General features: G+C 30.3%; 5 protein-coding genes and 2 long non-coding RNA genes across 10 annotated transcripts; 3 read left to right on the forward strand and 4 right to left on the reverse strand.

Annotated features, from left to right (window-relative positions):
* The first annotated feature begins 8,154 nt into the window (after positions 1 to 8,154).
* On the forward strand, positions 8,155 to 16,874 carry LOC107015314 (CDPK-related kinase 3-like). 2 transcript variants are annotated; one of them, XM_015215548.2, is made up of 11 exons: positions 8,155 to 9,113; positions 9,968 to 10,098; positions 10,585 to 10,626; positions 10,707 to 10,815; positions 10,926 to 11,004; positions 13,183 to 13,479; positions 14,923 to 15,032; positions 15,138 to 15,242; positions 15,369 to 15,431; positions 16,222 to 16,389; positions 16,468 to 16,874. In XM_015215548.2, exons 1-11 carry the CDS (start codon positions 8,562 to 8,564, stop codon positions 16,606 to 16,608), a joined length of 1,797 nt encoding a protein of 598 aa, XP_015071034.1. In that variant the 5' UTR covers positions 8,155 to 8,561; the 3' UTR covers positions 16,609 to 16,874. The 2 variants fall into 2 exon arrangements, with proteins under 2 accessions (XP_015071034.1, XP_027771580.1); XM_027915779.1 differs by having other exon boundaries at positions 8,982 to 9,120.
* Positions 16,875 to 22,505: 5,631 nt separating this feature from the next.
* On the reverse strand, positions 22,506 to 23,396 carry LOC107013712 (auxin-responsive protein SAUR32). Its single transcript, XM_015213586.2, has one exon. The coding sequence runs from the start codon at positions 23,094 to 23,096 to the stop codon at positions 22,743 to 22,745; it is 354 nt and encodes a 117-aa protein (XP_015069072.1). The 5' UTR covers positions 23,097 to 23,396; the 3' UTR covers positions 22,506 to 22,742.
* Positions 23,397 to 33,935: 10,539 nt separating this feature from the next.
* Positions 33,936 to 38,377, forward strand: LOC114076403 (serine/threonine-protein phosphatase 7 long form homolog). Its single transcript, XM_027915382.1, has 6 exons — positions 33,936 to 34,012; positions 34,745 to 35,533; positions 35,647 to 35,841; positions 35,915 to 36,355; positions 36,724 to 37,426; positions 37,503 to 38,377. Exons 2-6 carry the CDS (start codon positions 34,754 to 34,756, stop codon positions 37,553 to 37,555), a joined length of 2,172 nt encoding a protein of 723 aa, XP_027771183.1. The 5' UTR covers positions 33,936 to 34,012; positions 34,745 to 34,753; the 3' UTR covers positions 37,556 to 38,377.
* Positions 38,378 to 39,200: 823 nt separating this feature from the next.
* LOC114076570 lies at positions 39,201 to 41,935 on the reverse strand. Of its 3 annotated transcripts, XM_027915949.1 has the most exons (3): positions 41,496 to 41,927; positions 41,168 to 41,275; positions 39,201 to 41,075 (listed from the first exon to the last, which is right to left on the reverse strand). In XM_027915949.1, exons 1-3 carry the CDS (start codon positions 41,507 to 41,509, stop codon positions 39,305 to 39,307), a joined length of 1,893 nt encoding a protein of 630 aa, XP_027771750.1. In that variant the 5' UTR covers positions 41,510 to 41,927; the 3' UTR covers positions 39,201 to 39,304. The 3 variants fall into 3 exon arrangements, with proteins under 3 accessions (XP_027771750.1, XP_027771751.1, XP_027771749.1); XM_027915950.1 differs by lacking the exon at positions 41,168 to 41,275 and having other exon boundaries at positions 41,496 to 41,935; XM_027915948.1 differs by having other exon boundaries at positions 41,168 to 41,924.
* Positions 41,936 to 50,102: 8,167 nt separating this feature from the next.
* Positions 50,103 to 51,733, reverse strand: LOC107015218. The gene has a single exon (XM_015215417.2). The coding sequence runs from the start codon at positions 51,466 to 51,468 to the stop codon at positions 50,350 to 50,352; it is 1,119 nt and encodes a 372-aa protein (XP_015070903.1). The 5' UTR covers positions 51,469 to 51,733; the 3' UTR covers positions 50,103 to 50,349.
* A 7,349-nt stretch (positions 51,734 to 59,082) lies between these two features.
* On the reverse strand, positions 59,083 to 60,925 carry LOC114076412. Its single transcript, XR_003577327.1, has 2 exons — positions 60,428 to 60,925; positions 59,083 to 59,439 (listed from the first exon to the last, which is right to left on the reverse strand). It is a non-coding gene; the product is annotated as an uncharacterized LOC114076412 (long non-coding RNA).
* Positions 60,926 to 68,187: 7,262 nt separating this feature from the next.
* LOC114076438 lies at positions 68,188 to 69,371 on the forward strand. The gene is made up of 2 exons (XR_003577363.1): positions 68,188 to 68,802; positions 68,927 to 69,371. It is a non-coding gene; the product is annotated as an uncharacterized LOC114076438 (long non-coding RNA).
* Positions 69,372 to 72,089: the final 2,718 nt, after the last annotated feature.

Genomic DNA, 72,089 nt, shown 5'->3' on the forward strand with positions numbered 1-72,089 from the left:
TCTTTCCTGGTGTATTAATGATTTTTGAACGTGTGAATTCTTAACTAGACAACAATATATCACATATAACATGATTGATTTAACAACTATTCTACAAAACTTGTATTTTCGTCTCATGGCACATTCTTATCACATAAGACTTCAGATGTGAGTCTTCATTTTACATACTCGCACTAATTTAATGTGTGACCGGATCATCACCGATCTCTCCATATTCTTGGATAACCCAAGATCGTTGGATTTCTCTTTTGGGAAACTTCATGTTTCAATCTTTATTTTCACATTCGTCTCATGTGATGTATCACTAAAGTTGCACTTCATGTATTTTGTCTTAATACTCTCTACATAAAGCCTTTAAACTTTGACATATGTATTTTGCATTCTTATACTTTTCTTGTGGTATACAGTTAGTCTCCTAATTATATGCTTTAATTGAAGAATTGATTTTTTGAAGAAAAAAAAAAGCAAAAAAATTCTAACAAAATGTATATAATCACAATAAATGTATGCATAAAATTACATAATCTTTAATTTTATATATTAGAAATAACATAAAAATATCACCCATAAAACACATAATATGTTTTATATACATTTTATAGGTGAAATTAATTGAGAGACACCTTATGGCACAATTATTTATTTAAGCACTTAAATTTAGAGTTGTTCCAATTAAATGTTAGGTTCTGAAGGTGATTAGAACGTCACAGAAGTTTATAATTTGCAAATCATATGGTTGATAAATTAGATAACAAAATTTATACTAAAAATCAAAATATTATTATATCGAAATTAATATAAAGAAAAGTAAACTATAGAGAGAATAAATTTCCCCATAAACAAAAATTTCTAAACGACTACATTATGAATATTATTGTTATGTGTTATAGAGATATATTTGTATATTTTGGCAAATTATACATATATAAATGTGGTTAATTATACAAACTCGAAGTCAGCCCACGTAATTGACGTATAATGTTAGTCGCGAGTGATAATTATAGCAAACTACAACTATAATGAGTAATTGAGTAGTATAAACTTGCTTAATCACGTAATTTTCCCTAAAAATTATGTTTCATTTACATAAATATGGATATGATACAAATTGATTTTGTTATAAAACATCAGTATTTATGTGTCAACAATAATATCTGATTGTGTCTGCAGATACATAACCTTCTACTAGTTGAACAACGCTGAGTGTATGTATGGGTAGTAAAAGATAACGAAATTTGTAATAGTTATGTATCCAATACATAATTATCAATATGAGATATACAAATTTGTGTTTCACTAGGGTTATGTATCAAAACTAATATTTAAAAATGATATCTTGTACATGATAAAATTGTAATATATCATAAAGGTGAAATGAACGGATTATACAGTAATTTAAAAATAAAAACAATTAGATCATTAAAAGATCTGCTAAAAGTAGAAAAAGTGGTGAAAAAATTCTTCCAAACTTGCTCCTTTGCTATGTATCAACTCTTGTAGCCTTTTTTCACTTTCAACAATAGCGTCATCCGTGGATCTCGATCAAAGTCCTTACCGGAGCCACCAACATCTCTTGATAAACTTTTAATGCATTATAATATTGAAACGAAAGCATCATACATTAATTTAAGAAACAAAAACAACTAGATACATTTAAAAGTTAAACCCATATGTATCATAAAAAGATGAATAACAATTTTTTATTCCTATAGCCTTTTTTCACTTTCTACACTTTTTCTTTTGCTCTATATCTATTCATGTAACTTTTTTCACTTCGAATAACTCATTGATCTCGACCCAAAATTTTTCCCCTTTTGGGCGTTTTTTCTAAATCAATTTTGAAGCTGGAGATGCATTCTTTTTTGACTAAATTTTTAGATGAAAAGGTGTTTTCTTTTATATAACAATTGACCCGTGATGAAGTGGAAAGAAAAAAATAAATGAAGAAAAACTACCTCTTCAATAACTTGCAAGTTGCAATCATAAATTTGGAAGAGATAGATTTGAAATTTAAAAATAAAGTGATGAAGATAATTAGTGATACTATGAAGTAATTTTAGGCGAAGTTTTGTAACTTTTTAGAAGGGTAAGTAATAATAGAAAATATGGTAAAAAAAATGTATAGTTAAAGTAATTTTTTCTTATTATTCTTATTTACAACACATATAATTCATATATTTTAATCACAACATTAAGCATGTGTCAAACTAATTCTTAAAGTATTAACGGGTCGATTTGGATCAGTTATTGATTAAATCAAAGTCAAACCAACTTAATGATTTTAAAAGGGTAAATTACAGAATTCACATACCTTTAAGGTAAAATTACAATATATCCCTTAAAAGTTTATAATTACAAAAATTCCTCAAAACAGGTACAATAATATAAGCGCTGATACATTAATCTAATGCGCGAGATACACTAATCTGATGCGCGAGTTATACTAATCTGATGTGTGATATACATTATTTGGTGAGCGAGATACACTAGTGTGATGCACGAGATACATTAATATGATGCGCGAAATGATAAATTTTGAAAATTTGTAAAACTTATTGGGGATAATGGTAATAAGTAAACTAAAAGGCGAGATTTCCGTAATTAATTCATTTTAAATTATCAAAATCAAACCAAATCAAATATAATATATATTTATTGATTTGGTGGTTATCGATTTCGATTTGTTTTGGTTCGATTATTCGTCTATCAACCATACACAAAAATAATATAAACAATTCATTCAAAATGTGAAAGAATGACAATAATCTATCAAAATGAAAAACAGCCAGAACTATTGAAATTAGTGAACTTCCAATTACTAAATTTACTATGAACAAAGCTTTAAAATTCACTATTTGACCTAGAATAAGGAAGAGTAAGTAACATTTTCATTCCCACAAACGGAAAAGGCTCAGAAATACCTCTAAACTATTCGAAATAGCTCATATATATCCTAAAATTTTATTTCGGCTCAAAACTACCTTTCTCGCCATACTATTGGGTCAAAAGTGTCTTTCTTATTAATGGAAGTTGTTAAATGTCACGTGGATACCACATTGCATGCCAATAGGATTCCACTACCATGTAGACTAAATAAAAAGGGTCAAAATATCCTTAAACTATCCGAAATAGCTCATATATACTCTTAAACTATATTTCGGCTCAAAACTACCCTTTCCGTCAAACTATTGGATCAAAAGTACCCTTCTTATTAAGAAAAGTTGTTAAATGCCATGTGGATGCCACATTGCATGCCAATAAGGTTCCACTGCCACATAGACTAAATCCCTAAATTCTAATTACGTCCCCCCCTCATTTCATTATTTCCAGAAATTATATATTCACCTGTTCTCCCTCCTTTCCCGACTAGGGTTTCATACTTTTCTTCGTGGTTGGGTTTCAACGTGGATATTTATGCTTGTAGGTTAGTAAATGTTTTTTCTTATTTTATTATGTTTACGATTTCAAAGCATGATAGTTAGGATTTCACAACTTTCCCCTAATTTCGCAACTAAGACTTCATATCTTTCTTCGGGGCTGAGTTTCAAATTGGATATTCATGGTTGTAGGTTAGTAAATATTTTTTCTTATTTTATTACGTTTACGATTTCAAAGTATGATAGTTACAATTTCATAACTTTCCCATCATTTCGCGGCCAAGGTTTCATAACTTTCTTCAGACCTGAGTTTCAAAGTGGATTTTTGTGGTTGTAAACACAATGAAATGAGAAAAAAGTTTAATAACCAATAACCACAAATATCCACTTTGAAACCCAGCGACGAAGAAAACTGTGAAACCTTAGCCGTGAATAGTTTATGGAAAATAATGAAATGAGGGAAAAATGAGTAATTAAGATTTAGAGATTTAGTCAATGTGGCACATGTGAAATTTAACAACTTTCGCTAATAAGAAGGTCAAGTTTGACCCAATAGTTTGACGGGAATGGTAGTTTTGAACCAAAATATAGTTTAAGGATAAATATGAGTATTTCGGATAGTTTAAGGGTACTTTTGACCCTTTTCCTTTTAGTCTATGTGGCAGTGAAAATCTATTGGCGTGCATGTGACATCCACATGGCATTTAACAATTTCCGTTAATTAGAAGGCACTTTTGACCCAATAGTTTGACGGGAAGGGTAGTTTTGAGCCAAAATATAGTTTAAGGGTATACATGAGCTATTTCAGATAGTTTAATGATATTTTTGATCCTAATCTGTTCCCACAGATTATAGATACTCATGAATATGAAATCAATAAGTGTTTTCACTTTAGACATTTTCATTTCAATAAGTAAATTATAAATTTTTTTTAATGAAAACATATATAAGATCTTTAACGCTGTTTATAAAAATAATATAGTGTTGAGTATGTATATTAGTAAAACATATGCACATAAGTTATCATTCGGTTCGATTATCTCTTTATTTTTTTTCCCAAATAAAATCAGAAGTATACCAAATATTATTAGTTTTCAAAACTCTAAAAGCCAAACCAACCAAACCAGCTAAAATTGATTTGATTCGATTTTTTTCGACTTTTATCCAAATCGTAAGTACCTCTACTTAAAAGTATCAACCGATAAAGGTGTTAATGGTCTAGTTCATTTGATTATTTTAAAAAAATTATATCAAATTATTTTTTTATTATTATATAATGTATAAAATAAATTAGATTTTGTTTCAATTTTAATACGATTCGATAAATTTTTATTTTTAAATGTCATTTAGCACTAATTGGTAAAAATTAATGAATTTAAATACTCAAGAATTATAATAACATAAAAATAAAATATAGTTTCTATTACTATTACTATCATATCCTACAAAGCCAATTAATAGAAGCAATATACTCATTAGTCATTTATGTATATGGTTTATCATAATCACATGATGCACAACTCTTATTACAAAGACAAAGAGGCGTATACAAATTTGTATTGGATTTAAATTTAATTTTATAGTTGATTTTGCTGAATACTTAATTTTTATTTTTTTTAAAAAAACTTTTTCATCTTTTATAATGTGGAAAATTTGTTTCTCAGTACAATATCATTATTCTATCAAGAATATATTTTATTATATGTATGGAAATTTCATAAACATTTATTTTAGATAATAATAATAATAATAATAATAATAATAATAATAATAATAATAATAATAATTGAATGTAAAAAAAGAAAGAAGTGAAAATCTAATCTCAAAGTCTATTAGCTTACAACTTGTGTTGGTTGATTAAACATGTTTTTATTGCTATGCTAAAATTTTAAATTAAGATAATCACGAAAAACAAGTATTGAATACTTGAATTGGTGTAGCAATGGCAATAGATTTGAATTTAGTATTATAATTTTTTTTAAAACAAATTTTAGTTAAGTAACATTGTCCAAAATAATTTTCCCAATATCTAAGATTGAGATATTATCTTTATACATTCTTATAAAAATATCTATTCTGAAATTATTAATATCAAAATAAATACTAAAATATCAGTATGCTCTCTTCCATATTTAATATGTGATAACTATTTTGCACCAAAAATCAAAATAATTGTTATCATATACCTTTCTATTTCGAAGACCTTTGTTAACACAACTTTTGTAGTAAACACGTGTAAAATTGCATTTGTAACCTGTGATTTGCAATTTGTGCTATTCTCAAAAAAATAAAATAAAATAAAAAAGCCATGATTGATTGATTAATTTCTTAAAGCAAAAATTTCATAGTTTGGTAAAAAATAATATTGTTCTTCCTTCTCAACACATACATGCATTTTGCATAAATATAATACACCATAGATTATGTTGCTCAAACTGATTAATCTTTACCCAAATAAAACGTGTGATTTAATTTACGAAACTAATAATATTAATTGATCTTCCAGTAACTATAAATGAAAATTAATGTTAGTTATTAGTGTTGGTCCAAAAAAGTAAAAGAGCAATTTCCAAATAAATTTTCTTTCCAATAACTCTCCTCATAAGTATATTTTTACCAACTTTTCAATGTTATAGAAAACCTCATAAGTATATTTTCACCAACTTTTCAATGTTATAGAAAATTCAAAGATCGATTTGATTATTTTTTTCAAAGTTATTTTTACTTTGAAATCTCGTACTTTTGAATAATATAAGTAAAATGTTACTCAAATTTATTTCATTAGTTATATGATTTTAAAATAAGAAAAAGAAAGTGATCAATATTAGAATTTTTTTTTCATACGAAAATCAAAACAGGATCCAAACTCCCATCTACCTCTATGGCGATTGGACCAAACCCATAAATTCAACTTAATTAAAGGTTAAATATAGTTAGATAATAAATAATACAAGGATTGAAATCGTAACAAACTAAAAACTCAGGGATTAAGAATACTACTATTTTCTCTTCATTTTTCATTATGAAAACTCAGTCTCACATCCTGAGTTTATGAATATATCAATGTTCAAAAGAAAAAGAATAAGGAAAGAAAACAATACATATTTTCAATTTTTAAAAATATTCTTAATTTCACTATATTATTTGCGAAAAAATGTTGAACCGGACCACCTCAAATGTCATGAGCCACATATGAGGAGATTCACGCATACATTTTTTATGAAATCTGATAGAAAATGCTAAAGCCTTAAATTAATTGCTCTCATTTCAAATAAAGTTTCTTATTTAAATTTCTACTTTTGTATCATGTATCACAATATAATGGATCAGAACAATAATCTAGAAGTAGAAATGTTCAATAACTAATTAATTACAACATCAATTTATTTGCAAATTTTTTGAGAAAAATAAACAAAGAAAAGAAAGGAAATCCATAAATCCAAAATAAATTTATCTCTTTTTTAGTATAATCATATGATTAAATTAATCAAACTTTATATTAATTTAATCTTGCAAGTTTTTATTAAAGATCAAAATAGAAAATTTTAAATCTTATACCTTCAAAATATAAAAATTAAAAGTTTTATTGCTTTTTTTTTCTCTGTCTTTTCCTTAACATGGAAAATTAATGAAGATTCAATATTTGGTAGTTGAATTTACAACTACTCTTACAGTTACACTTGCTCCCAATAATTGTATTTGCCTTATTTAGTTTGGCACCAGAAGATTGAAAAAACAACACACCAAATTACTTTGACTTGCCCACATAATTTTTTGGTAGTTGACTAGTATTTATTATAATTTGCCATTCTCAAATTTCCACCATATTTGCTTTAAAGTGCCTTATCTAATTTACTTGATATACTTTACCCTCCCAACCCAATCAATATGCTTATTAAGTGCTAGTTAGTTTAGGGGTTGCACACTTTAGTTATCATTTTACGCGGGATAAAAATAATAATTTTGAGATAAGATTCGAGAGTAATTTTATCTTATGTTTGTTTTGAAATAAGCTGATTCCGCGATTATTTTGAGGTATTAGAGAATTTTGAAGATTATTTTCATTTTAAAAGTCTCTTAAAATTAATGAAATAATTCGATCTGGATTGCTTATTCTAATTAATAACAGTTTTTGTCGCTTTATAAGCCTAATCTAGTATTATTAAGGCACGTTTGATTGAAGAACAAGTCATATCAGAATTAATTATCTCGAGATTATTATTCACCCTCAATATGGAAACAAAGTAACACCCCGATCTCGCGATAACTAATCCCGGGATAAGTTATACCGCGATTTTATCCCAACTATACATGAGATAAGCTCGTCCGACAATTAATTCGTAATTAATATTCCCTTATCCTTTCTACCGAACAAGGTATTAAGTTGATATACGCAAAATTTAAAAGTTAGTTAAAACGTAACACGTTAAAAACAGTTATTTCTCAATTAACCATGAGATAAATGAGAACACTCCAAACTTATTAACATGATTGAAATACATTGAAAAAAAATTATCGATAATTTTTTACATATTTAAAATAAGATATTCCAAGATATACCTATGTTTAATTTAGGTTAATTAACTTATGTGATGATGTGAAAAGTCTAACAAAAAAGACAAGTTGGCAATGTGTTTTCACTGGTTTTAACTGACTTTTTTTTCTGCTAACTTATAATATACGGCGTTTTGGAAGTTGCACAAACAAGAAAGTTTCAAAGCAGCGATTTTACCAAAGAAAGAAACTTCTTGGGCCGTTCAACGTCTAAGTTGTTTCTTTTTGTCCTTCATTTGCAATTTTCTGTATTCATTTTAATCAGATTTTTTTTGTGTTTAACAGTGTAATTAGAAGGTGATTAAGAGCTAAGGTTTTTGAGATTTCTGACGTGTTGACGTCATATTTCTGATCCAAAAATGTCTTTAATGTCAACAATTACTACAGTCTTTATTTTTATATTTTTTGATTTGATTTATTCTTCTTCTTTGGCTTCTTTTTAATATATACATACTTTGAAATTTACAAAATCTGATTATTATTAGTATTTTTTATTTATTCTGTTTTCTGGGGTATAGATTTTTCATTTTCTATTGAAGACGCGTTTCTCCGGTGATTGTTTTCTACTTTTTGGTTTTGTTGACCGTCGCATGAGTGGACTTTGACTGGCGGTGATCGGAGTTTTTCTCGATGGGGCAGTGTTGCAGTAAGGGTGTTTCCGGTGAAAATGGTGGTAGCGTTGTTGCTATCGGAGATGGAAACTCTGTGGTATCTACCAACAATCGCCCTAAACCACCACCTTCACCGCTACGTCAATCAGTCGGGAATGGGATGAGTTACACCAACAACAGTACGCCAGCTCACTCATTTACAGCCAGTCCGTTTCAGAGCCCGTATCCTGCTGGAATAGCTCCATCGCCATCTCCGGTTGGAACGCCGAGAAGGAAATTCAAGTGGCCATTTCCACCGCCATCGCCGGCGAAACCTATACTATCAGCGATCTTTAAGCGTCAGGGAGGGACGTCGGTAAAGCCGAAAGAAGGGCCAATACCGGAAGATGAAGGTGGTGAAGGTGAGAGACAGCTTGATAAAAGCTTCGGCTATCCAAAAAATTTGACATCAAAGTATGAATTGGGAAAGGAGGTGGGTCGAGGGCATTTCGGCCATACTTGTTGGGCAAAAGGTAAAAAAGGCGAACTCAAAAATCAGCCAGTGGCTGTGAAGATCATTTCCAAAGCTAAGGTGTGTGGTATGTGTATGAATTTGCTGCTATTTTTCACTCAATTATGATCTTATGAGGGTGCAACATCACCCAATCTAGAGAAGCTTTTTAATTCCGATTAAATCCATAAGATATCATAGGTAGCTATATAATGTAGGTGGAAGTCTATTGTAGTTTCGGAGTTCTCCCTTTTTGGAATTTGGGAATTTTGTCCAGTGTAATGTCCATGGGATGTTTTGCGAAAAAAGTGCACACTGTAGAATACATGTTAATAGATTTCTAAGATAAATGAATTGTTTCAAGCCAGTGTAACTATAAGATTAGATTAGTAATGGTGTAAGGCAATTAATAGAAACTTAAGAAGCTTAGCTGTTCTACAAGGTGACTGATAATTTGCTGTGTATATGCATACATATCTTTGAATTATCTCTTGGTGTTAAAACAAGTGCGCCAGACTTGATGGCATACTAAGACAACTAACCAGGGCCTCATTTGTCTCTGTCAATATTGATTCTCCATTTAGTCTGACTTATATATGAAATCCTGTAACCGGAGACATTATACGAAGCAGTTGGATGCTTGTCAGCTACATTCATAAGCATTTTATTTAATTTTGGTGATTCTTAACACTTGAGGTTGTGTTTGTAACATATATCAATCTCTCTCTCTCTCTCTCTCTGTGTGTGTGTATATATAAAGGTGGACATTCGTTTTGGTAGGAGAGATTGCAATTCAAATATATGCCATCCCCTTCTCTCTAAAGTGGGATCACCTTTACATTGTGTGGATACTACCTTTTCTGGAAATGACATGGTAATAGGTGTTAAGTTTGACTTGGGAGTAGGCTATTGATGGGATGAATGTTGTTTGGCAGATGACAACCGCTATTTCTATCGAAGATGTTCGAAGGGAGGTGAAGATATTGAAAGCCTTATCTGGACATCAGAATCTTGTGAAGTTTTATGATGCATTTGAGGATGCCAACAATGTCTACATAGTAATGGAGTACGTCTTTCCTTTCCTTCAATTTTGTCTTACTTCAGTTATGCTGATTTCGCTATAGATGCTTTCGATTAATGTCAGAAACCATTTCTTTACACGAAGTTTATGCTTTGATAAGGTACCTCTTTATTTTGTCAAGAATCTTCATTCCAAACTTTTTACCTTTGATAGCCTCCAGATTGTTGGTATGATAGTTTGAAATGGCTTTAAGATAATTCGATCACGTTGGTAAACTTTCAATTAGGTCACTCTTGACAGAAGTCTTTTTAGTTAGTCAAAGATTTGTATGTCAGTGTTAGAATAAATTTAGACTTAGATGATCTCAATTAATGTCAGAGACTTTTGTATTTGAATGAAAGAGGAACTAATGCCGCGGAATGGATATTGAGTATTTGTTGGTTAGGATGTGGTTGTTGCTGTTGCCTTAACTTAATTATGAAGTGAGTTCTCTACGTCTTATTTTTCTTCCAATGCTTTCTTATATAATAGGTTATGTGAAGGCGGGGAACTATTGGACAGAATTCTATCAAGGTAATTTTTGCTATTTGGATGTTAATCATAATATAAAATGGAAAGTTAAATTTAAAATGTCGTTCTCATTTCCTTCCCAGAGGTGGGAGATACACAGAGGAGGATGCCAAAAGTATTGTGGTTCAAATACTAAACGTTGTCGCCTTTTGTCATCTTCAAGGTGTGGTGCACCGCGATCTGAAGCCCGAGGTACTATATAACCTCACTAAAAATGTTCACGAATGTGAATCATATTTTGGGGAGATTTTCTCCGCTTATTCCACTGATCTAACTGCTTCTGTAACTTGATTTTCTTGTAGAACTTTCTTTTTGCAAAGAAAGATGAAGATTCACCAATGAAGGTGATTGATTTTGGTCTATCAGATTTCATTAAACCAGGTAATGATTGCATTTGGATAAGACAGACGATTTTGATTTTATTTTTCCTTTTGGTTGATTATCACTTGTCATTTAATGACCACTGATGCCGTGGCTTCTTGAAAATGCACATAATCTACAAATAATCCCTTTGAGTTTTGACTTCTGACTTCCTGTCCCACTTCTGTTTTCGAATTTTATGATGAGGCGGGGCCTACCACACTCCAAAAGGTCTCTGTTAGGATGCTTCACAACTTTGAAAATATTCTCTTTTTCGTCTTGTGACTAACTTAAAAGATGCAGGTGTAATTCCTTGGGTCAGTTTTGTAATTGTAGGTAAATATTATAATATACTACTCCCTCCGTTTCAAGTTGTTTGTCCTATTTATACTTGACACTAAGTTTAAGTAAGTAAGGAATACTTTTGAATCTTGTGGTCTTAAATTAAAAAAGTAAATATTATAATATACTACTCCCTCCGTTTCAAGTTGTTTGTCCTATTTAGACTTGACACTAAGTTTAAGTAAGGAAGACTTTTGAATCTTGTGGTCTTAAATTAAAAAAAGATGGCAAATATACCAAAATGCCTTTTAATCATATCATCTTAAACATGCAATGTGGAAAGTCGTAATGAAGAGTTGCTACAAAGGAAAAGATGTATTTTTTTGAAACAGATTAAAAAGGAAAGTAGGACAAACAGTCTGAAACGGACGGGAGGGAGCAGAGGTGGACGCACGTTTGAGGGAGTGGGTGCACGTGCACCCTTTTACTTCAGTTTTTATTATGTGTATATACAATAAGGATCATATAATTAATGTGCACCCTGAAACACATATGCTGAGTTGGTGCATTGGTCTGACAGTGTTCATTGCGCTTCTTCGCAAACGGAGTGTCCTGAGTTCGATTCTGGTGTTGCATTTTCTTTTTGTCATTTTTTTTTTCAAAAAAGGCATATTAAAAACCTCAGGCGAGATTCGAACTAGAAACCTCAAATTGTACACAGAGGGTCAAGACTATCCGACAATAGAGTGAACTATGCTATATTCTTGTTTAATTTATATTGATATTTATATAAACCTTCAACGTTAATACTTATTTGACAATATTTTCCAATGAAGTGTCAGTGCTTTGACTAACCCGCATCTGCCTTTAGTAGTGCCCCCACCGTTTTCAAATCATGGGTTCGCCTCTGGAGGGAGTAGTTACTGTGGAACACCTGGAGAAAGTAATCAGTAGAAACCTAATCATAATTAGGAAAGCAATCTTTATCTAAACGTTAACAAATTTCCACAGACGCAGCTGGTTGTTTCTTTAAAAGATATCAAGTAAATCAGTTTAAGCTTCGTAATCTTAATAGACAAATACTCTTTCCTATAGTTTTAGGTTGTAGTGCTGTTTGTGGAGTTCTTGCCATTGTTCCACATTTTACATAAAGGACATAGATCTTTGATATAAGACCCAGCTTAGATGCAACCTTTAGTTGCTTATTTGGCAAAAGAGGTCCCTATCAAAAAATATTTGGCAATAGAGGTGAGCCAAATTACATGGTTAGCTCCAAGCTTTCGGTGTAAGGTGAGTGGGGAAGTAAGACTTTCACAAGTTCAGCTGTGAATTTCTTTATCTCTTTCCCAAAATGAGTCCCCAAACTGTCATTTAAAACACTAGTTGTATACGTATTGGATGTCTAGAAATCAAAAGCAGCGGAGTTGATACCTTTTGTTTCCGCAGATGTTCAGTAGTTTAAGTTGATCGAAATATCAGCATGATTCTCTTTCTCTTTCTGTTATGATAATTTTTATCACCTTGGACAACAAATCAGCTGCTTAACAAATCGATTTTAGGAAATGTCAAGATGAGTGGATTAGGTGTGATTTGAAAAGTTCTGCTGTAATAGGGCATGCAACTTTTCATTATTATCACACATCACAGTCGGTCAGTCACCAATTATTCTTTGCTAAGCCAGGTCTAATAATCCATTTCAATTAAGTTTAATCTCTGTGATAAGGACGTGAAATGCTTTATTTTGTTGATCCATTTTAATTGGTACTCCTGATTTATGGTGTTTTTTGCTTATGAAATTTGCTCTGCAGGGTATGTTTTCATTTACTTTCTGTATCATGTATGAGATCACCTATCCTTGTCAATTTGGTATTCGCACTTCCTTTAAGATGTAAACAATCATTTCTTCTGCTTTTGCAGATCAGCGTCTTAACGATATTGTTGGCAGTGCATATTATGTTGCACCTGAAGTACTTCATAGGTCATATAGCGTTGAAGCAGATATGTGGAGTATTGGTGTGATAACTTATATCTTGTTATGTGGAAGTAGACCTTTCTGGGCACGTACAGAGTCTGGCATTTTCCGTTCTGTGTTACGAGCTGATCCTAATTTTGAGGACTCGCCTTGGCCTGCAGTGTCAGCAGAGGCCAGAGATTTTGTGAAAAGGCTTTTGAATAAAGACCATAGGAAGAGAATGACTGCTTCTCAAGCACTGAGTAAGTTGTTTATGTTCACTTTATCTGCTTTATAACAAGAATGTTCCATTTATCAAGGCCAAATACATAGACCGTCCCTCAGACTTGGCACGAAATGTCATTTGAACACCTCATCTTCAGTTATGACCAGTTGAACACTTCTTATTGACTAAAATGTCTCATAAATACAAAACACTAATGTGGCAAACCATGCATGTGACACTCAGTTTTGGAGCGTTTAACATGCCTCTTTTCTGCTAACTTTCTCATTCTCTTCTAAAAAGCCCCATCTATCAGAGATCACTATAGGAATCACCCTTTCATTGTCTTCAATTTTCTCACCCTTCCTCAGAACCAGCCACCCCTGAACATATCTTTCTTCTTCCTTGCATGATGAACCACAGAGCGTGGTTTCAGCTCATAACCAAAAAAATTCGGGTCTCAATGTACTGATTAAAAAAGGAGATAACTAGAAGCTTCTAAAACGCTGAGAGATGTTAAATTATTTGGCAGCCCGCCCAAAGATGAAACTGAGCCATGGCTGCCAATGACTTTACGGCCTTGGCTGCAGAATCTCTAGAAACTTCCTCATGATCTATCTCGAAGACGTTCTATCACTGCCATCATTGAGTGTCTTAGCTCATCAATAACAGCATCCAACTCTGAAGCTTGCCCATCAACGAGCAGTCCTCTTTTTATCAGCTCGAATGTTGGTGGTTGCCTTAACACTTTCTTGAGCCTTCACCATTGATTTCTTAAATTATTCTTTTCTCTTTCTTTCTGATTTTAGCCTTCTCATTTTTCCCCCCATTGAGTAATTAATAGTTGAAAAGAGCATAGAAGGTTTAAAATCAGCCACCCCAAAGAATTGTTGTTTCTAAAGAATTGTTCCATGGTGGAGAGGCAAGATGAATGCATCTACAGTTGTTGCCTTGAAATTTTCTTGATAGTACTGTTGGTAATGACCCAAACACGCGCCACTAAGCTTCTGCTATTTTCTGAAGGGATTAAAAGGATTATGAAGAGTAAAGTTTTTGGAAAGACGAGGAAAGGAGGGGACAAGCTGAAGATTAAATATTCTTATTTTTCTGTTTGGATATTATGGGATAACATGGTTTGTTAGAATGAAATGTGTCTTTATTTTATTGATCTTCTGATACATCATCAGTATGTAAAGGTAATATGTTTTTTTTTGTGAGGTTTTATCCGCTGAAGGGTTCACAAAACACAATGCTGTCAAGTTTAGGTGTCCAAGACTCCAAGTTAGAGTTAAGGTGTCTAACTGACATTTCGTTCCAAGTTTGACGGATTATCTGTGTATTTGGCCATTTATCAATGACGTTGTGACAGGGAGATACTCTCTGCTTAGTATCTGGATTTCTCTTGGCATGTATCAATTTTCATTAATTTTACTGTACACGCGTTTCACCCTGTGGATCTGATGGATTCATTTTGCATTTGCAGCTCATCCATGGTTAAGGACTGAAAATCCTTTTGTACCCTTAGACATATTGATCTTCAAATTAGTCAAGTCTTATATTCGAACATCACCCTTGAAACGTGCAGCACTGAAGGTAATTCCTATACTGGTGGTTGTCAGTTGTTGCTTATTTGGAGCATCCTTTTGAAGTCTTCTATCTTGAGAGTGTAAATCATTTCAATCTGTTCTTATAATGCAGGCTCTTTCAAAAGCATTGACAGAAGAAGAATTAATATACCTCAAGGCTCAATTTAATTTATTGGAACCGAAAGCTGGTTTTGTGTCACTCGATAATTTTAGGATGGTTGGTGGTCTTACTGTATAATTTTTATTTCACAATAAATTACAATTATTTGCGTGTAGTGTGTTTCGAACCATCTTCCATCTATCTTCTGATTCCTGATTGCATCATCATGAATTGATTGTGCAGGCACTTATGAAACAAACGACTGATGCCATGAGGGAGGCCAGAGTTATTGACATCATAAATTTGGTGAGGCACCTATGCTATTGTAGTAACTAGTACTGATTGTGTTCGTTTTCTCTCCGACTTCTATCATTTATGTATTGGTACATGCACTACAATATTAATGTCCTAGATATCACTTCATGCTTTTAAGTGATAATTATTGGGTTCTAGAGTGAGGGCACATGCTTAGCACGTTTAATGCACTTGTTTATGATAACCTTGGAAAGGGCATAGAAGATAACATTGTTCTTGCAATCTTTTCTGCTTTCTGTGTCCTTGCTAGTTAAATGCTTTGTTGCTCAAGCTCTCCAAAAATGTTGCCGTGCCCATCTCGGATCCTCCAAATATGCATGGCTTTTTGGTGGATCTGACACACACATGGTAATATTTTGGAAGAGTCTGAGCAACATAGGCTAAAAGGGACTCTTCGACCAAGACATCACTCCTCATTGTTTCTAAATTTAAATACAATGGGAAGTTATCTTTCTTTTTCTGCTACTATGCGTCCTGTATATAGCTTACCTCATTTTTTTCACTCTTTCAAACAAGAAACAATATCATCTTCATTCTGAAAGCCCCGCTCTGAGTAGCATTTAAGCAAAAGGTGTCATTTTCCTATGGCATTAGGAATAGTTAGTTGCCGAATGAAAAGATAAATCCTAGCAGTTTGTTGATTCCTGAAAAGCATGTGAAATTTCTTCTTTCTAGACCATAAGTCCATGAACTTGCACCTTGTATCTTTTTGTTTGAACATAACATAACATCATATCACTTGTACAATTTTAAACTCATATTTTTGTTTGTTCAATTGAAGCTGGAACCATTATCTTATAAACAAATGGATTTTGAAGAGTTCTGTGCTGCTGCAATTAGTACATATCAGCTTGAGGCTCTTGAAAACTGGGAACATATTGCTAGTGCCGCTTTCAATTATTTTGAGCAAGAAGGAAACCGTGTCATTTCTGTTGAGGAATTAGCACAGGTAAGTGAAGGGTGTACTGGGCAGTGCCTGTATTTTGATCCATCTTAGCTATTTTTGATGTGATATCTGTGTTTGCAGGAAATGAATTTGGGCCCTACGGCTTATGCTTTTCTCAAGGATTGGATCAGACCATCCGATAGGAAATTGAGTTTCCTTGGGTATACCAAGTTTTTGCATGGTGTGACGATGCGAAGTTCAAGCACAAGACATCATCGATAACATGGCTGCACAGAGCACATCAGTTGCTCCAAAGAGAGAACAAGAGATTATAGTTTCTATTCTTTTCGTTCTTTTTTTTTCTTTTGTGCAGTAATAGAAAGTGTTAAACTTATCTATTGTCAAAGATATCCAATTGATGTTGTGAGGATCGTTATTCTTTAATAACTGGCGATTTGGATTTTGGATCTGTGGAATTAATTTTTCTGGGGAAGAAAACTTCAAGGAGCATGCTAATTGCTGTTTGTCAATCTGAAGCTTAAAAAGTTCATTTCTTCTACAATTTACCAGCTAGGTAGTAGTCCTATTATTTGGCTGAGCATATTCTGCTACTGGTTATCAACCTACTTGAAAATTAAAGTGACTTGCATGTTTGCAGCTACTGTTTAATTGTGTAGGGCTAAGATGATCCAAATATATCCTTGTGTGATATTGTTCTCGTTTGATTCAAGTTTGCATGATTTTCTTTAAAGGCCTTACACTCTTAAGAGTATCGAAGACTATAGCTTCATTTTTTTTCCAGCTATCAATATGAGACTTTGACTCGTAGACAGGCAAAGGTTGTAGGTCATGGCCCACTAAATCACTACGCCAATTCTATACTTGTCTAGCGAACCATGGACTCTCGTATCAGTTGTTGGGCTAAATCAATTAGAAATACTATTAAAATGATGTGATATTATCTGCTTTGGACCAAATAAATACAGTTTGTCCTGACATATCTAACACCATTAAAAAGTCCTACACCTTCTATGGACTTTTTTTCTTTTCAGCTATCAATGTGAGACTTTTGTTCGTATATTCAACATCTTTCGAGTGTTTATGACTGTCAAAATCGATAGGCCCCTTTGTTTTTGTTTTGTATGTCTCCAAATTATGCGTAAAGGTTGTACATCGGCCTATAGACATGCAAAAGTTATACGTAAAGGTGGCCTACAGACAATCAAAGGTAGTAAATCCTGGCCCACACCATATTTCACTCCACTAATTTCATACTCATCTCGTCACATCATTGACTCTAATATTAGCTATTAACTAGATCAATCCAAAAGCACAACACACTGTGATTCTAATATTAGTTATATTTACTAAAAATCAATTTAAAAACACATTAAACATGGTGGACATTATCTGCTATGTGCCAAGTTAATATGATACTTTTCTCCATAAGGTCTCACACTAGGGGGTATTCCTATATCTTATAAGTAGTTTTTTCTTTTAACTAACAATATAAGACTTTGTTCAGGCACCGAACATATTGATCCTAAAATATATGTGTAAAAAAAATGATCAAGGGACGTCTAGATGGGAATTGCCATTTTCTTCATGGTTTTCTTAAGTAGACCAAGCCCATATATAGCTGTTAAAGCAACATACCAAACTGGCAAATGGTCCATTAGCCAGGTGTTAAGATGCTGCTTAACAAGTCACGATTGACCAGATTAGTTTCTCACCTAACTAATCTTCAAGCATTATCACCATGTTCATCATCAAAGCATTAGTCCATGTTTTGCCTCAATAATCCACTACAAAAAAGTCCCTAAAAGGATCATCAATCAAGTTAATAATAATTAGGTCAAATAATAACATGATATTTTTGGGTTTCAATCATAGCTACAACACTGAATATGTGAGTCTATCTACTCAAATCTTTGTATTAATCCCACCGAGTGGGGTTTGAAAGATAGAGTATACACAGATCCTATTCTATCTTGAAAACAGAAATCAAATTATTTCCGATAGACCCTCCACTTAAGTAACCAAAATTTTGGAATGCCATACCTAAAAACTTTGACTTATAAATTTAACAGTAAAAATAATATATGATATATTTTTTTGATAATGATATATAAAAAAAATAATCTCCATTGGGCTTTTCGGAAATTAATCCAATTATATCGGTGTGATATGGATAAAGAACTTCCTATATTATACTACTATTCAATTCTCGATGACGATAGTTCAAAGTAACAAGAGTGTATACATAATTTTGTTGTGGTAGGGGGCAGGTGGATAGGGAAAACAACATTTGAATTTCCCCTCTCAACTTAGAACAACTACTACCAAACTAACAATTGACATATAACCAAAATTGAATATTATTGTATCATGAACTCCCAACTATTCTTTTTTTCAATTCAAAATAATATACATATGGAAATCTTTATTACAATGTCTTCAGATAACACTTTAGATTCCTCAAGTAGCATCTAGTGAATAGTGTTGTGTTCTTATTTTTAAACATACTAAGCGGTTATTTTGGATGAAGACAAGTTAAGGTTGATTTATTTTATTGATTGTTTGTTTGTTATATTAAAAATAACATGTATCGCGAATCAGAAAAGTTGTTTGTTTAAAAAAAAATAAAAAATACCTTCCGTTTTATTTAGTACTGAAAAAAAGGTTTAAAGGACCTTAAGGGTATTTTTATGATTTTTGTTATTTTATATCGGGATAACTAATATAAGACTGTAATTTCACACTCAGATAAGGATCACTAGTCCGGACTAATTATCAGTCACAGATCCCAAGATTAGTAACCAAACAAGAAATAAAGCAATATTCAATTTTTAATTGAGAATTATTTATGCTTGTCCAGCCCACCAAACGATCCTAATCTAACCATCTTAAAATAGTGATCTTTAGGCTTATCTCATTGTATAATCGATTAATATATTATTTAGGGTACGATAAAAGAATTTGAAGAATATAATTGTACACATACATAATATTTATATTTGTTATTTTATTCCGCTTCACAACAACCTTTTATGGGTTCTTTCCTAACAACACAACCGTTCAAGGGCTTGACTAATTCGGATACACATCGATAAGCTTCTTACTATGCTTAAATCACTTAATACTAGACTTTTTCTATTTTTATATATAATTAAGGGTAGAGAACTTTAATCATTTTATGATACTCGTATATTTTTTTTGGGGTGGGGGGTGGTGGTGGTTTGAAGTTGAGCCAAAATTTATAAGGTCATTTGGTTCACGGATGATTATCTTTGAATTAACTTTATCATACTTAAGGTGAGATAACATAATATCAAATTTGATGAGATAATAATTCTTAAGACCAATTTGTTCTACTTGTATAGAAGGGAGCACTATTTACTACCCAAAAAATCATATTTAGCAGTATTGCTGTTGAATATATACTTTTAGCAGTAATAATGTGTTTTAAAGTTTATATCGATACTAAATTCGATAGCAATTAACTATTGCTGGTAAAAAGTTTAACAATCTTTATTATTATATATATTTATTACCGTTAAAACTATTTTTATAGGAATGAATTTTTGGGGTTGAAGTTGAGCCAACCTTTATAGAAGATGAAAAGTAAAGCACACATTATAGAGATACAAGAAATGAGGAGAAAGCACAAAGAATGGTGTCTAAAGTAAGGGAAGTGAATATGATTGGGTAACACTACTTTTTCCCTTCAATTAGGGGAATTATATTCCACTTTGGACAAATAATAATAGTAAGATGCAACCTGTTGTAGAGACAGGAATGAATGCTTCCACTGTTTCATCCAATTTTAGCTACTTGCATTAATTAAAATTTTATATTGCCACACTACCTCCTTTAAAAGTTGAAATAAATAAAGGAAGTACTATAATTTTATACTTTGTTTCTCAAATAAAAAATTATGAAACAATATATTTTCCGTTGGTAATCAAAGTTTGTCTTTAGCTAACCAACAGTACTAGTAGGGGTCGTTTGGTTTGAATTCAAGTTATGATTGGATTAATAATGATAAATAAATTATGATGGGATTACTTATGATGTTATTTTTTATTGAGTGTTTTGTTTGTTGTATTCAAAATAATAAATTTCATAGAAAAGGATCAAAAATATCGTTAAACTATTCAAAATTGATCATATACACTCTTAAACTATATTTCGTCTCAAAACTATCTTTCCCGTCAAACTATTGGATCAAAAGTGTCTTTCTTATAAACGAGAGTTGATAAATATAACGCCAATAGGGTTCCACTGCCACATAGACTAAATCTCTATGAGTACACGAGTGCATGCTGAGGACGGAAGGGAGATGCATGGATGGGGGACGAAGCACGCCCCTCTCCATTCTTCAAACATGTTTGTACTAGAAATTTGTATTGATGGAAGGTCTCCCAGTCTTTAAACATGCTCGTGCCAGATATTTGTATCGATGGAAGATAGTAAAAACCTTATAAAATAATTAATCGAGATAAAACATCACTCTAGATCAATAGCTTGGTCTAAATGGATGCAAAAACTGTCAAATCTTTTGGAGTTAGAGGGGTTGTATTAAAGAAAGCCATGCCACAAAATGATTAGTAGTCAATTTTTATTTTTTTTTGTGAAAATGCTCATTAAAAATTTCCAAAGTCAAATGTTATTTTGACAAATTTGCTATATGTGTGAGTGAGAGAAGAGAATCCATATTCCCCATTTTGCTTTTAGTCTAAATTAGTTGCTTACAGTTCATTTTTTTGGGCATTGTGGCAACTTGAGAAAATGTAGCATCTTCTTTCAAGATTAATGTCAAATTTTGCCCAAGAAAAAATTCTAACACATGGCCCCTACATGGTTCTTGAGAGATCTATGATTTGATTTGATTTAGTCTTCTTATTCACATTATGATTAATTATGAAATCCATTAAACACCATTTGTTAGTGGAGCATTAAGCAAATTAGTAATAATTGGTCTTTGATTCTTGCACTAATCTTGGTGAGACATAAAATGGAAGTCGCTTCAATTCTATAAAGAAAAGGATAGGTTTCTCTACAGTCTTCAAGAATATTTGTTTTCAAAGAATTAATGCAAATTCTTTATACATAAATGAATTAATTATGTTTTCAAAGCAACGTTGAAATAATATAACAGTACTATGTATCCATATAATAGTAAAATACGTATTTTGTATCACAAAATAAGTCAGGGATGTGGTAGTATCACTGCATCCTTAACTTAGGGTTTCAACCTATTTAGATATAAACTATTATTCATAATGAAGATATGTTATGAATTAAACCTTCGTTTAGATAGAAAAATAAAATATCTCTGCTCTCACGTAATATAAATTTTATTAGCCAGCACGTAATGACCTAGGTGATACTATTTCAATTTTCACAATGGCTTTTGTGACAAGCATTTTTATATGAATAATTGAAGTGACCTACTTCACATTTACGATAGATAAAATCTATGAAAGAGTGTTCACGTAATAATTCCAACATCTAACTCCTACATGAGCCACAAATTTTCTTTAAGAATCTTCACAAAACGTTACATGAAAAATGCACTAATAGAAAGGAAGCTTCGAATTTTGGATTACATAACCCAAACAAAAGTTGAAATGAAAGTTGGAACCACAGAAATATGAAAACAAAAGTATGAATAAACCAAGGCCATATTTTATTTTATTTTTTGGAGATTTTTTAGTGATGTCAAATTGTGACATTAAAGAAAGGGACAAATGTAGATTTGCAATAAGGTGGCAAGGGACCTAGGACCTATCTTCTTTTCCCTTCCCACCAAAAAACCCATTTGTGGAGAAAAATCTTCCATTTATTACTCAATAATCAATATTCTTAAACAATAATAATATATTTAATATAATTTTAAAGTACGATAAAAATAGAAAAAACGATGTGATAACAAAATAAAGTTAAAGTAATAAAAATGCGGAGAAGGTAGATTAGCGATTTTCTATACACTCAAATTAAATTAAATATCAAAATAAAGTATGGAATAAAAATGCTAAACTATCCACTAAACTTCTATTCTAATTTCCGATCAAGGGGAAAAAAAAGAGAAATTCGAGTCATACACACATCACACAGTTCAAGATTGATATATATATATATATAAAAGAAACAGAAATTAAAATGTCTAAAATAGCTAGAACCATAACATTTTTTAATAATAATTCAGAAAAAGAAAAAAAAATGATTCTGTATTATGAATATTATTCTAATTTGTTCATCTTCTTTAACCACACTTCTGGGTACATGAACATCTCAGAACAGAGCATTAAAAAAAGCCTAAAAAGGACTCGATCCAAAACTAGAAATTTACATCATTCGAAGCACTGACAATTCCGAGTCCAAAAATATGTAACTATAGGGAAAAAAAAAGTTTAGGCCTTGAAGCACCATGAATGGTGATGATGATGTTGATGATGATTATGCGGATTTTCCTTAGCAATCAATCCCTGAACATAGCGGAATTGTTCAACATGACAGGGGATATTAATTGGTCCTTTATGATCAAATCCAAATTCTTTCTCTGCTTCTTTAAGTAGCTGCAAAAACAGGGGATGATTGATATAATTGACAGGGATAACAAACCTCTGTTGTTCTTCACCTTGACCCACTATAACTGCAAGACACCCTTTTGGTATATTCTTCAATTCCTTCTTCCCATGATTATGGAAGTTAATGTGTGGTACATGAAAATGGAAACTCAGATGGTGTTTTTCTCCAGTACCCATCTCTGTTTTTATCAAGATTTGAAGGAAAAAAAAAAACAAGAAATTGAGAGAAAAGACTGTACAATTAAGAGAGGGATTAGATGGAAGAAAATGGAAGAGAGAAAGGCCAAGGATCAGAAGAAGAGATGGCTAATTTGAAAAGAGTAAAAGAAGAATCTGTTAAAGATTTTGGTATGTTGCTCATGATCTATCTATATAAAAAAAAACAGAGGCGTTGTTTTCAATATGGTAACGCATATATATATCTATCTGAAAATAAAATTTGTTATAATGATATTTTTTGTTTTGTTTTGCAGAGTGTTTGAGAGAGATAGAGGGGGTGTTTATATAGGGGTTTAGCAATTATTAGTAGTTAGTTTGGCGGTTTAGGTTATAATCTTTACACAAAGTAGGAGAATGAAACCACCCTATACTTATTCATCGTATTAAAAATAGATGTTCAATAATATTTGTTCATCTAATGAAATTATACATAATACTTTATTACATTTTTCAAGATATTATATTTATTACTCCCTCTATCCACAATTGTTTATTAGGTAAAGTCATATATTTGAAAAATTTGATACTAGATGTAATTGACTGATATAACTCTATGGAAGAGTTATACCAAGCATACAAAAAATCTAGTAACTTTTCAATGAAACAAAATCAAGTAATTATTAAGGGTAGAATTGAAAACAATGACTAATTATTTTTTAATTGTTTAAATTGATAATTAATATTGGACATCTATATTTAGTATACCAATCAAATAATTACAGACGAAAGGAGTATATTCAAAAGGTTATATAATAAAAATACTCTTCTATTTGTAATTTCTTAAAAATATGCTAAGTTAATAGTGAACAACTATTATTTAACAAAAAGAATATAAGTATTAGGTAGATAACTTTAGAATAACTACTTATTTTAAGTTATAATATGATAGAAATAAATTTATTTAAATTTTAAAATTATCATATTAAAAATAAACTGAAAGTTAATCCTGCAAGAAGACAGAGAATGAGAAAGGCTTATCCAATTGGAAATCGTAATAACTAGTTAAAGAGGTTAATTAAGACTTTTCGGTTTTACGAAAGGATAAATACGTGAAACGGAAGCTGCTATTTGCTGGTCAAAAATTGTTGTCACCACTACTGCACACTTATCTTTGACTACATACGCAAGATATGTCTTTTAATTTAATTTTAAATTATATTTATATTTTTTTTAATTTTGAAAGTGTATAAATAGATATTTAAATTTATATAAAGTTAAATAAATCAATACACATGGCCTATATGATATTTTACATGTTATTTTTTGTCCTACGTATATTGTAGCATGTAGGACCGATGTGTTTACTTGTTCTACTATATAAAGTTAGCGTTTGGCCATAATTTCTAAATATTCTTGACAAATATTATTTGGGTGAATATTTCACATGTGTTTGGCCATGTATTTGAGACTAGAGCAATGTGGTAATTTGGAGTGAATGCAATAAGCATCATTTCATACATGTAAAGTAGACAAAACACATTACTTTGTTATTTTGAGCCGGTTGTTCAACTTGTTCACAATAACCATATCATCATTTAACATTCACTAAATATTTCATCACTATTTTGGAATTAACGTAAAAAATTATGTAATATAACGTAAGCAACAACTATAGAGGTTGTTTTGTAAAAGATAAAAGTTTGGGGTAAAATTTCAATTTTAAAAATTCTCAAATAATGAGATTTGGCCCAAATACTAGAAAAAACTAGTATTTGAGAATATGGTGTATTTACCAAAAATATTGGCCAAATAATGGCAAAATGTATGAACAAACATTATTTATCAAATTTTTATCAAATATTATTTGGAAAATCTATGGTCAAACAGGTCCAAAGTCTAAATGTCTATATGTGAATATCAAAGATGGAGGACATAAACATAAAATGAGGTCAAGTTAAAGATTATATTTTTATATATAATGCCATTATCTTTCCATCATCGTTTAAAAGAATACTATTCATAGGAGGAGAAAAAGACGTGAAAAAATAATAAGTGTGTTAAATTTATGTTTAATTAACTACTTCCTCTTTTTAGTATTGTTTGTCATGGTTTTTATTTTTATAGTCAAACTATAAAAACTTTGACTAACATTTTAAGATGTATTTTTTCAGCATATTATTATGCAAAAAATTGTAATTTATAGTACTTTTCATATAGTTTTAGAATATCTAATTTTTTTTGTTTAAAATATCGAATTAATGTGATCTAATTCACCTTTGAAAATTAGTTAAATTAATTTTCGATAATTGCAACATGACAAACAATTTCAAACGAATGGAGTAATAATTTAACATATTTAAGGATTTTCTTTTTAAATTGGGGGTTGGATGGGAGAAATGGGGAAGGGGATTACTGTGAGGAAATCAAAACTTTATTAACAAGGTGAGAATTCAGATAGTTAACTAACTAAGCTAATAATATTCTCCATATGTAAAGATACTATACTTATGAATATAAAAAATTAAACCCGAAAAAAATAACCAAATAAACACATTTTCATCAATTAAAAACTGAGTAAAATATCACAAGGATCAAAATTTAATTTTTTTATTAATAGATGTGGAATCAAAAGTGCAAGTTAATTATCCCTAATAATATAGGTAAATGTAAAGCATAATTAAAGGTCAAATTCGTAGTTGGTAGCGGGCCAGTCTTAAACTGGATTGGTTTGCCTAAAGTTTTTGATAATTACTAATTTAAGATCCTAAATTAAATATCAACAAGTTAGTTGCTTATAAAAAAGGAAACACTGCAGACATTAAAAGCATTATTCCTTACTATTAAAGGTTTATAAAATACATTTTTAATGCGTTTTTTGGTTTTAGTTAATACAAAAATATTAGGATAAGGATTAGCAATTAGAGAGAAACATCTCACTTGTGATGATACATTTTTGTTTTAAAATGGAAAAAAGTAATACAAAAAAATAAGTAAGAGCAGATTTGTGACGTTGGGGTGCACAATGAATTCCACATTAAATTTAAAAATATAGTTGTTATCTATTTAAAATTTGATTATTATTAATTAATTCATTTTGTAGTCACAACAATAAAGTATCCTTTTCACTTTGCATTTAGCATGCTTGAATTAATCACACTATTCTAAAGATATTTGTCATTTAATTTATCTTTGGAACGGTATATATAAGAAATATAAATAAATAAAATATTAACAAAGGTCATAATGAAATCTAATTGGAATTAGATAAACTGTAACATCCATAGTGGACTCACTACCCCCTTACATATAATTGGTAATAGAAAAATGAGTCTGATTCAAATAGTTAAATATTTATAATATTGATCGATAGATTGAAAGTTTGAATTACTAAAATATAAGTGAATACTTTGAAAATATTAATAAACAGTGGAGAGAAGCAAGTGATTGTAACTTATCACTTACATATAAGTCCATATTATCACTTTTACAAATAATTATTCATTTCAATATATAGATAAATCAAAATTGATTTCTTTTTCCATATAAAAAGCATATATTGTAGGAGAATTTTGGTAAGATGCGTAACTTTTTTTTTTTTGCACATTTAAATTATTTATTTATATCAAGGACGGAAAGTACATCCGCAGCATATGCTTCTTTAATAAAAGATAAAGTGGTGACATAATTATTATTGATTAGATTTTATTTTAGATATTATCACTATTTATGCTTTAACAAAAGCAAAGGGTAGAATAATTTGAGCAATTTTTAAAAAATAATTCGAGCTAGTAATAGGAAATTTTTTTGAAAAATTGTTTAATGGGATGGGCCCCAGTGAACGGCGATAAGTGGGGTCAAGTTTAATAAAATTGTGAAGAAGGAAATGCCAGGTCATCAATGAGGGTCCACGTAGGCATCATAATATCGACGGTTAACCCTTTTTGTTTACGTTTTAAACTTCTTTTAAGTAAAGTATCAATAATGAGTGGAAATATATTTGTCAAATTACCGAAACTACCCTTTTAAAATTGACATAATTTTGATTCCCTTGATTTAATTGAAGGTGAATATAGTCAAATTTGCTAGGAGAAAAGTGCGTGGCAGACAACTATAATTCTTATAATCATTATAGGTTTTGCAATAATTTAAAATAAAAATTTTCTTCTTTCCGTCTATTTTATACGTGTCTTCATAAAAAATAGATGATTACAAATTGTTTATTTTAGAGAAAATCTATACATAAATAAGTATCGATTTTCATTTTTCAGCCTTACTTAATTACATATGAGAGCGATTTATGTAGTAAAACAAAGAAAATATAATTAGATTGAGATAGAATAGTTAATAGTTTAATTTAGATTACATTATTCTATAAGTTAATTTTTTAAAAAATAATAATTTTAATATTTAACTTTTAAGTACAATATGCGTGTTTGATCCTTGAAACTAGCGGAAGTTAAATACTTTAGATGACTTTTTAATAGAAAATAAGTATTGGAGAACTTTCAAGCCACTTAAAGTTGCTTAATTACTCTCTATAGCTATAGTTTAATAATTACAATTCCTAACTACATGTTATATCGAGAAGAGAGGTGAGCGAGACTAGGAGAGAGATGAGAGAGGCGAGAGAGAGGGGGAAAAGAGTGGGAGAAAGGTGAATTGTTTATGTATATTGATTAGATAATGTATATTACACATATGTATTTGTTATATGGGAAGAGAGAGGGAGGAGAGAGGTGCGCGAAATTAGAAGAGAGGAGAGAAGTGAATTGCATATGTATATAATTGTAGATTATACATATGTATATTGTATAATGGCAAGCGAGATTAAGAAAGGATGAGAGAGGCGAGCCGGATTTGGAGAGGGAGGAGAGTGATCAAGAGAAGGCAGAGAATGGGAGAGAGGTGAATTGTATGTGTATATAGGTTAAATACTTGTATATTATACATATGTATTTGTATATTCTGACTACATATACAAACTGACTAATTGTACAAATTTGAAATCAAACCACATAATTAATATATAATTTTAGTCACAAATGATAATTATAATAAATTACAACTATAATTAATTAATTAAATACTATAACTTTGCTTAACAACGTAATTTTTCCCTTTGTTAAATAAGTCGGACATAATTTTTGGTGTGGGACCGCAACTTACAGCATAAATGGGCCAGGCCCCAATCTGGTGCCAGATTTGGCTTTGGACCTTTTTGTCTTGAGAGCGATGGCCCACTTTGCTTGAAAATCAGAAAAGTATGTTGAGAAAGTAAAGGAAGGGAGAATCATGCATAAAAAGAAAGCAAAATTATGTGGTTAAGTAAATTTATACAATTTAACTACTCATTATAGGTATAGTTTACTATAATTATCACTCGTGACTAACATTAAACATTAATTACGTGGGTTGACTTCGAGTTTCTATATGTATAATTGGCCAGAATATACGAATACATATGTATAATATACAATATCTAACTGATATATATATAATTTACCTCTCTCCCACTCTCTACACATATACGATTCACCTGTCTCCTACTTTTTTCCCTCACTCTTGCCTCTCTCCTCTCTCTCTCTCCCAATCTCGCTCGTCTCTCTTTATATAACACGTAGTTACGGATTGTAATTATCAAACTATAGCTATAAATAGTAATTGGACTATTTTTAAATGGCTACATATGAAAGTTTCCAAAGAATAATTTAATTCTTTAAATAGACAGTGTATATATTCTAGCTACGTTAACTTGAATCATAGATAATAATAATCTAGGAGAATGTACATAAATATACTATAATAAAAAAAATATTTATCATTTATACCAAAAACATATTTTTTTTGCACTTGTTCACTTTTAATACATTAAAATACTATTTCAATACATATTACAAGAAATAATTTGTTATTCACATATATATAATACAAGTTTTATTGATGAATAATACATTTATTACACATTTTAATACACTTATAATACAATGTGTCGATTTCTTACCAAACAAGTATAATATATTTTTTAAAACAATTATAATACATATATATTACATACACAATTCACTTTAAATACATATTGCAGGTTTAACATAGTATTGTTATAAATGATAATGAATAAAAAATATCACTAAAATCAATAATTATTTATTAAAAGATATCAATCTAAATAATTTTTTTTATTATATATAATCAGTTAAATTGCATTGATAATATAATATATTTTTTTTGAATATTATTGATGTATGTATAAGTATCTTAAATATTTTGAGAAAATGGTGCATTCCCTTTGACATAACGAGATGGGTAACAAGAAAACTTTTCGTTTGGTTGCTTAAATGAAAGTTTATAAAAAGTACCTAAATCAATCTATTGAGATTTTGCCGTGCTTTTAGGATAAAATTTTACGTTAATTATGGAGCAAGAGATAAATCACCCCGACATCTCAATTATTACTAAAGATAAAGAAAGCCTATCCTCAATACTCTTGCTTGTTTTTTAGTTTAACACTTAGGTATCTAATTTATGAACCTGACTAGTTGGGATTCACGATATTTAAATTACTTCACTAATAAATAGTTAAATTAAATTACAATATATTCTGATTAAGTATCTGAACATATGATAAAATGTTTCTATTAGACATGACTTTTGATTCATAATTTTTGTAAAAAGGTTTTCACTTTTGAGTGTTACAAGCGTTCATTATGTAATACCTCAACGATCAACCACTTAAAATATGTCATCTTCTTTAATTACATGCATTAGCCTTTATAGACTGTAAAAACTACATGCATGTTCTAATTGATGTTGATATGTATGATTAAATTAGGAGACATGTTTTATGTAATTAAATGTTTTACGCAATGACTTACCACTTGAAATTAAAGTAGTTTTTAGTAAATATATGCTATTCGAAGGAAAGCACTCCCTACCTAAGATTTTTCCGTGCGATAAGATGTGAGTGCATTCAGCTAACTTCAAAATATCCTTAGATTTTGAACTTGTTAGTTTAGACACATCGATGAGCCCATGATTAAGAGATGAGCTAAGAGACCCCCCTCTCCTCAAGACCACAATATACATAAGCATGTACACACTCCACATTATTTCTCTAAAAAAATGGTCACTTTCCATCACTATCCCGAGAGAGCTAGACAGCGGGAATGAAGGGTTTGCGATTTATATGATTCTTGTTTTCGTATTTCCAAAAAGAAAAAAATGAAATCTTAATAACTAGTAAAACGTTTGTCAAGGGGAAAACCTTCATAGTACAATTTATTAGTTGGTTGACTGTCTAAACTTAAAATAGTTTAATTATCAGTTAATTACCCTGTATATCCAGTTGATCATTAAAAGTCCTTCAACAAAAAATTGTGCTTGTAATAATGTCTTAGCACTACAACAAAAGTAATTTTTAGCGGCGATAAATAGATACATCAATTATGAGTGTTAAAAATTTTTTTTGCCGACAATAGTTAAGTGACAGTAGATAAATTGTTGCTAAAGGTTTTAGAGACATATATAAAGAGTGATAATTGCTGTTAAAAATGCATATTTAGCGGCAAATTGAGTTATAGCAAGTTAGATTTGCTACATATATGAATCATTTAGAGTAAATAGTACATCAAAATATCGAGAAGAACTTATATCTAAATTTTAAGACAGTTTAGAGAAGATTTAAATTGAATGTCTATTAAATGATCATTTTATTGTTACAAAAAAAAAGAAAAACAAAAGTAATTTTACTCACAGTTTTAATGACTTGAATAACCATCCTTATAGGCTTACACTATTAATTAATTAGGTCACATTCATCTTTTTAATTTAAGGTTCCATGAGCCCATAATGACTAAGAGATGAACGACGTGGTACTATATGATATAAACAATTCGTAAAAATATTCAAATCAAGAGGCTACAAATATAGTCATTTTCCATCACTATGTCCTGTATGAATAATTCTTGTTCTGAAATGTCCACACACCACAAGTGTAACTGTTTACTTCCTTTAGAACATGGGATTTTGAGGGGACCAATAAATTCAATTCAGTAAACCAGAAAAAAATTATGGGGCCAACAAATTTGGTACTCATTCTTTTAGGTGCTATACTATAATGGTGAAGCCAGGATAAAGAGTTTGAGGCCGTCAATTAATTTTGTGAGGAGTTCACAAATTAATATACATATACATTTAATTAATTTTCTAGTAAAAGTACAGGATCTACGAAAAATTATTGAGTTCGTCCGGACTTATGAACCCCACCTAACTCCGCCTCTGCTTTATAAGGGTTGTCAAATATAAATTGCCTTGCAAGGTGAGGTGTCATGGTGAATCTATATATGAACTCCAAAATAGAAGACAGAGTGCTGGGGTTCTCTGAATCTTTTGCCTTTAGATTTAGGACAAAGTAATAACTATAGAAAGGCCTTCATTAATGAATGACTTTACAAAAAGGGTCCATTTAGAGGTTATCGTTAGGGTAATGCAAAGTAATAGGTCGAAAATCAAGTTGTTTTTACTATATGAGTAAGAAAGAAGCTTTTATCTTATAAGAATTTTTTGAAAATTCAAAATTTCAATAATGTTAAAAGATGACCTACGACAAATAATGATCATAATCCAATAAGCATGATTATTGTGGGAAATTTTTGCAAATAATTATTATAATAAACTTAATTATACTTCATAGCTATAGTTTGCACATTTACGGGCTGTAGCTATAGTTTAAATTGTCTTGTTTGTATAATTTGCGGATACATTTGTATTCATTTAGTTTTGTATAAACTCGAAATAATGAATTTATACAATTACAAACATCAGAAGTGTAAACAGTCAGACATAATTATACAAATTCCAAATGATATAAAAGTTATACAAATTCCAAATGTATAATTAAAAGGCTGAGCAACGTTATTATAGATAAAAGTAAATCGCAAATTATAATTAAGGTACAATATAACTATATTAACTAATTAAATAATAAATATTTGATCATACACAATAATTTTTCCTTATTCTAATGAGGTTTTGCAATAATTTATAAAAATAGAAAGTGTAAGAGTATCACATGGAACACGAGACTTGAATGACCAAATGTTCCTGAGCTTTCCTCTACAAGATCTTCCCCTGACGTATTCACTATTCTCATAATTAATAGGGGTATAATGATAAAATTACTATATCAATATATAATTATTTTTTATAGATATAAAAATAAAAAAGTAAATAAGTAATTAGAGACCGAAAAAATATAATGGATTAACAGCAAAATTCTTGGGATAAAATCGAATAAATTTTTGGACCATTTGTTTTCTTGTGGGACGTAAAACACAAAATTTCGATAGATGATAAACGTTGTGTGTTAATATGAAAACACATTAATGACTTGTCTCTGCCGACGCTTGACGATAATTAGTTCACCGCCCAAACTCATCAAACCATAAAATCGTGAGTTACAATTATAAAAATCGGAAAGATACAAATTAATCTTATTTCATATTGGCTGATATTCGCTAATTTCGAAATAATATTTTATATATATAAAGATTAAATAGCTAATTCTAAATATCTCACCATCGGAAGCTGGTGTTCGGGACAAGTTGCAACCAATTTTCAAAGGATTTAAATTTTTTATACATACCACTTTTTCTGTTTCATTTTATATGTCATCTTTTTACTTTACAGTTACATTAAGAAATTATGTAATTTTATCGTTTTATCCTTATTTGTTGTTTTATCAAATCAATTTAATAAATAAGAAATAATACATTTTCAAGATTAATTAATTACTTTATCAAGAATATAATTGACAAAACATAATAATTTATGTGTGAATTTTATAAAATGACAAGATCTTTAGAAAAGGTAATGACATATAAAATGAGACGGAGGGAGTAATACAGTAAAAGTTTTCACCGATTAAAACTGCTTAATATTTGTATTAGGTCAGCAATTAATGCTAATAAAGTTTACATGCAACAACTTCATAAAGATGACTTGACCGATCGAATAAATATCGTGAACATAGGAAAGTAAAATTTTCCATTATAGAAACGCCAAGTTCTTCAACCCTCAATTTGATCGTGCAGACAAATCTAGAAACAATTATATTGAAAAGCTCAAGAGACCAAGTCTATGTAACTACCCAAACTAGAGACTAATTCATAGATTTTTAGAGCTACAAGTTTGTTAATCCAGTTTTGAATCGTCCAAATACCTAGCTAATTAATGAGGAATATAATCAGTGACGTACCAAAACTCTCTATTCACCTATCGACAAGACATTAATCCGACCATTAGCACGCCAATTTCTCGTTACAACACTTAAATTATTAATTTGAGAAGAAGGTATAAATAGAGTGAGTTGAAAATCTCAGTAGATTTTAGTGAGGTTTTTACCAAAATAATTTATTATTTAAATCAATTTACAACAGTAATATATTTTTTCAAAATTTTACAAAACTAGTATAAACGTTGTTGATAGTAACGTATTAGGCCATCTATTAATTCTGCCAAGAAACAGACCAAAACTAACGGGGGACGGCGTTAAAGTTATAATACGTTACTACAAATAACGTTTTAGAGTTTAAGTTGGAATACGTTACTGAAAGTAACGTTTTAGAGTTTAAGTTGGAATACGTTACTGAAAGTAACGTTTTAGAGTTTAAGTTGGAATACGTTACTGAAAGTAACGTTTTAGAGTTTAAGTCGAAATACGTTACAGAGGGTAACGTTTTAGAATTATTATCTTAATCCAATTAACCCATTAGCCGCACTTCCCTCACCTTCTAACCTAAACCCTATTTCATATTTTTTCCCCTTTCATTCCCTCGCTAAGAGAGCTGGTTCGATTCTTGTCGTTAATGTTGCCGGAAAAGGAGATTCACAATATTTCAGCGCCATAAGTATTTCGAGAGGTAGTTTCTTTGCTTAAGGTATGTTTTTCTTTACGAAGGAATTGAATTGAATCGTAAGTAGGATTCTATCTTGTATAAATTGAAGAACGTGCCAACCAACTCATGAAATTGGATTCCAAAATAAGTTGTTATCTGGTAACTTGTTTTGTTTAGTTCGATTTAAGGATTGTTTCATGGTCACTGAACTCAGAATTGTTATTTAAAGTTGTAACAATTGTATATTGTTGAAGAAGATTGCGTAGCAGTGCATTGAGAGAATAGCTATAGTCATTGTTACATTGTCTTTTAGATTAGTATATGTTTGTTAGTTAGTTACATAACATAATTAATTTGTTAGCCTAAATTGCTTAACTCATTAGTTGGTTAACTTTGATTATTGTAATTAGCACTTTAGTCATTTATATAAATAGCCTACTGTACAGATGTAAACATACAATGAAACTATCTAATAATGATAATCTATATTCTTCTCTGTGATTCCTTAAATTTGTCTCATCTATTCAAACAATTCTCTGTAAATTTTGATTCTTAACATATATCAACAAAAAGATTATACTCAAGTTCTATTGTTGCTTAGTGTAGTCTAAGATGGTTTGTCTTATACAACACACTTCCAAATTAAAGAGAATGACCTTAAAATTTTTAAATGTGATTTCATAACTTTACATCACTTTTGAAGTATGTCGCCAAGAAAAAACTACATAATAGTTCGGGCTAACATTTAAGTTTACTTTCATGTGTATTTCATAGGTATTTTTTATGGCTAATGATAGTGAATACAAGTTGGATCCCGGTCCATTGGAATCGAATGTATTAACGGGACAACTTACTCATAGATCACAAGATATATGGGAAGGAAATGTTAATATGATTCTTAATACGAGGAGAGAAGATGGAAATTTTTGGAAGCTCATAGAGAAATATCCCATCCATCCACGAGTTCTTGAAGTAATTAGGTTATCTGGATTATATGGTGTTTACAAATCTAATCGGCCTGCTATTGACCGTAGTTTGATCACTGCACTAGTTGAGCGTTGGCGTCCCGAAACTCACACTTTTCACTTTAGAACAGGCGAAGCAACAATTACCTTGCAGGACGTAGAGGTGTTGTATGGATTACCTGTGAATGGTGATCCAGTACTTGGTAATGAAATGATAAGGACCATAGAGGATTGGCAAAACATTTGTCAAAGATTATTAGGTTTTGTTCCTTCTCGTGAAGACTTCAAAACAAATTCCATCAAGGTCGCTGCATTTAATTCACACATGTTAAGCCAGCCACATTTGTCGAACATGGCAACACAAGATATGGTTAATCAGAAGGCAAGATGTTTCATGTTCTGGATGATTGCAGGTATGATGATGGCGGATACATCTGGTGGTTATTTGAAGCTTATGTACCTGCCTATGCTCGAAGACGTCGATAAAATTGGATCTTATAGTTGGGGGAGTGCGACCTTGGCATACTTGTATCATTTTCTTTGTAAAGCTTCACAGAGTACCCAAAATGAGATAGCCGGATTTTTGCCACTACTTCAGGTATACCTAATGATTGTACATATAATTTATTTATATTTCTTTCAATTTGTCTCTGTAGTGTTATTGGAGGATGAAATTTTTTAGAGATGTAATCCTAAAACTCTTTCTCCCAGATTTGGGCGTGGGAGAGAGTCACTGTTCTCCGTCCTCAAATAGTAGCCCACAGAGATGCGAGAACTATTTGTCATGTTGGTTTGCCTAGGGGTCCGCATGCTACTAGATGGTTTGCACATCTTAGTTGGACGAATACTACCAAGCATGTGTTGAAAGTTTATAGGGATGCACTTGACTCTATGATAGAAGATCAGGTACATTGCTTTTACTTATTTATAAATATTGTAAATGTAAAGACTCACTTTGCTCTTTTCTTTTTTCATGTAGTTTATTTGGGAACCGTATTCCGATGACTTAATTGAGAGTCTTCCTCTCTATTGTCATGCTGGACGAGACATATGGCGAGTTAGAGTTCCAATATTTTGTTGGGATGTGGTCGAGGTTCATTTGCCAGATCGTGTTATGAGGCAATTTGGACTACAACAAGCTATACCAACTCCGTTTCCATTTGATTCCAACCACTTTCGCCATGATCGTCGAGGAAGACCAAATACAAATTGGGAGTTGGAACATGCACATTGGTTATCATTTTGGAACCAACGTCTCCAATATAGTTGTGATGCACCGGTTAATAATGAACCACTTCGCTATGATGATCCATATCTTATTTGGTTCAGGCGCATTACTCGTCTTGTTATTGGTAATCCTAATTCACGTCCTCAAAATCAACAAGGTTATGTGCCTAATTCGACGGCATATGAAACTATGGTATGCCATTTATTGATTACTGTTGTTTAGTGTTGTTGCTGCCAAGTGATTTATGTGTCTTTATTGATTTTAGTGTGTCATTTATTTTGTTTAATGTAGTTGCTGGCAAGTTTTTCATTGTTCTTGGTACTGCTAAGTGTTTAGAAAAATGCTAAAGATAATATATATAGGAAAATTAAAAGAGTGAGAGTAGTGAAGTGGGGATACTGATGAGGAGATGTAGATGTTATTTTCATTTTTATGAATGATTGGAATTCAGCCAGTTGCATTCTTTAGTTGGCAGTGAATTCATTGCTTAAGTGATAGTCCGATCTAAATCATCAGATTAATGGTGCGTCATTAAATAACTTTCACTTTAATTTATTTAGGTGCGTCATATTCATTCGATGGTTGATGAAGCTAAAACACTTGGTGATAATCCATCATATGAGGCCTTATACATGTTTAGAAAAATGGTGCGAGATCAAGGTTCTGATTGTTTGAAATATGTCCATGAGGCTGACAGGGTTCATGTGTCAGCCGATTATAGAAGAGATGTGGTACAACCTGTCCAGTTACATCACCCAGTTCGTAGGCGAGGAAAAGGTGGTGTTGCAGGTAGGAGAGAACGTGTTGTTGAAAGAGCACAAACACATGTTGAAATAGATCAGGCCACACAAAATGTCCAAGAAGCCTTAGAAGATGATCAAGCAACATCCAATTATAATATTGGTTCTATTTCAGGAGGTTGCACTCATGAATTCACTCAGGCATCAAATATGACATATCAACTGTCAGAAACAGATATCATGCCATACGTGACGCCACAGACTCTACAAATATCAAGTCATCCAAGTCTTTCATCACTTGAGAATGTCATTGGTAATTTTGAGAATGTCCCAAATTTTAACTCATCGCCTGTGCCTCTGATCATTGAAACCCCTGATGCCACTAATAGTTTAGAGGACCCGAATCATGATGTGGACGATAATGATCCAAAGGATGCAAATGAAGGCGGTGATACGACTATTCAAAATAGTGAACCATCAAGGAGGGAGAAGCGTAAAATTAAACTTAAGCCTTGTGGGACTGGTACTTTAACATCTGACATTTTTTATTTAGTTTTACTCTCTTTTAGAATAATAGAACATTTATATTTTCTTTACAGGCGGTCACTATGCTATCCAACATGTCCAAAAAAAGAGAGCCAAGAATAAGTAATGAAAATTGATGTTGCTGAAATCTTTTGGTGTTGCTGAAACCTTTTGGTGCTGCTGAAAATTGGTGTTGCTGAAGCCTTTTGGTGCTGCTGAAAATTGCAGCCAGTACTGCTGAAAATTGGAGCTGCTGAAACCTTTTGTGGCTGCTGAAAATTGCAGCCAGTACTGCTGAAAATTGGAGCTGCTGAAACCTTTTGTGGCTGCTGAAAATTGCAGCCAGTACTGCTGAAAATTGGAGCTGCTGAAACCTTTTGTGGCTGCTGAAAATTGCAGCCAGTACTGCTGAAAATTGGAGCTGCTGAAACCTTTTGTGGCTGCTGAAAATTGCAGCCAGTACTGCTGAAAATTGGAGCTGCTGAAACCTTTTGTGGCTGCTGAAAATTGCAGCCAGTACTGCTGAAAATTGGAGCTGCTGAAACCTTTTGTGGCTGCTGAAAATTGCAGCCAGTACTGCTGAAAATTGGAGCTGCTGAAACCTTTTGTGGCTGCTGAAAATTGCAGCCAGTACTGCTGAAAATTGGAGCTGCTGAAACATTTTGTTGCTGCTGAAAATTGTAGCTAGTACTGCTGAAATTAGTGCGGTTGTTTTTTTTTTGTGATGCTGAAACCTTTTGTTGTTGCCTAAAAATTTTGAATGAAAGTGGCGGTTGATTGAATGAAACCGAACAAGCGTCAAAGGTAATACCTTATTCTTTTTGTCCCTAGATTCAGGAATGTGATCTTCATTGTCTTGAACATGTTGAGTTTCTTTGTCAATCTGGTTTGTGGTCGGGGTGGCATCGAATTCTGGAAGTTTGATGTTAATGATATCGTTTTCTTGTTGCGTTACTGGTGTTCGAGCAAATGAAAAGGCGAAAAAAAGGAAGAAAATAGCAATGGAGAGTTTATCCATTGTGTAAATTTGGTTTAATAGAACAAAGTCTATTTCTCTGAAGACAAAAGAATGATATTTATGGATATATATATATAGAAGGATTAATTAGGCTGTTTTTGCTCTATTTTGCTTTGGAAGGTGGACAGTGAATATGGGGAAAAGAGAGGTTAAAAGAGGTATAAAACATAGTAAAACTTTGTATGTAACATTAGTTTATATATTTGCTAATGACGCAGTCTTGCACAAATTAAGAACAAAATAGGGATCAATATTGTCTTGAAATTGAAGTAGTATATTATTATAATATTTTTATAAAGTAGGTAAGGTATCATGTCCTTCTCCTTCCCTCGTCTTATCGGCTACGGATATATGTGATTTTAAGCGGGTTTACACTTATTTTCAACTTTTCACAGTGGTAGTATATTATTTAAGTTAGTTTCTTAAAGCTATAAAAATATTCAAGATAGTGAATGAAAGCAGTTTAGTAAAAAATAGTACAATTAGAGCTGTTTGAAAGTTAAAAAAAATACATAATTAGAGCTGTTTGAAAGTAAAAGAAATACATAATTAGACTACCCAATTAAATTTGATTTCGAGTTGGACATCGACGCCTGTCATGCCCAGTTTGTTTACACAATCCACAAGCCCGCCCATATGTTGCAGGATCACGATCCATCTCATTATGAATTCTAGTGGTCCTTGATCGATTGGGACGTCGATAGAATTCATTACTTCTCATTATAAAGCTTGGCGATGGCCAATATGCCTCGTGTCCAATCGGTGAGAATGACCCAGAATATGTTGTAACATAATTCTCTATTGTGAAATGCTCGCTGACAAAATTTCTAGCTAATGCTCCCATTCTTTCAGTAACCTTCATGACATGTGAACACGGGAAGTGCAAATTAGCCCATTTTTCACAATCACATTTTTTTCACTTAATGAAATACAATGAGGATTACCACCAATACCATCAATTTGTATTGATCTAACCTCATATACCCCTGTGGATATATTCCAATCATAAACAAAGTGTCTTTTTGAATTTTCATAGTTTTTCTCCCACTTCTTTTTGAAACTGCTTGTCCATAATTCCTTTTGCTCAACAAGTTGGTGAGTTTTTTGACATCTACGAGTATATCGTTCAACGGTTTGCTCCAATGAAAGTCTAACCATAGCAGTGACGGGCAAGCCTCGAGCTTTCTTTAGAAGTCCGTTGAAAGACTCTGAAAGATTTGTTGTCAGTACTCCCCATCTTTTTCCATTATCATGACTAACAGTCCATTTGTCCAATGGAATTCGCATGAGGTATTCATATGCTTCTCTATTTTCTTCTTGAATTTCCCACATCAAAGCTTCAAACTTCCTTACTTGATGAGTTGTAGCAGCCCTCCACATAAGATTACTGAGGTCCCTATTTGGAAATTGAGATTGAAAATTACTTTTAAGATGTCTCAGACAAAATCGATGAAAGGCCCGAGGTTCCTGCAATCGCCACAACTCCGATAAACTAGTCAAGATTCCTTTTGCCCTATCAGAGATAATACAAATATCTTCTCTATCTTTTATCACATGTGCACTCAATTTCCTAAAAAACCATTTCCATGCCTCTTTCGACTCTTTGTCAACAATACCAAACGCAAGAGGAAGAATGTTATCATTTCCGTCAACTCCAACAGCAATTAACAATTTTATCTCATATTTACCATACATATGAGTTCCATCTACTGAAATAACAGGACGACAAGTTTGGAACCCATCAATGCATGGCTTGAAAGCCCAAAATACAAACTTAAAAGTTTTTACCTCTGGTGAACTCATTGACTCTTCGTGTTTCCATTCCACAACTGTTCCAGGATTAAAGTATTGAAAAGCTGCAAAAAACTTAGGAAGCTCACTAAATGATTTCTGAAAATCACCATATACCAATGTAAATGCGCGTTGACGCCCAAGCCACGCTTTTCTATATGTTACTTGATGACCAAATTTTTCATGAACCTTAGACATGACATCCACTACCAACAATTTTGGATTTTTACTTATTTGATTTAAAAATAGAGATGCAATTAAATTGGTATCTAAGTTAGTGTGACCTGTTGTAAGTCCTTCAGTCTCACATCTATGATTATTAAAATACTTTCCTATCTTCCAAAGGCTACCTCCAACCTTACGACCTCGAAGAAACCATGGACAACCCAAAGAATCATAAAATCTGCATCTCACAGTCCATACGCTCTTAGTTGATATTACAATCTTAAATTCTTTATTTTTGCGCAAACTCCAAATTGTCACAGCCCGTTTTAACTTAGTTTTACTACTAAAATACATATTTTTTTCTAAATCTTTTTTTGCATCCTCGACCCAAACAGAACAACATTTCATTTCGGATTCACGAGTAGAGATAAAAATATCTTCCTCAGTCTCCAATGTTGTAAAGTAAGGTATATCATTATTTTGCATTTCATCAAATTGATTTTGAAAATTCACCGCACTTTCATTTTGAGGTAAATCTCCAATATCTTCATCGGATTCACTTTCAATGACTTTACTCTCTCCATCATCTTCTGAAGGTTCATCCTCCTCCGAATTTTCATCACTTCTTTGAGCATGTGCATCATTACACAAATCAAAGGTAGCTTCATCTTCTCTGTAAAAAAAAAAAATTCATGAAATACAAAAAAATGAAAATAATTAATTATTCATGCTATTAAATAAAATTAGCTAAAAAGATTATTCTACCTGATTTCATATTGATTGTGTATACTCTCAATATGTCTTTGACTACCCGAGCCTTCATCAAATGATTGATGAATACCATGTGTTGCAGTGTATGTAAAATGAGGCTGACTGAATGTGGCAAATCCATAATTTTGAGCCAATAAATTCATATGATAACCATGTTGATCATTCATTCGAAACAGATTATCTTGATTTATTGGTCTAATCTTTATATACATCTCCAAAAGATTTATATCAATCTTGTTCAAAAATTTCTGAGGAATGGCAAAAAATTGTACCAAAGATTGGTCATTCTCAATTTTGAACTCAATAAATCTTATAACGTTACCTTGAAATGAGCATGGATATTTTCCAGAAATATCCAATTGAATATTTTCTCCATCAGTCCCCATTTTCTCATGCAACAATTTAATTAATTCAACGTAGTTGGTCGAAATAGACATGCTAACAATCATTCTGGCACATTCGTTATATCGAAATCCGTTTATTTCAGTGATTATTTCACCGCCCCAATACAAAGCAATCATCACGTTATCTTCAAAATTAGCCATCAAAAAATCCTACACACAAAAATAAGATGCATTATAGTTATTAAAAATATGTTATAAGTACATTACAATATATTGACAAGCCATACCTATTGAAATTTTGTGAGTATTGATTCAACAATAGGGCATATACGCAGAAGCTTTGTAGAACATTATTTGAATGTGCTAAACATTCTACACAACCATTTCTTATAATGTTCTGTGGCCAACACTTTAAGAATTTATTTTAAAGTTAAAACGTAACATATAGTAACGTTTTATTGGACGATCAAATCAGCAAGAAATCTTCACATACCCGTGACATGATAGAATCGTTACTCAGGGTAACATTTTAGTCTTAAAACGTGACTCCCAGTAACGATTTAACGTCACATTTTGTACAAAGATTCTCAGGTGGCAGACCTGTGATTTGATTTGATATAATCGTTACTCCAAGTAACGTTTTATATGTAAAACGTGACTTCCAGTAACGTCTTCGACGTCAAATTTCGTACAGAGATTCTAAGGTGGCAGGTGGCAGATTTACAAAGATACGTTACTGATGGTAACGTCTTAAGCTTAAAATGTTACTGTCAGTAACGTAATGCTTCTTAACGCCGTCTACCAAATACTTTTAGTCTGTTTATTTTTTGAAAATGAAATATAGCCTAATACGTTACTACCAACAACGTTTATACTAGTTTTGTAAAATTTCAAAGCTTCATATTATTTTGGTGAATTAAATGAAATAATAGATTATTTTGGTCATTCTTTCGATTTTAGTTGTTTGAGCGAGTGTATTAACTAATTGAGTTATTATCTGAGAAATCGAAGTACAAGTACTAACAACAATTTATTATTGTACATGAATTTTCATCGTCGTCATTAGTAATACTATATTACATATGTACAAGCAAGATGTAATAAAATCAGGCTTTGAAGCACCACAAATGGTGGTGGTGATGGTGAACGTCCTTATCTATCATGTCCTCAATGTAACGAAACTCGTCGATATTACAGGGGATATTTAAGGGACCATTGTGATGAAATCCGTAGACTTGCTCTGCTTCTTTCAACAATTGTGTGAACAGAGGATGATTGATATGCATTATAGGTATCACGAATTTCTGCTGCTGCTCCTCTCCTTGACCCACCAACACCGTAACGCATCCTCTCGGTACTGTATCCCTCAATTCCTCCTTTGGATGATGATGAAGGTGAAATGGAAAATGAAATTGAATATGGAAATTCAGATGATGATTGTGATTGTGTTGGTGATGATATTTATTTCCGCTACCCATTGATAATTGAGAAATAATTAATCTAGTTTGTGGAAGCTAAGCCTGATAAATTAGGAGAATTTCAGAGATTTATTAATAAATCTGATTTGAGAGTTTTGTGAATGAGGTATTTATGTTAGCAAAGGGCAAAAGGGGGAGGAATATGTGAAACGCCGCTTAATTGATTACTTACGGAAGAAGAGAAGGTGTGTTCCAGACGCGGAGCAACTGAGGGTAAATCCCACTAATTGCCGCCTCTAAGAAGGAGGTCACATTTGCATCATCGTTGAATTTTGTGATGATTACCGTTTTAGATAATTTGTTAATAGTCTATATTATTTTATTATATTTATCTTTTATTTTTTGAATTGTTATTTTTAAGTTGAGGATTTGTATGCACTTTAGGTTCATTAGAGTTTATTTTATAAAATTATTTTGAATATTATTATTATTATTATTATTATTATTATTATTATTATATAAAAAAAAGAAAAAGAATGAACCTTATATATATCCTTAGAATTACATCGATCAGTTTTATGTTATTTGTATCAATTTGATTTATATCTATGGTATCTATTTGCTTTAACTGAAAAGCTAATAAATATAAACGAATCTGAAGTTAAAAAGATAAAAAAAAAAATATTAAAAATTTTAAAAAGGGATATCAGTTTTTTTTAATTAAAAGAGCAAAATTATTTTTAACAGAGTAATTTTCTTCTGACAAAATTGATACCAAAACTTTTTTTTAAATTTTGCTGCATGTGCAGTGTTTTTAAAAAATAAATAAATAAATAAATTGAAATCTTTTTCCTATCTTTGCAGCAAGCCACCAATAGAGGTTGCCAACTTTGTTTGTCTCTTTGTAAAAAATTTTTTTGGCAAAATCGCTACGATTTTAAGAAAAAAGAAATTTTTTTGGACGAAATCGCAATTGCTGTTAGAGCAGCAATTTTGGTGTTTTTTTTAAAAAAAATTAACACGTCAATTCTGTCAGAAGAAAATCGCTCCATCGTGAGCGATTTTGTCCTTTTGATTAAAAAAATTGATGTACTCTTTTGAAATTTTTTATAATTTTTTTTACGCTTTTGACTTCGGACTTTTATATTAAACATACACGGAATGACTTAATCTATTGAAACAAAGTATGTTGAAATACAAAAAAAATACTCATTCCATCTCATCCTGTTTGATTCGACACAAAATTTAAAAATGAAGGAAAAACTTTATTTATAATCCAGAATGAATAACAGAAATTTGTGTAGCGGTAAATTATTTTATTGAGAATAAAATAAATATTTTATAATTATACTGTTACTTGATATAAAAATATTATCATTGTTTTTAGAATTGATTAAAAAGAAAAGTATGTTATTGATACGGAGGAAGTATTACATCTACCTATAGTTAATAATAATAATAATAATAAAGGCTTAAAGTATTACGACTTATGAAATGTCCTCTGTTTGTCTACGATACACTCCATGAGATAAGGACGAACTTGTTTTGTATATTGACGTGACAGTAGGTGTCAAATTATAGTATTTAGCAAAAATTAAAGGTCAAAATTGGCATATTCACGGCTGCCCCTTGAACAGGGTTAAGTATGTATTTATGGAAAAGTTGGGTTTGAATTGAATATCTAAACTTCTATTTCCGCAATATATTGTAATTTGCATGTGTATTTTTATTTTATTTTATTGGCAATTTGCATGTGTGTATTTGACCATAGGCTGATAGGATCGATCGTAAACTCCTCTGTCGTTTCGATCACAAACCGGCTAAAAGCAGACAACTGTTCATTTAATATAATTTAAACGTATTTATAAGAAATTAATTTTTTTTTTATCGGAGTTAGATAAGGAAAAACAATTACTAAAAATGTCATTAAGATTGAGAAGAAAATGAGGCGTGAACCTTTGGCAGAGTAATTCTTCAAAAGAAATAATTTGTCTTTCATTCATTAGGCAGTCAAAACCAATATTTTTTGGAAATTTCTGCGTAGTGGTTGTTCCGAACTCTAAGGTCAAATATGCTACTTACATTTTTCTCCGAATACAACCCTAGGAATATAAGTATTTATAATTTATTTTCATCGTACGTCTTGTATTTTAATAAATAATATTTTTAATTTAAACTCTTAAAAAAGTGAACTCACGCTGAATGAAGAAGTGTCACACAATATTGCTTTATCGAAATTCTTTATCATATTTATATATATTAAATTAGTATCATACATAAAATGATATACTAAATGAAATGACGTTACTTTAACAATAGATATGTACCTTTTGGTGCATTGGTTTGATGCCTAGTTTTATTATTTTAGGTACCTAGGTACGCTTTTGCAATAACATACTAAAAGGCTTAAAATTGTTATTAAGTTTTATTAAATTCAAAACCTCTTCTGACTTAAAATTAAATTAAACTAATAGGTAAATGATATGTCTAGTTGTAAATATGATAATTAAAATTTTATCCTGTTCTCTATAGATATTGATATCACTTTTTTAAAAAATATTGTGTACACTTCTATCCTTAAGAAATGATTCATTTTCTATAAAATAAGGAGTGTTTTATCAACTTATTTATAATCAAAGAAAAGCTAATTAATAATTCTTAATTGTGGAAACCATGAAAATTTTGAAAAAAAAGACAACTTATTTTAAAACAATAAGTGAAGAGTACATCACTTATTTTGGAAGTGACTACTTTTTTTAATCATATAAAAGAAGTCTATCTTGCTTTTAGGATCAACAAAAATCACGACGATTTTGAACCTTCGCCCCTTTCACGAAAATCAAAGGGACACAAGTGATATATAAATTGGAAAGTTTGGCATTCATATAAATTATAGTAGTTGATTTACATAGTAAAGTTTTATATCAACGTGATTTTTATTTTTGATTTTTTATTATCTATTTATATGAAAGTCTGATTAATTTAAATTTGTACGGCATAATATTCGTTCGAGAGAAAGCGCTCTTAATCAAGATTTTTTCTATACTTAAAGATGAAATTTGAGATCTCGAATCAAGATAGGAGCAGCCCATCCGCTCTGCCACATCCTTTAATAATTCTGATAAACATCAATGATAAAATTATGTAGTCAATCTAACTTGTAATTCAAATATTAACTAAGGAAGATTTAAATATCCCAAAAAAATATATTAATTATATAGATGCTGAAATTCCGTTAATATAGACGTCCATATACTTTAACGGATTTTAGAATTTAATAGCGGACTCATAAATTTTATTTAGAATGTTCAAATTCGGGTGACAATTCCTAGCTATAATTCTTTTTTCTTTGCAGTATTTAAAGTTGTTAATTTCGGTTGGACTATAAAATTTAATTTTCAATTTTCATTAATTTTGTCCTTTTTTTTGGTCATTCAATTACGATCACGGGCACATATATTACGTCTCATCAACAAAATGAAGAAGAATTTTTTTTAAAAAAAAAAAGAACTAAACAGGGATATTGATGGGACCTAAATCAAGAAATAAATCAAGCAACTATATATAAACATCAGAGCCAAAATTAAGATTTCTCAATTATATGAATTTTGAATTTTTTACACGATTAAAGCGATAATAATTGAATTCTAAATTTGATATTTATACATATTTAATGAGTAATTACATTTTTTTTGAACAAAATCTACCAAGTTCAGCGTAATTTTCTTGCCCCGATGCACATAAATAAAGATCAGGCTTTGAAGCACCACAAGTGATGATTATTATTATTATGATGTTGTATGATATCCTCAACATGGCGAAACTCCTCGACATGACAAGGTACATTAATAGGACCATCGTGATGAAATTCTACTTCATCCTCTGCTCCTTTCAGCAATTGAACGAACAGAGGATGATTGATGTGCATCACTGGTATAACAAACCTCTGCTGCTCCTCTCCTTGACCCACCATTACCGCGACGCACCCTTTTGGGAGTATTTCCTTGAATTCCTCTATTTTATTTTCATGATGATGATGAAAACTAGGCAGATGTAGTTGAACGTGAGATTTGAAATGAGGATGATGTTTGTGTCCAATCCCCATTTCCTTTTTTGAAATTGAATGAAAATCGCTCCAAAATAATTGAGAGTTTGTGTTTATAAATTTGAGAAGATGAGAGAATTGTTGAATTGGGGATATGGTGGATATTTATAGGGTAGAAGAATACGTAGAAAGAAAACTTAACACAGAAGAATTAAAGCGTGTTGCTGACTTCTGCCAATTGCCGACTCAGATACAGATAAGAACTACTATTTTTTACAGCATCCCAGCAAACAGGAAGGTGCACTATGACTTTGAAATTACATCATCTATGTTCTTTAATCTTAGTCGATATATATAAATTTATTTAAAATTAAATAAATAGATATACGATATTTTATCTTAAATTTTTACCTTATTTATATCCTGGGAATTCAAATTAAAGCTATATATTTTGATAAATGTGTTTTGATTTAAAAAATCTTGTATTGACAAAGTACTATCTAAGAAATGAGAATAAGTACATATACTTACTTCGAATGAAAGTGTTTTTTTAAAAAAAAAATGGGTATGGAGAAGGGAAAATGATGGAGAGACTTACAACGTGGAGAATCAAACTCTTATGAAAATTTAAATAGCCAAATAATTAACTTAACTTAAATTTATGTTTAAACATATGTCTTGCCAAAGTTGAATTTAAATAATTTTTTGTTGGATATAATTTATATCTCTAGAAGAGGTAGAGGGATGAAATAACAATAGAAAATAAAAATTCTACGGTCAAATGACAAATTCAATTCATCTTATCTCATGGGAGGTGGGCGGTAGAATTTTAGTAGAGCTTAAGTGTAGAATATATATGTAAAGTGTGTTAGTTTTAATGTATTATCATGATCTTTAATTTCACGTGTTAAATCGTAATCAAACTATATTACGGGAAATTTCCATATACAATGTGTTACATGCGTGTCACCCACTTCTTTGGACATAACATAACTAATTGTCCAATAGAAATTAAGAGCGACTTTGCAGGTAAATTTATAAGGACAAAAGGTGTATCTGACGACAGGAACAAGTTAATATGTTAAAGAAGTTAGTTATTTCCTCGTCGAGAAGCTTAAATATGTTATTAAATTTTGAAGAGAAAATAGTTATTTTATGTTATTCATTAAGAATTTGGTTTAATTTGTCATTTCGTTTGAAAAAAACTTATTCATATCGTTATTTATCAGTTAAAATATTATAGATAAGTCAAATTTTTAATAGACGACATATATAAAATAAGTCTTTTCTTAAAGTTTGATGATATATTTAAAAAAAATTTCTATAATAAAGTTACTTTAAGTAATGACGTGATCGAATCATAATTGATCACGTGTAAAACAATTATGAAAAATCAAAATTGTTTTTCTATAACAAATAATGACATGTCCGAGTCTTTTATTCTCAAATAAAACTGATATAGATAAATTAAGCTTTTAACAAATGTCATATATAAGTCAATAAATATTCGAGTCTTTAATTCTTTTTTTTTCTTTCCCAAAGTCAAACTGGCAATTTTACAAAAACTAAACCGTATGCCACCAACTATTTATCGATTATAAATTCCAACCTATAGAAAATTTCCATTAAATGAAAGCTTAAACTAGAAAATTTTCCACTAACTACCTATAGCTAGTTCAATTAGCAAACATGACATTATCATGGGTTCACCTTTTTTTTAAAAAAAAAATTTGAGGGAAATTTGGAGCCTCACAATAAGAAGTAAGTTGACTAAGTAGACAACACTTATTGAAGAATAATTTATATCCCTTTTCCAGAAGAATTTGAACACCACAAAATTTTAAGGCCAAAGTACATTGATACTAAAATTCACGTGATCTGTTTACACATACGAGTAATTAGTTAGCTGTGCAAGATTCGACCATATTATTTGTAGGCTCTAACCTAGCTTACATTTTCTCGAACGGTTAATCATATATTTTAGAGATTTATTTTTAAGAATTTGATCTTCAAATATCTTTAAGTTTCTAAAACTGTTCAATTTTGAATTTTGTGACTTTCACTCGCAAACTTTCATTTTTTAAAAAAGAAAAATACATGTATCAAACACAAATTTGTAAGTTCAAAATTTTGACTTCTAAACTTAAAATTTTATGAAGAAATAGAAGCTAATTTATTCAAACAGTCAGTTCATCATTATTGCATGAGTAAATATGTGTATGAAGATATTATGTCAATCCTCTGACATGAAGAAAAATTTCAAAATAAAATTGCAGTCCACTAATGCCGGTTCTAAATGGGCCTTATGTATTTTGATGTTGCTGGCCCAGATGCTATAAGCATTCATACACAGGAATCTTTTTAGAAATAGCCCTAATTATCAATTATAGTGAGAAATTGACTAATTATCAAATATGACAAATTTATTTAGAAAAACTTGTGATACAATGTATTAATTTTCTTTGGATCAGAGCTAACATATATTAAGCAGATAAATACAAATCTAATCAACAGATATAGAAAAAAACAACTGAAATCTAAACATAATGCGTATTATAATCATTTCCTCTGGCCAAGTATTTTTCCCTTCATTTAAGTGTGCTAGTTAATTAACTAATATAGCTATAGTATGAATTAATTAGCTATTTAAATTTAGTTGCAATTAATTCTCTTATACATATACAAATGCAAAATTATACATATATATGCAATTATATGACAGATATACAAATACAATTAGCTTCTCTCAACTATTTTCCTCTCTCCTACCTCTCTCATTCTCGTCACCTTTCTCAATCTTGCTCACCTGATATACAAATACATATGTATACTACTTATATATGTACAATTATCTGACAAATATATATTTATACAGTCCGCCTCTCTCTAAACTCTACCCTTTCTTTCCCAATCTCGCTCGCTCTCTCCCTCTAACATGTAGCAACGAATCATAATTAATAAATTATAGCTATGAAACATAATTAAGTTATTTTTGAGTTACTATATACGAAATTTCTCCATATTATTTGAACCAAGTTATGGATCTTATTAGGCCCGGGTTCATATGGCCTCTTCAATGGCAATATATAATTTTTGATTTGCTATTGAAATCGTTGCTCATCTGTAACAATAATAAACCAGCAATATTTCTCATTACAGTATGGAAACAATCCCTGTAACAGGGAAAAGAGAAGAGTTGGCTATTTCATAAGCTGCTAATTACATATATGGTACACTAATTTCTAAAAATTACATAGAGAGGGCATATTAAACTATTCTAACTACTAATATTAACTATAACGCCCTCTGTTGATTAGTAAAATGACCATGATGTCCTCCGCCGGCGATCATGGCCACTTCTCATTGCTGCTAACTCCGTCCTTCCACTCTTCCTCCATCGCCGTTCGGATGTCCTAACGTAGCTCCGGTATTCAAACGGCAGCTGCTTGCATTACCAGCGGCAAATGCATCTGCAATCGGCTTAATTACCAAAGTAACCTCCCCAACCGTTATACACCACGCAACAGCTAAGAACATCACCAGCATAGAAACACAGTGGAATGGATCATCCGGCGGCCGAATTGGTAATGACACTAAGCACAAAATCTGCAAAGGCAACGCAATCATGAAAGAAGTCGCCAGCAAATTCACTCGTACCTGAATTTTTCTGTTAATTACAAAGGAGATAACTCTCCAACACGAAATTACAAAGGCTAACAAGTAAGCAACAGTAAATCCCCCAAACAAAATAGAACTATACACAGGGTAGGTACAGAGCACCGTCTGGTTCCCCAAATTATCTGTTGAAACGAAGGAGCTAGAATGCAGGTATATCGGTAGACGCTTCTGCAATGGGGAGAAGAACACAGCAAGGATCTGCAGCACCAAAAGAGGTAAACAAATCGGCCAGACAACGATAACAGCCCAAATTCCACTTGGACTATGTTTCTTAATGGACACGTTTACTAAGAAAAGAAGGGTGGTTAAGAACGCCGGTTCAAATAAGCCCACGGAGAGAACCACATGAACTTTACACAGATTTGCTTGTTGATTTAGGGTTAGAGGTGGTAACAAAGGGAGAATGTAATTCCGGCGAATGAAATGTAGCCGGACAACTTCGTTTAACGCCCAAAGAATAGCGAAGAAAACAAGGAGTAAACGAACGGTCCACAGAGAATTGAAATTTTTCAGATGCGGATATTGACGAGATCTGAGACGGAGATGGAAGATAAACACAAACGAAAGTAGAGAAAGAAGAAGAAGACCGGAAATAAAACAAATTGTGATGAAATCAAATGTTCCGTCAAAAACAGGAGCAGAAGGAAAAAGGAAAGTTGAATTCGAGTACGGATCTGGCAACGGCAAACTGGAATTGAAATCTGAAGAGATATGTGAAGGCGTAGATAATATCGTAGAACCTGGTATTACCGGAAAAGATGAAAGAGATGCTTCGGAGCCATTAGCAACATAGAAAGGTGATTTTCTCATAGAGAAAGTTGTGGTGATGGTTGGTGGTGAATGATTCGCCGGCCACCGTGCCGGTGACGGTGGTGATAGAACGGTGATTTGTTTTTTGTGATTCGTTGTTGGAATTGCATAATTGTTTTGGGAGGTCGGAAATGGCGGGTAGAGTTTTGGGGAAAAACAGACAAATTTTCAGAGAATTTGAGTTTGAAGGAGAGAGAAGAAGAGTCAGATATTTTTGGTTAGTGGATTTTGAGAAATTTCTCCTATTAGCTCGTTATTCTACGGTTGCTATTTGTGTTCTAAAAATACCAAAGTACAAGGAAATGACCACGGGGTACAACAACTTAATGCAGATAAAATAAAATAACTGTAATACGATTAAATTTAAATTCACGTAAAAAAAAACTCATTTCACTAATAATAGTTCTTTCTAAGATCTGGTAGATCCTGATATTTTCTTAATATATATGTGTCATTTTCATTTGTTGGATTCTTCTTAATGTTTGCAAGTTGTAGTTACGCTATCGTAGTCTGAGCTGGAAGTAATATAGTTGTTACAAAAATTAATATAGGTAGAAAGTCTGCTATGGAAAGGTTGAATCATTGTTTTCCTAAAACCACGATCAATAATATCATCCAATTTTATTTATTTTTCTACTTGACAAAAAAAATAATACATTATCTCTTTTCTATTAGGATGCCATGTAATTTTATTTATTTTTATATTATTAAAAAGATATACTTTAAATCTATTTAAACGTTAGGTTGCAATATATTTTTTGAGAGAATATTATTTTCTATTTATGTATTTTGAAAATGTTTTATTTTTTTAGATATATAAAGAAAAATTTAAAAATGAATGAAAAAAAAAGTACCCCATTTCTACGACTAACTAATAATGGATTGTTTTAACTATTTTTTAAAAATAAGTTTTTTTTAATTTTTAATGATAATTATTATTTTTTACTATGAGTATTTTAATTAATTTTTAAAATAATAATTATAGTTTTTTTATGGTGCAGTTTTTCTTCTCCTATTTAGATAGATATTTCTACATCTAATTTGTTGGAGTATTCGCTAAAATCACTGAAAGTGAGATAAATATAAATAGATATTACAGTTTTTTGTATAAAATAATTCAATTTTCAATTTTCATTTTTTAACCTTAAAAATTGAAATATGAAGCATTTAAATATCTTTCATCTTTTTTTCCGTGATATTCATTATTGTTTTTATTAAAAGAAATAGTTTGATTTCATTTATTTCCTTCAAAATTTGAAATTAGAGGCATTTAAAAATCATCCATTTTTTGCGGTTACAGTTTTTTTAAACAAAAGAATTTTTATTTTCTATTTAAAATAGTTATATTAAAATTCCCTTTTTTAATTGATTTTTAGAGAATATTTAAATTGTTTTTTGAAAAATTAAAATTCTTGAATATTTGTGGTGCTAACATGTGAAACTTTTTACTTCTCCTATTATATATAGATAGATTTTTTTAAAGAATAAATAAACCCACATATTATACTCTGTAAAAAAAATTACATTAAGAAATGTAATATGAGTTGTTCCGGTTCTTCAAGAAAATATGTGAATTCCTCCGGTTGTTTAAAAGAATTAAAAATATTAATAATAAATTAAAAATGTGACATGACACCTAGTAGGAGAGAAATAATGTATTTTTTTGTGTCAATTATATTTTGAGAAAATAAACAAAGTTGGGTGATATTGTAGTCCTAAAACAAACATAAGTGATATTTCTAGGTAATTTCCCAAACATAAATGACTATCTACGATTCGAATATTTTTCTTTTCTTAAAAGCATAAGTTTGTTTGTGCTAGGTAATCGTAATTAGGTATTGAAAGGTAATCGTAATTAGGTATTGAAACGATTATAGAACGAAATGCGGATTAATGTACAAATTATTAAAGTTACATAACTATTTTGGGATATGCAAGAGATATTAGAGAAAAATTTAGTACAAAACCGTAAACATATTACTAATTGATTACATGTATATACATGAAATAATCTTATATTCCTTATTGTAACACTTTCGTTTACCATCAAATAATTTAAGATTGATTGAAAATTAGGAGATGAATTTTTTAAAATAAAATATATATATTTATAAGTTACTTAAAAAATATATAAGTCGCAATAGCTAAAAGATATAGCATGAAAATTTTATGATGAAGTAGACTTGTTTAAATCTTGATATTCGAAATGTATCACATAAATTAAGACGGTTCTCCGTCATCTCTCTAAGTCAATCACCATCAAAACAAACAATTAATTTTCTCCTTTTTTAAATTTAATACGATTTCAAAAATCATAATTATTTCGTTATTACTTCACTATGGTGAAACTCGTAAAAATAATACACAAAAAAGAATCTATTTATATGATATTTAACAATTTTTCTCCATTATCATTTTACGTTTGTCTTAAAATTATAGATTCTGAATTAAATAATTTCACCTAAATCCACAAAAATAATATTCAAATATGTTAAAAATAAATATTATTGTGTATACAAGGTGAATACTATTTCCAAAAACTGTTAGAAGAGACATAATATTCAAATACACGTTGCACTTTGAATAGATATGTCAGCTTATAGTAACGTATATCAACCTAATGCTGTTAGTTTTTAAAAAATAAAATATATTCTAAAACGTTACTGTGGAATACGTTTATACTAGTTTTGTAAAATTTTAGAAAAACATATTATTTTGGTGAATGACTTTATATAATGGCTTAGTTTGGTTAAAACCTCGAAATCTGTATTAGAACTCAAGTTTATTTTAAAATCTATTTTATAAGCTGGTTTAGCGGAATTATAATTCATGATCTTAGTTATAGATTTATAGTTAAATATATAATTATCATTCCATGATAATTAATGATGGAGCAAGAATTTCAATTGTGAAGTGTTAAAATATAAAGAAGTTAAATTGTGTAGAGATCGAGGAATGTCAATATGTAATAATATACATAAAAATATATTTTAATAAATTATATAATACAATGTTTCGGTAACTGAATGTCAATTAACGTCCCTCAATTAATTCTTGATTAAGAAATACAAAGTAGATGATGGTTAGTTGCAGTCGTTTATAGCTAGATATAGTGGTAAGTATTTGGTTCTTTAGTTAGATTTTATCAAATTTTGATTTTTTAATTTTGGTTTTTTAAAATAGGGTCTATCATATATTAAATCAAATTAATTCGATTTGGTTTGATTTTTTCTACAACTTAGTTCGATATTTTAAAACTGGTGTTTCGGTATAAATGAGAAATAAAATATGGACAAAATCAAAATATACGATACTTGAAAATTTAAAACTATATTAAGGAATGATGTGTCTCGCTATGTAAAAAATTGTTGTGCAAACTAAAACACTATATTTGTCTTTATCGAAAACATTGTGTCTTCTCTCTCGAACTACTTCTAGAGAAAAAATAAGTACCCAATTTCATTATATCATGAACATTGATAAAAAAAAAAATATAAGAAAAATTACCTAACTACACATCATTCATTATCATATTTTCTTATTTTTCCTACCATTTAAATAAATATCAAAAATTCCTTTTTTTTTTCTCATCATTCCTTTTTTCAAATACATTAATTTGAATCTCTTAACCATGGTATTACTTCCTTTTTTCACTCCACAAATATCTCTACAGTTACTCTCATTAATCTATTATTGAATTTCAATTTTTTTTCTTTCCAATAAAAGACTTCAAGTTATTCAAGAGTTAGATTTCTTTCATCCACTTCAATTTTTTTTTTATCTTAAAAAAATTACTGAATCTTTTACTCTCGGACTCTTTACGGAAAAGAGGTGGAAAAAACTTGTTAATCCACAGTTCATCTTGGGGTGCATTCGAAGTGATTTCAGAAATTCCTAATTGCGATCTTGATACACTTCATTATGTTGGCACAATCTTTTAAGAGGAGCCCGGAGGCTATAACATGAGAACACAATTAACAATAAACAAAAATTAATTGATTCATCCATTGACCAATGTATTAATTATACAAATTTATAGATACGCATCCAATAAAATCAGCTATTGTTTTCGACTTTTTTCAATCTATTACGATTTAGGTGAGAATTGAAAGAAGAAAATTAGAAATTTTTGAAACTAGACAGATTTGGAATGGAACTGAGAGAAGAAAAAATAAATTTTGTATTGAATCTGGGCGGATTTGGAAGAGATTTGAGAGAAGAAAATTTGAATTTTGATTTGATTGAATCTTTTAAGATTTGAGAGAGATTGAATTTAACTAAATTAGCGTGATTTGGGGAACTCACATTAATTTTATATTCTCTTTCATTTAAAAGTGTAACTGATTTTGTTTTTATGTATCATATTTAATGTATCCGTGTTCTTTGCTATGTATCTGGATAGCAATAATTTTAAGCGATTTTTGTTAATTGAAAAGAGTAGGGATAGAATATAATTTAGGTCCTTACACTATGAGATTTATGTAAATTATACAAAAATATATGGTGACTTCCTCTTGAGAATTAATATTCAAAGTCAACAATCAAATTGTACTTTAATTTTTTCATTAATGATTTAATTATTGGTTGAAATTTTACTTTTAGTTCAAAGTCCCTTAGACCATTTTCAATTCAACACCAAATTCTTTATTTGGTATAAAATTTAGTGTTTTTGAGCTCTAATCCAACACCAAATCTTACACTAAAAACTATTATGGTGTGCGAATGAAAATACTTTTCATCACACCAATTCACTTTATTGAATTAATTAATAACATTCCATTATACAAAATTTTAAATTAAACATTATATAAATTATTGTTTCAATTAAATCTTTTGTATTTTAATTATTTTTTATGTAGTGTTTTTATAATATTAATTTTAGATATAAAAGTTAATTTCTTTATGAATTAATTTATCTATATATGACTTCTTTTTAAAATTAAATTATGTTAATTCTATTATAAAATATAATTAGATATAACTACCATTAACCTTCACAAAAATTGTTGATTTCAACAATTTCTAGCTTGACATAAAAAATTTAAAGGACAAAGAAACTCATTTTAAACTACTCAATGCATTAATAAATATTTATAGAAAGACCCTAGTAATTTTAAAAGTTGAATATTTATATAAAATTTAAAATAATTTTTTTTTATTTAATTAAAAATATATTTTATTAATGATTTTCACTTTAATATTTTATTATGTTTATGCCCATCCCAATTTTCAAACTAGGTAGATTAGCTAATAAATATAGTAGCATTGTGGTCGTGCATACATATCATCGAACGACACAGTAATTCTGCAAATAAACAGAGAGTAAAACAGTAAGAAAAAGAAAAACACAGTGAGTTGTCAAGTTCACTTACATTTCACTGTCACACTTCCCAAGCTTTCAATTCCAGCTCAGATATTACTAGTATTATTGATTTGATCATGCAAAGCTACAGCTAAAAATAAAAATAATTCTCTGGATATTTCAGGACACCATACAGATAAGAGAGTACGTCTTATTTTCATTTTTAGTCCGATCATAAATATATCATTTTATTATAAATTAAATTTATTTAATTTTAAAATTTCATATTAATTATTTAATAAATAATTTTTTATCTAAAAAGTATTTATAAATTATAAATTTTAAAAGTTTTTTTTTTCTTTTTAAACACTATGTGAAGTCAAATATTACTAAACAAAATGGAACGGGAGAAATACTATTTTTAATCAATTTGGAGCTTCAAAACACTCTTTCTCTACATTGTAAATCCTTTTTGCATATATATTTAAATGTCTTGAAAATCAATTATTATAATTTGCAATATTTTTTTTGCGTAGGTTTCAAAATGAATATTACTTAATTTCTTTGTTTAGAGGCGGCACAACATAATTCGAGGTCTAAAGTAAAATTTTTATTAGAGTCCTAAAATTTAAATAAATTTTATCTGTATTTTTTTAAAAAAATTTCTAGATGTAAATTACTACTTAACATCTTTATATAAATGATTTTTCAAATACTTTTTTTATTAAGACAATTATTATATGAATTATTAACATAATTCCATAAGTCAAAAGTTAATAAACTTTAAAGATAAGAGTTGGAATCATATAATCCGATTCAAAAAGTTGATAACTTGCTATACCTGTTTTAATATGAAAATTAACAAAGGAGTAAAATTTGTAATGCACTTTATTCAACACTTTTCGACTACTAATTGAGAGAGTATTACTCTAATTATAAAAAATTTGAAAAAATAAAATGCAAAAAGAGCTAAAAATGATAAATAATATGAGTGTTAGCGAAGAAAATGAAAGAATTCAAAATAATACTTATAGATTTCTTTTATTTTACTGAGATTAAGATGCATAATTTTTTATTTACAAAAATTTGAGGCCCCAGTGCCTTTAAATTTTGAAGGCAAGACCCGGCCTTGCCTTTGTCATATTATTATGAAAAAATATATTGTGATATATATTTCATATAGTTTTTAAATAAATATGTCAATTTATTTTAATATTACTCTGAAAAATAATAAAATCAATAATCTGATAATAATATAACAACTAATATGGAACAGAAAAAGTTAGTAGAATAAAGCAATTCTAGTGTTTACATTGATACACAACTTGGTAGGATAACAATTAAGGGTTCATTTGATTGGAAACTAGTTATTTTAGGATTAATTATTATGGGTTAGTTATTTGTAATAATTTATTACACTTTCTATATAGGATAATTTATTCCATCACTTTGGTATAAATGGTAGGATAATTATCCTAAACATGTCCATCAAACAAGACATTAAACTTTCATCTCAAGATTATTTTTTTAATTTTTAGATTATATATTTTTATTTCTTACACAAAACGACCCTCAAAGATATAATATTGTCAAACATCAGGTTATATGCAAAATTTAGTTGTTAAATCAGATATCACGGGGGAGGAAGAAGCACTCATGTGTATAGTTTAGGTAGAAACATTTGCATTAAGAAAATTAAACGAGTCATTTTTACCATGGGTTTTTATAAGTCATGGTAGTTGTAGTGTGTAAAAGTAGAAATTTAAATTTGTGTAAAATTGAACAAATAAACATGTCTCCTGCATGACATGCTGCGTAACATGCTACAAGATAATTTGTATTTTACGTAGGTTCCTATATATATGTATATTATTTCAAGCAGAGCGTATATGTTAAGTGTAGTTAAATGATTTTATACACTCAAAACTAAAGATATCAATACCAGCTAAAATCAGATTAAATACTTCTATTGCCTCTCTCCCTATTTATTGACTTACTTTTTTTTTAATCGGTTCCAAAAAAAAATAACACATTTATATATAAAGTAACAATTTTCACTATAAAATATCGATTTTATCCTTAATAATGAAACCATTAACAATCATAAAATATTTATATCATTCAGTTTGAACCACAAATTTTAAAATATTCGTTTGTTTCTTAAATTTTGTGTGGAGTCAAATTATCTCAGAGTATGTATTATATACCAATTTTTTTGATTTTATCTTTTCTCCAGAACGAAAAACCAAACAATACTTACCAAAAAAAGTAGACTAGTTTGCTAAGAAAGAGTCAGAAAAAGCTGCACATAGTTTATCAAAAATGAATATGTAGATGAGAGATAATCAAAAGGTTTATGATCCATACAGCAGAATGTATGTCTAATTTATGTTCCATAAAATCTTCAAACCACGATACCCTCCACTACAATTTACACGATTTTAATATATGTACTGATATACAATCTATCTATACCATGTGCATACCAAATGCAAATTACAGCTCATAGAATTCCATTATTGTTGGTAGACACCAGAGAAACTAAGACTTAGATATCGATGATCACTAACAACTGTCTAATATAATTTCATAAGTGTAGTCTGAGAAGAGTGAGCGTATATGTCAATCTTACACTTGTGACGTTAACTCATCTTCTCAAGAAATTTCCTCTGCTCAAGAAAAGTATTTTCGACAAATACAAAAGTAAAAGTTATGATAAATTTTTTGGAAGGAATGAAAAAAATAGAGCAATATCAATCCAATAAAAAAAATTCAAGTAGAAGAGGGAGCAGAATTGATAAATACAAAAATAAGAAGGAATACAATATTGTATGCGTATCTATATGGTATCGTTCACATTACATATAACAGATTAAAAGTTCAGATCATAAGGATTTCTGTCCTCGAAAGAACCACCTAAAAATGCACTATTTGTATGGATCTGAAACAAGTTTTCATTAGATATTTTTTCAAAATAACATAGCTTAATTCTCATCTCCAGTTGACTTATACTCCATCTGTTCCATATTAGACGAGCATCGTATTAAAAATATTTAACTTATATCAATATAACACTTACTAAATCAGAATAGAATTGATTTATTTTTTTCTCATTCTCCCCCCTACTTTAATGATTTCATCTCTACCTATAAAATAGAAAGTGTTCGTCTAATATAGGACGGTGAAAGTATATGAAATATGTATGGTATTGTTCTCTCTTTTGTGGATAGATGAATTTAGAAACCCTAAAAGGTAGAGATGAGGGAGGAATAGAAAATTGCATGTAAGCAAAATCAAGTATAGATCCAGAAGGTTTTTGTCATTATATTTGAGGGACCTTTAATGAGTGGTGAATGATGAAATCTAGTAGAAAACAGAGACAAACAAATAACACAGCCATGATAACTAGGGTTGAATTTAACATCTGAAAAGAAGAAAATCAAAAAGAGAAAATTATCAGAGACAGTAATAATGAAAATCACAGCTATTCTGATTTCTGCCCCAAATTAGCCTAAAAGGGGTCAAAATATCATTATTGTTCCAACATTCCTGTCGGATTTTGCAAACCAATTAAATCCCCCAAAAACTGAAAAGAAGATAAAAACCCAAATTCACATGCACATTTACACAAATTCAAAGAAAAGAAATACATCTCACCAGAGACGGAGAGAATTATGTAATGCAATTTTTGTTTCCAAATTGGGGGGAATGAAGCCTGGTCCGAAGACACTATCTCATCATCATCGTAATCACATATATTTTAAACTAGATTGAATATATAAAATTGGATTGGTTCGATCTATAATGATCGAGAAGAGATAATGACTTCGAGCCAGACAACATTCCCCTCAAATCTGGAAGCTACTCCTCTGATCCATCTATTGATTCAGCAATTATCATTTACTGAAATATTGATTTGGAAATTGAAATAGGATGAGTTGTTAAAAATAACAAGTTGTTAGTGGAGTAGATGAAAACAGCATGATGATTATTACAATGATGATTTCATTCTGATAAATGGTGCTTTTGAATGTGTTATTGTGGGGGTGGGGGGTGGGGGGGTGAAAGGCAGGGGAAAGGTAGACCTTAAGACAGAGTATATAGGGGCCTGCTTCTCCGTTTTATACGGTGGAGTATTTATCCCCAACGCCTTGTCCCCTCTATCACAAAACATACTTTATACCATTTATTAAGTCATCATGACTACTCCGAACAATGTAAATTATATTAGACAAGCTCGATTAAATAAGCACGATTCAAAATGTGTTGGATCGGAAGGAGAGATTAATCTATTTCCTTTATGAGATACTATTTGCTTCTGCTACATCAGCTTAATCATCCTTAGAGATTATAAGGATTTTTATATCAATTTTATTATTTAACTTGTTAGAGTGGAGATCACATTGATTAGGGATTGAAGTGATAGTCGGTTTGGGCAATCTTCTCTTATCTTTTGATGGTGAGTTAGACTCAAATGTCATACATTTACTTCGTTCTCAAACTCATGATGAGAATTGTTTAAATACATACCGTCAATTTATTCTTCAATCAATATAAAATTTTCACCTACTTTGACGTATCTTATTGGTATTTCTTACTATTTATGATAGACCTAATCATAAATATTTTTAAATTATGTCGCTATTGGAATGCATACAAGCTTAAAACAAATTTGACGAGCTACCATGGTGTATTCTTTTTTGCTTTTTTAAAAATTGCTTACAACTACTCCATCTATATCTAATCAATAGTCTTACTTTCTATTTTAACTGATTTAGAGATTATGTACATAATTTTCCTACAAATATTTAATTGTATTACTTTACCTATTTTAGTCCACATTAAGTGATTTGTTGAGATATGAGTTATAATACATTTCTTAAAGAAAATATTTATAGATGTAAATCAAAGGCAACTTTTTCTCGATCATCTTTTAATTGATTATTTCCAATTTACTCACCTAGAAAATGTAAAATAATCAAGAAATTCATTGAACGAGGACAAATATGAAGGAAAAAAAATCAACATTTAACTTTAAAAATATTTCAACAATTCTACCTATGAACTACCGTGACAATGAACAAAAGGCAGTATTATTTAATCATCAAAGAAAATTTAGAATTCATATTTGTAAGAAGTGGAGTAGTTGCTATTTGCTTAATAAGGTGGATATGAAAAGTATTGGTGTCCTTTTACACCATAAAGTAGAATGAAAAAGATGTACCATGGAATCTTGGAAGTATGATACCAGTCCAAAAACAATACATCTATATCTTCTCCACATTCCATTGTCTCCTTTTCATCATTACTTTTTTTTTTTAGATACTTTACTTTTTAGATAAACTTATGAATATTATTTTTTAACCTCAATTTTGTGTCACTCTTTAGGTCTACTTGTTATTGTAAAAATTTAATCAGGTTACAATGTATGCGAAATAACGGATCAGAAATTAAGAGAAAAAAAAATTCATTCCCTTATTTGCATTTAGCTTGTAAAATTGGTCAATTTCATTCATATGTGAATTTTATCATATCATAACATAAAAAAGAGAAGTCTAATTTTATAAACTCCCTATTTTCCATGAAAGATAATTTACTTCCTTCCCTACATTACTTTGTCTTTACAAATCATTTGACTTGATCACACAATGCTGTCCTTTGCTTTCAGTCAAAGTCTTGTGAACAGAGTATTCCTTACGTCCAAAACTTTATTATATGATTTCATAACATTTTCCCATGCAAATTACAGTGTTGTAATATATATACTTTGCTATTTTTTAGTCTTACATCTTTACACGTGAATTAGGTAAAATTATGTCTATAAAAGTAAAAAACACAAATGATAGGACGGTTTCGCACTAGCAAATAACTTTTTGCTTTGTACTACTTCCATCCCATATTATAAGTCACCCCTATGTAAAAATAGTTGGACCGTAATATATCATTTTATAAAATTCAAATATAAAATATCATATTTTGTCCATTATACATTTATTGATTGATTAATTAATCTTGAAAATATATTTACTTAGACTATCCTTGAAAATCTACAGCTAATTAAATAAGGGCATATGGTTGAAATAATCTTATTTCTTAATACAAGTGCAAATGAAAAAGATGACTTATAATATGAGACGGAGAAAGTAACTTTTAAAGACTGATAATTGAGTCAAGATTCTTTGCATTCATACTAGGGTAGTCACGGAACTTATTGTCCCTTTCGAAAATTGTCTTTCGAGCAATGACATATCGAGCCTAAATGTGGGTGTACCATATGAATTTATGTTACATAAAACGTTTCGTTCCTTTTTCGTGTAGGTATGAAATTCATTTAAAACGTTATGTACAACTTATCTTCAACAACTTAATAATTTAATTAAAAGTCTGTTATTCCTACTTGATCCGCCTTATGAAATGTCGTAAAAAGGTGAATCCAACAATGTGAGGGCTTATGTCATAGGCTTGACCCAAGGATGACTTGTGATTCATATAGACCTACCCTTTAGGCTTTTTCTATATTGACGCGGTTTTAAGTCATTGGAGTTGGTGAGAATTGAGAAAAAAGGGTGCAATCCGCCAATTGCCCCTTTTTTCCTTTTCAACTTTTTGTCTCTTTCATATTTCGACATTAACATCTTTCTTACTACAAAATCGTTGGAAATAACAAACAAACAAAAATTCTACGTGTGAACTTTTAAAAAATAACTAATTAATTCGTCTAAATATATGTTCAAATTGACTAAATCGTTAATATTCATTACATATTTTCTTCCATAGTTATTTGCTCTATTGTTTTAACATAACATGGTGTTTTAGGTTGGATATGTCTCATAAGAAAACTATTCATTTTTTTGAGTATAACTACATATATTAAAATAAGGGTAATTTTTAATTCCATTGAATAGTTTGATCAAGAAAGAAGTGACTCTTTGATGATGTAAAACTACATAAACAAAAATAAAGGTAATTTTTGGGGAACAAATGTTAGTCCTTCTTGATTATGTTATGGAGACATCTCAGTAACCAAAAGGCCACAATTCAAAACTTGATGTTAAATACTCGAATCAGATGACATCTTATTCAATGTGGTCCTTATAAATTTTTTTTTAAAAAAAATCTTCAAATTAATTGAGTTAGGAATAATGCGTTGTTTATTTCTATGACCAGTTACCTTTACAAATTTAATAAATCATAAAATGATTAACCATTTGATTACCAGGGCTGTTATAAATTGGTGTTGTTACTTCATATTTGAACGTAAATATACATCTAGTAATAGATTAAACATCTCATAATTTTTATATTACGAATAAAAATACGAACTTTCAATTAATTGATGATAAGATTTTCTTACAAGGAGCCTACTAAGATTTATTAACAAGGTAATATTTAGAGGCTCAAAACTCGAAAGTTCATTTATCTCAAATAAGCAGTATAATATTCTGATAGAGGAACTTTCACATATAACCATTCAAAATAGTCTAATTACTCTATATAGCTATAATTTGATAATTACAATTCGTAGCTACATGTTATAGGGAGGAGAGAGGCGTGTGAGACTGGGAGAGAGAGGGGAAAGAGGCGAGCGAGAGAGGGAAAGAGTTGGAAAGAAGTGAATTGTATATGTATATAATTATATATCATACATGTGTATTTGTATGTATGACAAGAGAGATTGGGAGTGGGAGGAGAGAGGCGATCGATATTGGGAGAGGGAGGAGAGAGGCGAGTGAGATTGAGATAAGGTAGAGAGTGAGAGAGAGGTGAATTTTAAATGTATATCAGTTAGATAATTGTATATTATACATATGCATTTGTATATATGGCAAGATTGGGAGAGGTAGGAGAAAGGCAAGCGAGATTGGGAGAGGGAGGAGAGAGGCGAGCGAGAGAGGGAGAGAGTGGGAGAAAAGTCAATTGTATATGTATATCACTTAGATAATTGTATATTATACATATGTGTTTGTATATTTTGGTGAATCATACATATACAAACTTGACTACTTATACAAACTCGAAGTCAGTCCACATGATTAACGTATAAAGTTAGTCGTGAGTGATAATTATAGAAAATTATATCTAGGATGAGTAATTAAGTAATACACGTTTGCTTAACCGCGTAATTTTCCATTCGATATTCGATATGTAATCTAATTGGGCCGGAAACGCCCAATTATCTATATATTGGGCCGTTCGTCGCTTGGGTGCATTTCTAGTTTTGGGCCCAGGATTATTTCTCCAAATCATGCCCAACCCTTCTTATGCATGGGCATGTGCCATTTCATATATAGGATATTACTCCATTAAAGAAGAAGAAATAAATTAATTTAGTTTTAATGAATAGGTGATATGTATTGGATTTGGTAATTATACAAAAAATAGAAGAAAAACAAAATAAATACATATTGTCTAAGAGCTTGTTATATCCACTTCACAAGCCTATCAATATTCCAGAGTGTCCTTCTTTCTTTTTTAATTCAAACAAAAGCAAAGAGACATCACTCTTGTTGATATCCACTTCACAAATGTATCATTATCACTATTTAAAAGTTTTTTTAAGTATAAAAATTAAATTTAATATACATCATCGAGATATATATGAAAAAGAGTAATAAAAGAAAGTAGAAGGGAATACTATAATACACGTGTCATCAAAAAATAGAAGAAAAAAAATCAATACATAATTATCCAAATTTTTGTCAATTTCCACTTCACAAGCCTATTAATATTCAAAAGTTTTCTTCTTCTTCAGTTTCAAGCTAAATAAAAACATGAATATAATATTACACTAGAAATGAAGGATGGCTTTAGAAAAAAACTCATGAAATAATGAATTTATATAATAATAGAAGTATATCATTAAGTATCTTAACTTTTAATAAAGAAGATATATTATGGTGGGAGATGGTTATGTATATGAAAGTTGAAAATTATGAAAGTCGTGAATATATGCATATTATATCTACTAAAGAAGATATATTAATATAATAATATTATAATGAAAGATGATAATATTATAATGAAAGATGAAAAGTTGAGTAATTGAATATAAAACCTTTATGAGTTATTAAAATAAAATAAATAATTAAATGAAGAAAAATGGTCAAAAAAGGAAGAAAAGAGATAAATATGAATAGAGGTCATAGAGAGGTGTCACATCACCATGTCTATATTTTTGCTTTATATAATTATATTGATATAGATATTTAGTATTCGTTTGGAGTGATTTATTTTAGGTGTTTTTAAGCCAAAATTACATTTAAGCTACTTTGAAGTATTTGAGTAAAGTTAAAAAATGCTTATAAATCAAAAGAACAAAAATAAGTCAAAAGTCATAAGCTAGAAATTCTAACTTATAACTTTTGACTTATAAGTTATAAGCGAAAAATCAATTCAAATAGGCTCTTATATTCTAAAATCTTATATCAAATAGAAGTAACTAAAACAAAGTCAAAATCAACGGAAAAAAATAAATATTGCAGGCATTTAGCATCTGTAAAATTTATTTTATAGGGTATGGTACCTGCTTTTTAAAATAATTTTGTATTATTTAACTACAGTTAATTATAGTATTAAAGAGCTAAATATGGGAGATTTCTTGCTAAAATAATGCTCACTGAAAATGTTTTAACTTACCAATCTAGTTATACCGTTATTTTAATTTGAGAGTGGGTGGGCGTGAATGCAAGAAAAACGTGCGTGTTTTTTTTTTTCTTTTAATTTTTTTCGTCAGTGAAATTTATGTTTAGTTGATATTAAAATAAATAAATTATTTTATAATTTTTTTAATGATAAATTTAGTTAAGTGTTTTTGGAAGAAAAAGTTCTAAGTTGAATGATTTTATGATACAAAATCAAATTCGATGACTTCATAACATAAATTTTCATAGTTACATAATTTTTTAAGATATTAACTCGAAATATAATATAGCACACAGATGATTTTGTTATGTTTAGATGTTAGTTTACAAGAGGAGAAGTAGATGTCAAGTAATGGAATGATGGTTATTGAAAAATGTTGATCTAGGTCGAACTCATAAACAAATTCCTGAACTTGTCGGTTTTTTCTTAGATACCTTAATTACGTCATTTTCCTATTGAATTATTGAACCACCCATAATTTGTCCTTTTAAACATTGTTGAGTGATTTTGATCGATTTTTCTATTATAAATGCCTTCAATTGTGTTCGTATTGTAATGATTTTGATTGAAGGAATGAAAACAAATTATGTGGTAGTCTCCTTTGTTTTATTAATGTGTTCAAATGACTTAAAGTAAAATACAATTATTCTCAATCATTTTCACACTAATACTCATGAATTCTAGAACAATATATGTATCTTCTATCAATACCCCTCACAACATCTGATTCCACATCAACCAACGGTGTTTAAATGGAACAAATTATGGGGTGGTTCAAAGATTCAATAGGAAAATAGCACAGTTGAGGTACCTAAGGGGAAAAACCTGACAAGTTTAGGTATCTGTTTATTATTTTCCCGTTGATCTACTTCAAGTCTTTGGCTCCCCAATTCACTTTGTTGAAATATCATAACTGTCGAAGCAACAACAAAATCTACGCTGATGGAACACAATATGGAAAGGACTAATCAAAGATCAATGGCGAAGATAAGATTTTCGATAAGGGATTTAAAATTTATAAAATTAGACTCACGAAGTAGTCGAAGGGGTTCGATATCTACTATATATACATAAAAAAAATTTTAACCATATATAAATAATATGATTTTCCGTCGAAAGAGGTTCGGATGAACAAACTTAGTACAAGATGGCTCCACCCCTGTCAGAGATACAAGTTTATCAAATGTGAGAAAGGATACATTACTCAATAGAATTGTAGTTTTTGTTGGGTATTAATTGTCTTGAATTTCTTACCCTAAACAAATTATTTTTTTTTAGAAAAAAGTTCTAAGATTTGACTAGATCTTTTCTTATAGGAAAGATATAGGACTCTATAATGTTGCATCTAACTTAACCATCATGTAGTCCTACAGTTTTGAGGGTTTTGGTTTTGGAGATAATTTGTGAATCTCCTTGTATTTCGAGGGAATTGGTTTAAGTTATTTCTCTCAATATTTTGTATTGTCATATTAATAAGGGATTGCTCACTACTAGAAAACATGTCTGTAGCAACAATTATTTAGCAACAATTAAATATGTGTTGCAATAGATACTCATTCGCAACGATTATAACCTTTGCAATAGAAAACTAGATCTAATGAAACACTTTGAGAATGAAATCGTTGCATTAGTACTGCAATTGTTGCCATAGTATCTTTATATTGTAACGGTTCATACAAATTGTCGCCTTAGGTACTCTATGGCAACAGTTCCGCCAATTATTTTCCCTCTATTATTTTCCTCCACTTATTTCACTACACCCGCCAAAAGAGTTCTTTTTAAAATTAATTGTAAAATTAAAATAAAAGAGCCTCATTTTTAATCCAAACCGTTGATCTCTAGTCTTCAATCTCAGCCTTACATCTATTTAAAAATCAACAATATAGATCAAAATAATTGGTTTACCTATTTTAAACTACCAAGAGCAAAACCCTAAAAAGAATTCCACTCCCCACCCTTCACCATAGCAGCGGCTCCCGCTATCTCTTCTCCTCCCCTCCTCATCGCTGCTTTCCTTTTCTCCCCCAGCGAGAAATAATAGCCAGAAGCTCCAGCTAGCAGGCTTTATCGACGGAAACAACAAGCTCCAGCCAGCGAGCTCAAGGCAGCGTCACCTCTTTCTCTCTTTCGACAAAGACGAGAAAACAACAACATCGGGAGTCAGCGATATCCCTAGCGCCTCCCTCCATTCTTTTCACTTTTCCAGCAGCTCCAGCGATGACCAATAGCAGGACGGAGATGGCCATCGTCTGGTCTTCTCTTTTCCATTCTCCGATCAGCGAGTTACGAGGAAGCAACTCCGACGCAGCCACCTTCTCCTCCGAAGAGGCAATTTCTATCAGACATGACTATCAATATTTCTATCCTAATTTTTGGCACAATTGAATTTGGTAGTCAAAGTTTTGCATTTTAAACTATTTTGAAAGTAGAACGAAAATTCCCCCTTTAGCAAGTATGTTCTTTTTCAAGTATATTTTCTTTCATGGTCTTTTTTGTTTGTTTGTGATGGTTTAGATTTGAAGAAAATCGCATCACTGATTGAAGGTGGAGCATATACAAGTGAAGTGCAGAAGATATAAAGGCCTATGAGATTGACCATGAAACTCAGGAGCAAACTAAAGGCTTCAGTACTTTCTACTTTTTGGGCTAATTTTGTGAACTTGAATGAATGCCAATTCTTGAACATTCTAGGATTATTTTTATGTTTAGGCTTAATTTTTGTGAACATCAATGTATGTTAACTCTTGAATTGTAAATCAAGATCATGTGTACTTATCTTTAATAGATGGATGTGACTAGTTGAAGTACATATTGGTTTAATATTTCTATCATTATATTATAGTTTACCATTTAGAAAGTCTATTGCAATAGTTTAATAACATTGTTGCAATAGTTTAGAAGAACTGTTGTAATAGAGTAGATCGAGTTGTATAATAAAGTTGTTGTTATAGGTCTTTTATAACGGTTCGCAACTGTTGCAGCAATCATAGAAAAATATCGTTCTAAACTAAAGAATTATTATTTCTATAGATAGTGTGTTGCAACAGTTTACAACCGTTGCTATAAAACCGTTACTATAGACATATCGCAACAGACTTATATGCAACACACCGATTTCCGTTGCCATAATGCAATTGCAACACTTTTTGAGTCTATGGCAATGATTATTCTTGTGTTGACCATTTTTTTGTGGATATATGTTGGTTGACCTAACCACATTAACTCTTTGTCTTTTCGTAAAATTTGTCGTTTATCTTCTTACTCGTGATCTTTCGAAATTCGTTTTGCTAGCTTTCACATGACACCTAATTATTCTCGATCCTAACAATTTTATGGACAATACAAATTACTTATGAGACATTTGGAAGCTTGTGAATTTCTTTAAAGAAGTCGATGTTGTACATATTCCTAGATCTAGGAATATGTTAGTACACAATTTAACAAAAAATTTTATTTCATTATTACTATAAAGTTACTTGATCTTTTAGTACAAGAAAGAACCTTTCAATAGGTTGAGTAGTCAAGAAGTTGCCCAAATAGGGTTTGAAATTGGGATAGTTATCCTAATATAACCCCACATTCACTATCCTTTTTCCACGTTTAGTGAAACATCACACACTATGGACCACCCCATTTAATCTTACTACAATTCTCCACACGAAACTCGTGCTCCAACATCCTTCCAATTAACCAATACCACCTCCTATGGCCCATGAGCGTTTAAAGAAAACCATCAAACCGATAATCGAAAAACGTTAAAAGAAGATCAAAAAATCATATTAAATCAACAATCAAACCAAGGTGTTTCCAAAGAGAATTTAAAAATTATATCAAATCGGCAATCGTATAAAACACAATAAGAAATAGTCATTTAGGTATGTGTTTTGACATTAATTCACTCTAGTTTATAGAAGCATTCTTTCCAAAAGTTTTAACATGTGTCTCTCCAATAAAAATGAGAAGTAGAAAACTATTAATTAGGCAATGTCATGTTATAATTGAAAAGGATACTCTAATCATGGTCATTTAGGACAAAATTTGGGTGTCATTTTCAGAGAGTTGGTACTTAATATAAGGTGCAATGCACCAACAAAGTTTGTAAAGTAGGCAGAGTTCTATTGATTCCCACAAACATAAAACTCAAGTCTGCCGCCAAGTTTGTTTGTCGGTGAAATAAATAGAATCTCTTTATTATTATTTAGATTTTAAATTTGAAAATAGAAGAAATCTTGATAGAAAGTATTAAAGGATTATCCCTTAATTAAATATTCTAAAACTATATGAAAAGTATTATAAATTACAACTTTTTCATATTACTATGATGAAAAAATGCATCTTAAAACGTTAGTCAAAGTTTTTATAGTTTGACTCTTAGAAACCATGACAAACAATATCGGACGAAGAAAATAGTGTGTTTCAAGGACACACAAATTAAGATAACTGAATGATTACAAGATGTGTAATGATACTGAACAAGCTTATATACCGAGGCTAGTACTTTTGTTAGCTTAATTTGTATTCAATCTTCACGTATCACCATCTAATACATTCAATAATCAAGTTCGGGTTTTGACCTACGCAACTTCCTCTTTAATTGCCTAACATAATGTGAATTCACATTAATCACAATCCTAGAATGAATATTGAACAACACATAAAAATAGGACAAAAATACCAATGCAGAGTCTGTTTTAGTTTGCCCTGAAAATTTATCTCTCTAATCCTAATGGTTTCTAGAAAGTTCTCTTTATGGGTTCATTAGTACACAAATAATTCAAAAGTCACTCAAAAAGTCTAAAAAAACAGACTTGTGAGTCCCCACTAAAGAAACATGCACATACACCATAGACCATAGTAGCAATGAGTGATGACTTATGAGGTATCCTTTTCTATCTTTTTAAACTTATTTACTAGTATTTTCTTTCTCTTATTGAATCTCAAAGAACTTAATGAAACAAGAGTTAAAAGATAAAAAGGCCGAGTCATCATTTCAATTTGGTGTCAAATTTCATTTAGATATTTCAAATACACTTTAATCATTTTAAACACTTATAATATAGATTTGTTATATTATTTTTGATTTTGTTAATATAATCAACAGAATATTTAGCAAATACTAATTCATCCTTATTAAGAGATAAATTGAATTTGGCAGAAGCATAGATAAAAATCAGATATACATTATAATAAAATTCATTCTCTTTATTTTTTACTTGAAACACATAATTTTTAAATTATAGACTTGTCGCAAATTTTCAATTATCTTACGCATAACACAAAAATTTAAAACAAAAATCCATCAGGCACGTTTATAACTAGTAACGAATAGCAACTTCACCTACCACAAGAGGGTAGCTTCTTCCTCACTAAATTAATAATTCTAAAGCTTATCAACAATTATGACAAGATTATTGAGAATGACAAAAATTTCAACATTTACGGCTACAAAAAGATACAATAAAGAAAATATACCATAAAACATATGACACCTGTATATAGTATAGGAGACACTTCATCAAATCTAATAAGAACAAGTAACTACACCAAAAATCAAACAAATAATTAAGTAAAAGAGGGTAATAATCATGCTTGGTCAATAAAATAGATATTAAATCAACTTAAAAGAAGAAAATGATGAATAATTTCTTATGATTTATTCGAATTGATAAAAGAATTA

The sequence above is a fragment of the Solanum pennellii genome, chromosome 3 (assembly GCF_001406875.1).
Source record: "Solanum pennellii chromosome 3, SPENNV200".
In the NCBI taxonomy this organism is placed as follows: Eukaryota; Viridiplantae; Streptophyta; class Magnoliopsida; order Solanales; family Solanaceae; genus Solanum; species Solanum pennellii.

Bases quoted from the DNA above. Each gene is read 5' to 3' on its own strand.
- LOC107015314 (XM_015215548.2), top strand. From the start codon at position 8,562: ATGGGGCAGTGTTGCAGTAAGGGTGTTTCCGGTGAAAATGGTGGTAGC. The intron at 10,816-10,925 runs GTACTATATAAC...ATTTTCTTGTAG, and splicing joins ACCGCGATCTGAAGCCCGAG to AACTTTCTTTTTGCAAAGAA. The intron at 13,480-14,922 runs GTAAGTTGTTTA...TTGCATTTGCAG, and splicing joins GACTGCTTCTCAAGCACTGA to CTCATCCATGGTTAAGGACT.
- LOC107013712 (XM_015213586.2), bottom strand. From the start codon at position 23,096: ATGGGTACTGGAGAAAAACACCATCTGAGTTTCCATTTTCATGTACCA.
- LOC114076403 (XM_027915382.1), top strand. From the start codon at position 34,754: ATGGCTAATGATAGTGAATACAAGTTGGATCCCGGTCCATTGGAATCG. The intron at 35,534-35,646 runs GTATACCTAATG...TCTTTCTCCCAG, and splicing joins GATTTTTGCCACTACTTCAG to ATTTGGGCGTGGGAGAGAGT. The intron at 36,356-36,723 runs GTATGCCATTTA...TAATTTATTTAG, and splicing joins CGACGGCATATGAAACTATG to GTGCGTCATATTCATTCGAT.
- LOC114076570 (XM_027915948.1), bottom strand. From the start codon at position 41,718: ATGGCTAATTTTGAAGATAACGTGATGATTGCTTTGTATTGGGGCGGT. The intron at 41,076-41,167 runs GTAGAATAATCT...TTTTTTTTACAG, and splicing joins CACAATCAATATGAAATCAG to AGAAGATGAAGCTACCTTTG.
- LOC107015218 (XM_015215417.2), bottom strand. From the start codon at position 51,468: ATGAGAAAATCACCTTTCTATGTTGCTAATGGCTCCGAAGCATCTCTT.